Source organism: Hyperolius riggenbachi, chromosome 5 (assembly GCF_040937935.1).
Source record: "Hyperolius riggenbachi isolate aHypRig1 chromosome 5, aHypRig1.pri, whole genome shotgun sequence".
Classification (NCBI taxonomy): Eukaryota; Metazoa; Chordata; class Amphibia; order Anura; family Hyperoliidae; genus Hyperolius; species Hyperolius riggenbachi.
In genome coordinates, this window is record NC_090650.1 from 434446388 (window position 1) to 434518476 (window position 72089).

Sequence of the window (72089 nt, forward strand, 5' to 3'; positions counted from 1 at the left end):
ATACTTACTACTGCTGTGACAAGTCCATTTCCTGGACGTTATATCCTTCAAACCATGTCTCTAAGGGGCAAGGGCCTGTCTACTCTGCTGCCGTTACCTGCTGTCTCAAGACTCTAAAACCTAATGATACTTACTACTGCTGTGACAAGTCCATTTCCTGGACGTTATATCCTTCAAACCATGTCCCTAAGGGGCAAGGGCCTGTCTACTCTGCTGCCGTTACCTGCTGTCTCAAGACTCTAAAACCTAATGATACTTACTACTGCTGTGACAAGTCCATTTCCTGGACTTTATATCCTTCTACACAGGTCCCTAAGGGGCAAGGGCCTGTGTACTTTGCTGCCGTTACCTGCTGTCTCAAGACTCATAAACCTAATGATACTTACTACTACTACTACTGCTGTGTCAATTCAACTGCCGGACGTTATATCCTTCAACACAGGTCCCTAAGGGGCAAGGGCCTGTCTACTCTGCTGCCGTTACCTGCTGTCTCAAGACTCTAAAACCTAATGATACTTACTACTGCTGTGACAAGTCCATTTCCTGGACGTTATATCCTTCAAACCATGTCTCTAAGGGGCAAGGGCCTGTCTACTCTGCTGCCGTTACCTGCTGTCTCAAGACTCTAAGACCTAATGATACTTACTACTGCTGTGACAAGTCCATTTCCTGGACGTTATATCCTTCAAACCATGTCTCTAAGGGGCAAGGGCCTGTCTACTCTGCTGCCGTTACCTGCTGTCTCAAGACTCTAAAACCTAATGATACTTACTACTGCTGTGACAAGTCCATTTCCTGGACTTTATATCCTTCTACACAGGTCCCTAAGGGGCAAGGGCCTGTGTACTTTGCTGCCGTTACCTGCTGTCTCAAGACTCATAAACCTAATGATACTTACTACTACTACTACTGCTGTGTCAATTCAACTGCCGGACGTTATATCCTTCAACACAGGTCCCTAAGGGGCAAGGGCCTGTCTACTCTGCTGCCGTTACCTGCTGTTTCAATACTCTAAGACCTAATGATACTTACTACTGCTGTGACAAGTCCATTTCCTGGACGTTATATCCTTCAAACCATGTCCCTAAGGGGCAAGGGCCTGTCTACTCTGCTGCCGTTACCTGCTGTTTCAATACTCTAAGACCTAATGATACTTACTACTGCTGTGACAAGTCCATTTCCTGGACTTTATATCCTTCTACACAGGTCCCTAAGGGGCAAGGGCCTGTGTACTTTGCTGCCGTTACCTGCTGTCTCAAGACTCATAAACCTAATGATACTTACTACTACTACTACTGCTGTGTCAATTCAACTGCCGGACGTTATATCCTTCAACACAGGTCCCTAAGGGGCAAGGGCCTGTCTACTCTGCTGCCAATTACCTGTTGTGTCAAATATTATGATACTTACTTTGCTTCTGATGCTGCGACCAGTCAACTACCGGACATGATATCCCTCAACCAAGGTCTCTAGTGTGCGAGGACCTGTGTGTACTCTGCTGCCAATTACCTTTTGTGTCAAACCTTATGAGACGTACTTCTGCTGCTGAGCCTGTGACAATTCAACTACCGGACGTTGTGGTGCCTACAACAGACAAAAAAGTAATGCCAGGCAGGCAAGAGCCTAATGGTTGTCATCACCAGCCAGTTAGATATGCATTGTGCAATACATACAATACAACAAAGACCAGGTTTTTTTAAAAACTTTTATTGCAATTTGCAATAAGTTTTGTCAATTTTTTTTAAAAAAGGTACAAAACAAGAAACACAGGAAAACATAAAACTTTCCTTTCTTACAACAGAAAGAGTTTGCGAGAATTGTAGTTGGACGAGACAGGAAACTTCTGATGTCTACTACTCCATCAACATAACAGTGCATTGTCTATCAACTGGGAGGGGTGACCAGGACACAGGACAGTTGGCACTGTGTAACATAGTCCCTGGGCCAGATTTCTCAAAGCATTCCCGACAGTTTATTCTTCTAAAACTGTTCTAGCCAGTTGAAGAATAGTTCTGCATGATAGTAAGAAAATTCGCAAAGCCTATGTAATAGCGACAGTTTAGCGTGGATTTCTAGAGCTACACTACAGTTAAAAAGACTCTGAAGAGAAAAAAAAATATATGATATAATGAATTTGTAGTGTACTATGAATAATTACTAGAAGATTTGCAGAAAAGAAAATATTACCTTTTTTTTAGGTATATAGTTGTATTTATAACATTGGATCATTATACACTATGTTCAGATTACACATCACTCAGCATTCAGAATTCTTCTTTCCGAGCAGTCTGTGAACTACTGACCTCGCCTCTGGCAGAGAAATATTAAATAGTTCAATAACATTTCAGATAATAAAAGTCATAAAACAGCCCATTCCACGACTCTGAAAGCCGTAGAGATTAATGGCTTCTTTGCATAGAGATAACAACTGGAGTTTATTAACACTTCTTGTACTGGAAACAATTAGACTGATGTATCTGATCTTAACGTTTTATTTCTTAGCTGTACTACACATACAAATCATAATAGCATAATTTTTTTTCGCTTCAGTGTCTCTATTTGAAGGGGCAGTTTATTGATAATTACTATTTACATTAATCACATATCGGTTATTTTATATGGAGAGCTTATCTTTCTCCATCGACCTTGGCGTCAATTCACCAGAGGTTAACAACCTAAATATCTCTTGGGAGGTAATTAACCTCCTGTGATATCTCCAAGTAGCAATTATCCAGAAGTATCGGGGAAATTATCGATCGAGAGAAATGCAAGAGATAAATGTGAGATAAGTATGAGATAAATAAGTGATAGTTAGTAGTTAGTTTTTCCCCAAATCACATTTCACCAGGGAAGAAACGGTGTGTGGTCATTCGGAATTTTTACATCTCTTAACCCCCTGAATTAACCTGGAGATTTCGTGGTTTTCACACAGCAGCTGCTGCTGTGGAAGATGGAGCCTTTAGAGCTTACTCTGTTAGGCCTGATGCACACCAAAAACTGCTAGTATATTCGCAAAATGCTAGCAGATTTTGAAACGCTTTTTCTTGTTTTTCTGTAGCGTTTCAGCTAGCATTTTGCAGTTCTGTGGAGCCTTTTTGGTGTAGTAGATTTTCTGTATTGTTACAGTAAAGCTGTTACTGAACAGCTACTGTAACAAAAACCGCCTGACAAACCGCTGTGAAGTGCAGGTTTTCAGAGCGGTTTGCGTTTTTCCTATACTTAACATTGAGTCAGAAACGCATCCGCAATCCTAAATCTGCAGCAGCCCGGGAGTATGCGTTTATGCAAAACGCCTCCCACGCGTATCCGCAGCCGCAAGCGGATCGCAAAAAACGCAGCCGAACCGCTCTGGTGTGCACTAGGCCTTAGAGCTTGCTTCTATTATGAGGATACGAAGGCGCAGGAGGAGGGTCTGTTTAATCGCCCCTCGTATTTTTCGTGTGAGAACAGTTCGTGATAATTTTACTGAGACAAGAGGTAGTTAAGACGTTCAGAATCACTCGTGAATGATATGATTAATGATGTGATCCGGCAGTATAAGGCGGGAATACTCTGGTCATGTAGTGGTTACACTCTGCCTCCTACCCACAATGCTTCACTTTCATGCTTACAGAGCGGAGAAGTAACCCATGTAAATCATTAATACCGATTATTACCTAAATCTCTGCTTTCTCACACTTTCCTCATGCATATCTCTCCATTATCCCCTGCTATCGAACACTTTTCTCTCTGTCCTCTCACACTGGTGAATTGACTCCAGAGTGTTAAAATACCTCATGAGATAATCTACCTACCTTTTTTCTCTTAGTAAATCCTCTCTGGTGAATTGACGCCCTTGTGTTAAAAAAAGTAGATGCTATCACTTAGTTTTGCTTTGGCCGATGGCTCATTAGCATAGTATGCGACGACAGGCTTCAGCCTGCTTATAGGCTAGCAGACACTCCAGCTGATTTATAAGGCTGTCTCATACACCACAGAGAGCTGGGCTGTGTCATGCGCCGGACGGACTTCTCTGATAGCAGACACTCAAGCTGATAACGCTAACTCACTCACTACAGAGAGCTGCGGTTCTCTGTAACTAGATAAGTAAATAAACAAACATGCTTTTTCATAAGTACATAATTAGCCGACTGCTTTATCTATTCAATTAACTTGTTACAGAGAACTCAGAACAGCAGCTGTCTGTAGTGTGTGAGTCAGCGTTATAATAAATCAGCTGGAGTGTCTGCTATAAGCAGGCTGAAGCCCGTCGTCGTACAGTATGCTAATGAGCCAGCTCAACTCGCTGCCAAAGCAAAAATAAGTGATAGCAACAATTTTTTTTAACACAAGGTCTATGGAGAAAGATATGCTCTCCATATGAAGTAACTGATATGTGATTCATTTAAATAATAAAAATCAATAAACTGAACATTTAAGAAATGTGCAAATCCATTCCTTTAATGTTGCAGAAAAGTGCTCATTAGCAGTTCTACAGATAGTGTAGGCTAGATGTGATTTGTGAAGGGCTCCTCCCCTCTCAGTCAGAGTTTGCTGACAGCAGGTGTGTTGGTAGCCTTAGCCACAGCAATTTTCCGCACACATTGCACTGCCTGAGAGACCTTCCTATCTCCTTCTATTCCTTACAGTTTAAGAAGGAATCTTCATTATCTATTGATTTTTTTCGGCTGTCTGAGACAGTTCTGCAAGGATTTTTAAAAATAATACTAATATTTTGTTTAAAACGCTCTTGATAAATCTGGCCCCCTGTCACCTCAACAAAAGGTTGGCTGCCAACATAAAATCAACAATTTGCCTGCTCTTTTAAAACAGGGTGGGTAAGAGATTAGAGTGCACCTGTCTGTAATGTAATCTCAGTACAAATACAGCTGCTCTGTGAGGGCCTCAGAGGTTGTCTTAAGAGAATATTTGGATCAACAGCACTGTGAAGTAAAAAGAACACACAAGACAGGTCAGGGATCAAGTTATAGAAAAACGTAAAGCTGGTTTAGGCTACAAAAACATTTCCAAAGCCTTGAACATCCCACAGAGCACTGTTCAAGCAATCATTCAGAAATGGAAGGAGTATGGCACAACTGTAAACCTACTAAGACAAGGCCGTCCACCTAAACTCACAGGCCAAACAAGGAGAGCGCTGATCAGAAATGCAGTCAAGAGGCCCATGGTGACTCTGGATGAGCTGCAGAGATCTACAGCTCAGGTGGGAGACTCTGTCCATAGGACAACTATTAGTCATGCACTGCACAAAGTTGGCCTTTATGGTAGAGTGGCAAGAAGAAAGCCATTGTTAACAGAAAAGCATAAGAAGTCCAGTTTGCAGTTTGACACAAGCCATGTTGGGGGACACGGTAAACATGTGGAACAAGGTGCTCTGGTCAGAGGAGACCAAAATGGAACTTTTGGTCCAAAATGCAAAACGCTATGTGTGGCAGAAAACTAACACTGCACATCACTCTGACCACACCATCCCCACTGTCAAATATGGTGGTGGCAGCATCATGCTCTGGGGGTGCTTCTCTTCAGCAGGGACAGAGAAGCTGGTCAGAGTTGATGGGAAGATGGATGGTGCCAAATACAGGGCAAACTTGGAAGAAAACCTCTTGGACTCTGCAAAAGACTTGAGACTGGGGCGGAGGTTCACCTTTCAGCAGGACAATGACCCTAAACATAAAGGCAGGGCAACAATGGAATGGTTTCAAACAAAACATAACTATGTATTAGAAAGGCCCATCCAAAGTCCAGATCTAAATCCAATGTAGAATCAGTGGCAAGATCTGAAAAATGCTGTTCACACACGCTGTCCATCTAATCTGACTCCGGAGGACTCCAGGAGGACCCGCCTTACATCCTCCTTTTACCGGCAACCTGGGCAAAATACTCATGGAGCCGTTCTCCCTCCTCCCTGCAGGCCAGAATCCTCTGCCGTTGGTCCTCAATCTGTGCCTCCAGCTGTTGTTGCAGTTGCTCTATCTGCTGCTGAAAAGCAGCTTGTAGCTGCTGGAGGCGCGCTTCATATTCCACCCGCTGCTGCTGTACTTGTTGCTCAAGGGCAGCAACACGGGCGGTTACTTCAGAAGCTGTAAAAAACAAGATGTACAAAATTACAAAATTACACTATACATGGACATTGTACAATAACGTTTGATAAAAGTAAAAACAGTACAGTGTGGTACCGTATTAGCCATAAAAACAAGGAGTTTTGAAACAGGATGATAGCATTTATTGGCTGATTTTGAGAAAAATAACATGAGATTTTTCTAATTATAAAAAGGCTTCCTTGTACTTTTCCCTGACCAACACTGAAAACACGGCTTACAAACATTGACATTCACTGTATTAATGGGTGGCTTAAAGTCAGAAATGAGATTTAAAAAAGAGACAAAGTACATACATTGGATCATATCTGTACAACATGGTTAAAACCAGGACTCTTGTTTACAACTTCTCTTGCTGGTACAATGGCTTTTCAATATTACAATATTCTTTTTATTTTATTTTTAATTTTTCAATTCAATTTTTCTGTTATATGCTTGCGTTTGATGGTGTTTACTGTTTACTGTCACTATGCATTATTTTGTACTTGCATATGCTGGTTTGAAATGCCAGAATGCTCTTTAGTTTAAAATTAATGTGGCATGTGACTACTAGCCCAGTTAGTATTTCAACTTGGAATTTCCAATAGTTACCCATCATCATCACCAGAGTGTACTTTACGTTACATGAAGGGAACTGTTTAACTTATCAATTTAGCCCAGAGGCCAGGAAAAGTGTTCTGAGTAACAGTTAAGACATGTAAAAATACATTAATGTTTGCCGAAAAATTATTCAACTCTGTATGTCAGTGTACATAAAGTGTGGTTTTCATTTTTAGTCAGGAACCAGTCCGCCGAAGGCATTTTAAAATCCGAAAGCTCACTGTTTAATCATGTCTAAGTTTGACAATGAATGGTATCATCCAGATTCAAAAACAAAACTCCTGGTTTTACCTAAAGTAAAGAAAGAGTAATGAAATATGACTGCCAAAAGTAGTGCCTTGCAATCCACCCAAAAAAATCAAAAATGTATTAGAACTTGTTGTGGCTACAATGGATGTGAAATACCTTTATACTACCATTCCACACATGCATAGTACTGCAGCTTGTCAACATTTCTTCAAGTGATATGTTGCCCCATTATGTACATTTATTTATGGCCAAATTTGAATGAAGCTTCCTTTGAAGTTGTGAAATTAAAGCATGTCCTTACATTATATTAACAGATGATACACTAGTTTTACTATGGACATAATCACTGGCCGGAAGAAGTGTTCTAATTTGGAGGCAGGGTGATGTAGTGGTGGTTGGTGTGTTAGTGCTCTTGCTTTGCAACGATTCCAATCCCTTCAACATCGGGATGTAGTTCTTAAAGGGGGGACAGGCAAAAATGGCGCACAGCGCCAATAGTGTCAGAATGGCGCTGCATTACAACGATATTTAACGTTTTATATGTTCATTTTTTTTAGCAGGGATCGTGCTGGAGAGGCAGCGGGCTGGCAGCGGGGTCGGGCTGGAGAGGCAGCGGGCAGTAGGGGGTCGGGCTGGAGAGGCAGCGGGCAGTGGGCTGGCAGCGGTGTCAGGGTGGAGAGGCAGCGGGCTGGCAGCGGGGGTCGGGCTGAAGAGGCAGTGTGGTGGAGGGAGGATTACGCAGCATGTGTATATTGTGTATACATTACCTTGTCCCGGCCGGCGATCGCTCCTTCACTTCATAGCTTGCACGAGTTCTGCATCCAGCCAATCACCATGAGGAAACTGAAGCCGCATGGTGATTGGCTGGATGCAGAACTCGTGCAAGCTATGAAGTGAAGGAGCGATCGCCGGCCGGGACAAGGTAATGTATACACAATATACACATGCTGCGTAATCCTCCCTCCACCCCGCTGCCTCTTCAGCCCGACCCCCGCTGCCAGCCCGCTGCCTCTCCACCCTGACACCGCTGCCAGCCCACTGCCCGCTGCCTCTCCAGCCCGACCCCCGCTGCCAGCCCGACCCCCTCTGCTAGTTCCCTGCATTTTTCAATGGCGCACCATTCTGCTGTTTTATAAAACGCTATTTACCGTTTTAATGTATTTACATTAAAACGGTAAATAGCGTTTTATAATCGGCAGAACGGTGCGCCATTATTTCCTCCGCGCCATTTTTTACTGTATGCCTTAAAGGACCACAAGCGCAAAAAACAGTAGGCATTGAAAATCTGACATAACCGACAGATTTTGGGACAATCCATCTCCTCATAGGGTATTTCAAGGGTTTGCTTTGTTTTCAACTGCATTTCCTGAACATCTGATTAACTGAAAAATTAGCAAGAAATCAGCCGGCCTCACTAATCACTTGAACAGTCCACTGTATTATGTCAGTGACATTTTGCAAATGTTCAGGAAATGCTGTTGCAAACAAAGAAATCCCTGAGAATCCCCCTTAAAAACATGGACTGGCCCAAAACCTGTCATCTGTCCCATTTTAACTGCCAACTTTGTTCAAGATAGTGGTCCTTTAAGTTTTTACTTCTGTCAGAAGCTATGCTCCTGGGAGCAAAGAGACCATCTTCCCAATACACAACTATCCAGGCTCTCTTGCTGGCATGGGAACACTTTATCAAATTCCCGCCTAAGTCGTCCCTGACTCATAGTCCTACCATCTCTTTAAATGCCCTTAAAATCCTCAGCCCCCATTTGAACCTATCCGCATGGGATAAAGTTAAAATCACCTCACTAAACCAACTGTCACAAGGCTCTGAACTTAAAACATTTGAGGAATTACATAAAGAATTCCAATTACCATTCAACCAACTCTTTACCTACCATAGGATATATAGCCTGATCAAAAATAACACAATTAATATACCCCAGCTCAATAGTCATATCCTAATCCTAACAGCCATTAACAATAAAGGCCCCCCCCCCCCACACACACATTTTGGCCGGAGGTATCTCCACTTGGTATACGTCGATACTAGAAGTGAGTGATGCCTCACTGAAAAGATATGCTTTAGCCTGGTCCAATGACCTACAATCTAACATAACTGACCAGCATGTGCTCAGGACCACTTCTAAAAGCCTAAAACTCTCAAAGAACAACTCCCACTGTGAACTTTCACGTAAAGTTATTTTCAGGTGGTATCTGACCCCCAGAAGAATGGCCTCGTTCTCAGAGGATAACTCCCCCAACTGCTGGCATTGTAAGAACTCAGTGGGGACTCTACTCCACATGCTATGGGAGTGCCCTAATATTGCTCAGTTTTGGGACCATGTGGAACTCTTAGGGCTGGTTCAGATGGACGTTTGGAGGCGTTGCGTTCGTTGGCGTCGCTTTCAGCAGCGTTCGTGTGCGTTTGGATGCGGTTGCGTTTTTTCTTCCCCTAGGGGGACATTAGCCGTCGCGGTTAACCTCCCCTGGAAGCTACATGTAGCTTCCAGGGGCTCCTTGAACGCCAGGGAAAATCGGGACCCAAACGCCGCGTTTGTGTAAACGTGCTTGAAAGCTTGGTACAAACGCTCCCATTCACTTGAATGGGAGCGTTTAGCACCAAGCCCTGAACGCTGGCTGTAAACGCTCTGCAAACGTCCGTCTGAACCAGCCCTTAATTAATAGCTTTTTCCTTCCCTACTTACCGTCTTTCCCCTAAAGTAAGACCTACCCCGAAAGTAAGGCCTCCCTTATATTTCAAGCATGCTTGAAATATAAGGCCTACCCCGAAAATAAGGCCTAGCTGGGGGCGGGGCGCTGTGTGTATGGGGAGGTGCGTGGTCTCTTACCGCACCTCCCTTGTGGCTGCGTCCCCCTCCGTTCCTGGTAATTCCTCCGGTGGCGGCGGCATAGTAATCCATCTGTGAGGGCGCCCTGTGACCCTCACGCAGTACGCTAGGCCGGCTCTGCGCTGGCGCCCTCTTCCTGTCATCATGTGCGCCCGGCAGATGCGTCCCAGGCGCACATTGATTAATCAGTGTGCGCCTGGGACGCATCTGCCGGGCGCACATGATGACAGGAAGAGGGCGCCAGCGCAGAGCCGGCATAGCGTACTGCGTGAGGGTCACAGGGCGCCCTCACAGATGGATTACTATGCCGCCGCCACCGGAGGAATTATCAGGAACGGAGGGGGACGCAGCCACAAGGGAGGTGCGGTAAGAGACCACGCACCTCCCCATACACACAGCGTCTAGCCCCTCCCACCCCCGAAAATAAGCCCTAGCACACATTTCCTCCCCAAAAAGAATATAAGACAGTGTCTTATATTCGGGGAAAGACGGTACGTACGTCTATCAGCTAAATTAGCTTTACTCTTAGTAGGGCTAGAGGAGATCCCACTAAATTTGCAGCCCCAGGTTATGCATATCATTCTGTCGGCACTCTCCCAGATAACTAGCAATTGGAAATCGGCCGACTACCTATCTATTACCCAACTAATCTCCCTAGTAAACAGCAACCTGAATATGGAATATAAAATTAGACTAAGATCCTCAGTGGACCATAAGATCTTCACCCTTCCTAGTACCTGGTTGGAATACACTAACTAGAATCTCACTTCCAATATAGCTCCTGGTATACTATACACTATAAGTTAAGTAGGTAGTGTTACTTATGGTAGACTACTCAGACCTCGTCCGTCCTTCCCACAGGTGTTGTACTTTATACTCACTACAGCGACGAGCATTATGTAGACACTCTAGCACTGAAACAGGATCCCTGTAACCCTGTATCAAGGGCTAACCTTCGGGCCACTGAATTGATACAGTACATTGATGTCCGAGCCCTGGGGGTTACCTAGTATGGGTCAAGTTAAAACTCCCATGCTGGACTAAGCGCATAGGAGTGCTTCATGTATTACCTCCCTCTGTTCTTCATGGGAATAAGACAGACCAGGGGTGTTATTCATAGAATAGTTTGCAAGTGTATTTGAATGTATGATGAATATTATGCAGTCAGCTGTTTTCATTACTATGGAACTCTGTATTTGAAATGTAATAAAAAATTATGATGAAGAAAATTAATTTTACTTCGGTCTGTATTGTTTTCCTCCTAGCACTCATTCTTCCGCCCACATCCAAAACATCTACAACTAGTATACTTGGCTTCCCCCTGAATAGACCCTAGAGTACAATACGATACATACACTACACAATGGCTCCAAATCAATAAGCTGCATCAAACACTTATTAATGTATTTTGTTCTACAACAATAAATTTTACTTACACTCAGCTGTTTCAATGGCACCACTTTCTGGCCTGCCGGAGGAAAGTTGCCGTGGCTGGCGTCTGCGCAATCGCACAGAGATAGAGGCTAAGATAAAAAGAAGACATGGTATCATTCACCTTTTTTTTTTTTTTTTTGGGACTGTAAAAAAAAAAAAAAAATTCTATTCTGTACAAAAAAAACATTAAGTACTAATCTCCTAAGAGACGTAGCACTGTCATCTGATTAATGTTGCAACTTTGTTAAAAAAATACTTACATGCCACAGATCGGCTCCGGGAGCGCCTTCGCCCACGCTGCCGGCAGCGCCTTCGCCCACGCTGCCGGCTGCTACGGGGCCTTTGGCTGGTGCTGGGTCCAGCCTCATCATCAGCAGGGGGGGAGGCAGCAGCAGGATCCTCCTGAGTGGGGTCCACAATATTGCGGGAAGAGGGAGGAGCAGAGGCGGAACGGGCCCGCCTGCGTGCCTGAGACCGATCCACTAAAAAAGAATGTGAGATTGTTTTTAAAATTGTGAGTTACATACCCAATAGGAGAGACAATTTGTTAGACATGAAAATCGTAAGGATTTCCAAGGTTGAAAACACGTACACATCACGCTACATATATGAAAAACACATTATTTACTTACATTCCCGAAGCTGGTCTTTAATTCTCCTCACCGCACATGGTGTCTTCGACTTGAAGTCGCTCCACATGGTCTGGATCTTCTTGACCGACCATGTGCGGTGGTATCGGGTCTCAAGGTCCCGCTGTAGCTGGTCCAGGATAGCCCTCTTCTCCTCCCTCTTCCTCTTATCGTAGGCCCCTCGTAACATTGTCTGAAAAAAAAAAAACCAACAACAAAATTAATGATCTGCTAAAAGTAACCTTTACAATACCTACATCGCTTGCTATTGTACTAACATATGATAAGACTGATGAAAAGTCAATTTAATATTCAATTGACTTATCATCAGCAGTCTTATCAATTCCTTGAACAATAGAAGGAGATTTTCGGTAAGTTAATCGAAATCAAAGTTATGAGAGCCTAAAGGCCAGTACAAACGCTACACGGGAGGCAACGACGGGTCTGTAGTCACCTCCCGCTGGTCAGATTTTCCGTGGACAGTCCGACGTGTCTACAGGCTGTCGGCTGACTGATAAGGCTCTTTCTGAGGTTCTGAGCAATCCGCCCGGCGGCCTTTACAGACCGCTGTTGAGTGTTGACTTGAGTGTGTGTATGGGGCGTACAGTTGTGTAGTCTGAACATTAAGCCCTTCAATTGCAAAGCTTCATGGTACTATTAAAGTAGCTACAGATGCAGCATGCATTACACAGTCAAGCAAAATAAATTGAAAGTCATGGATTAATACAGTGAAGAAAAAAATAAATAAACTTACTTTAATAATCAAATTCTTTTCCCGCTTCCGCAGGCGTGCAGCGGAGGCAGCAGAGGCTGACGTCCTGCTCCTCCCACCATCACCATCACCACCACCACTCCCACCGGCTTCAGCAGCATCTGCCATGTTCGTACAACTCTATGAATAATAACATTGCAAAATATCAAATATATTTTTTCACATACGAGAAATTATTTATGATCAAAACATGTATAATTGCAATGAGTTTGCTGTTTTGAGGCAAACACAGCGACATAGCGTTCTATACTCTGTACAATGACTATTGTGTAAATGGCTATCTAGTTACAAATCATCTGATTAATAGTAATACGGAAGTGGATATCTAATACTTTCATATACTTCTGAAGTGCTAGAAATTCCTGATGTACTTGCTAGGGAGCAGTAATGAATAAGAAAATTACCATTTTGGCGGAAGACAGCGCTGCTTCCGCCTCTGGGAACACGGAGAGAGCGTTGGTGTCATCTGGAGCTGGCAGCGTGCGGCGTTCTGGATTGTCCACGCTGCATAGGAGGAGCGTGGACAATCTAGGGCACATCTGCTACCAATCAGACTGCACTTTGTGGCCACATCTGCGACCAATCAGACTACACTTTCTGGGCACAGCTGCGACCAATCAGACTGCACTTTGTGCACACATCTGCGACCAATCAGACTGCACTTTCTGGGCACAGCTGTGACCAATCAGACTGCACTTTGTGGACACAGCTGCGAACAATCAGACTGCACTTTCTGGGCACAGCTGTGACCAATCAGACTGCACTTTGTGGACACAGCTGTGACCAATCAGACTGCACTTTGTGGACACAGCTGCGAACAATCAGACTGCACTTAGTGGGCAAAGCTGCGAACAATAAGACTGCACTTTGTGGCCAGATCTGCGACCAATCAGACTGCACTTTGTGGACACATCTGCGACCAATCAGAATGCACTTTGTGGACACCTCTGCAACCAATCAGACTGCACTTTCTGGGCACAGCTGCGACCAATCAGACTGCACTTTCTGGGCACAGCTGCGACCAATCAGACTGCACTTTCTGGGCACAGCTGCGACCAATCAGACTGCACTTTGTGCACACATCTGCGACCAATCAGACTGCACTTTGTGGCACATCTGCAACCAATCAAACTGCACTTTGTGGACACATCTGCGACCAATCAGACTGCACTTTCTGGGCACAGCTGTGACCAATCAGACTGCACTTTGTGCACACATCTGCGACCAATCAGACTGCACTTTGTGGCACATCTGCAACCAATCAAACTGCACTTTGTGGACACATCTGCGACCAATCAGACTGCACTTTCTGGGCACAGCTGCGACCAATCAGACTGCACTTTCTGGGCACAGCTGCGACCAATCAGACTGCACTTTGTGGACACAGCTGCGAACAATAAGACTGCACTTTGTGGCCACATCTGCGACCAATCAGAATGCACTTTGTGGACACATCTGCGACCAATCAGAATGCACTTTATGGACACATCTGCGACCAATCAGAATGCACTTTGTGGACACCTCTGCAACCAATCAGACTGCACTTTCTGGGCACAGCTGCGACCAATCAGACTGCACTTTCTGGGCACAGCTGCGACCAATCAGACTGCACTTTGTGCACACATCTGCGACCAATCAGACTGCACTTTGTGGCACATCTGCAACCAATCAAACTGCACTTTGTGGACACATCTGCGACCAATCAGACTGCACTTTCTGGGCACAGCTGTGACCAATCAGACTGCACTTTGTGCACACATCTGCGACCAATCAGACTGCACTTTGTGGCACATCTGCAACCAATCAAACTGCACTTTGTGGACACATCTGCGACCAATCAGACTGCACTTTCTGGGCACAGCTGCGACCAATCAGACTGCACTTTCTGGGCACAGCTGCGACCAATCAGACTGCACTTTCTGGGCACAGCTGCGACCAATCAGACTGCACTTTGTGCACACATCTGCGACCAATCAGACTGCACTTTGTGGCACATCTGCAACCAATCAAACTGCACTTTGTGGACACATCTGCGACCAATCAGACTGCACTTTCTGGGCACAGCTGTGACCAATCAGACTGCACTTTGTGCACACATCTGCGACCAATCAGACTGCACTTTGTGGCACATCTGCAACCAATCAAACTGCACTTTGTGGACACATCTGCGACCAATCAGACTGCACTTTCTGGGCACAGCTGCGACCAATCAGACTGCACTTTCTGGGCACAGCTGCGACCAATCAGACTGCACTTTGTGGACACAGCTGCGAACAATAAGACTGCACTTTGTGGCCACATCTGCGACCAATCAGAATGCACTTTGTGGACACATCTGCGACCAATCAGAATGCACTTTATGGACACATCTGCGACCAATCAGAATGCACTTTGTGGACACCTCTGCAACCAATCAGACTGCACTTTCTGGGCACAGCTGCGACCAATCAGACTGCACTTTCTGGGCACAGCTGCGACCAATCAGACTGCACTTTGTGCACACATCTGCGACCAATCAGACTGCACTTTGTGGCACATCTGCAACCAATCAAACTGCACTTTGTGGACACATCTGCGACCAATCAGACTGCACTTTCTGGGCACAGCTGTGACCAATCAGACTGCACTTTGTGCACACATCTGCGACCAATCAGACTGCACTTTGTGGCACATCTGCAACCAATCAAACTGCACTTTGTGGACACATCTGCGACCAATCAGACTGCACTTTCTGGGCACAGCTGCGACCAATCAGACTGCACTTTCTGGGCACAGCTGCGACCAATCAGACTGCACTTTGTGGACACAGCTGCGAACAATAAGACTGCACTTTGTGGCCACATCTGCGACCAATCAGAATGCACTTTGTGGACACATCTGCGACCAATCAGAATGCACTTTATGGACACATCTGCGACCAATCAGAATGCACTTTGTGGACACCTCTGCAACCAATCAGACTGCACTTTCTGGGCACAGCTGCGACCAATCAGACTGCACTTTCTGGGCACAGCTGCGACCAATCAGACTGCACTTTGTGCACACATCTGCGACCAATCAGACTGCACTTTGTGGCACATCTGCAACCAATCAAACTGCACTTTGTGGACACATCTGCGACCAATCAGACTGCACTTTCTGGGCACAGCTGTGACCAATCAGACTGCACTTTGTGCACACATCTGCGACCAATCAGACTGCACTTTGTGGCACATCTGCAACCAATCAAACTGCACTTTGTGGACACATCTGCGACCAATCAGACTGCACTTTCTGGGCACAGCTGCGACCAATCAGACTGCACTTTCTGGGCACAGCTGCGACCAATCAGACTGCACTTTGTGGACACAGCTGCGAACAATAAGACTGCACTTTGTGGCCACATCTGCGACCAATCAGAATGCACTTTGTGGACACATCTGCGACCAATCAGAATGCACTTTATGGACACATCTGCGACCAATCTGACTGCACTTTGTGGGCACAGCTGCGACCAATCTGACTGCACTTTGTGGGCACAGCTGCGACCAATCTGACTGCACTTTGTGGGCACAGCTGCGACCAATCAGACTGCACTTTGTGGGCACAGCTGCGACCAATCAGACTGCACTTTGTGGGCACAGCTGCGACCAATCAGACTGCACTTTGTGCACACATCTGCGACCAATCAGACTGCACTTTGTGGCACATCTGCAACCAATCAAACTGCACTTTGTGGACACATCTGCGACCAATCAGACTGCACTTTCTGGGCACATCTGCGACCAATCAGACTGCACTTTCTGGGCACAGCTGCGACCAATCAGACTGCACTTTGTGGACACAGCTGCAAACAATAAGACTGCACTTTGTGGGCACATCTGCGACCAATCAGACTGCACTTTGTGCACACATCTGCGACCAATCAGACTGCACTTTGTGGCACATCTGCAACCAATCAAACTGCACTTTGTGGACACATCTGCGACCAATCAGACTGCACTTTCTGGGCACAGCTGCGACCAATCAGACTGCACTTTCTGGGCACAGCTGCGACCAATCAGACTGCACTTTGTGGACACAGCTGCGAACAATAAGACTGCACTTTGTGGCCACATCTGCGACCAATCAGAATGCACTTTGTGGACACATCTGCGACCAATCAGAATGCACTTTATGGACACATCTGCGACCAATCTGACTGCACTTTGTGGGCACAGCTGCGACCAATCTGACTGCACTTTCTGGGCACAGCTGTGACCAATCAGACTGCACTTTGTGGACACAGCTGCGAACAATCAGACTGCACTTAGTGGGCAAAGCTGCGAACAATAAGACTGCACTTTGTGGCCAGATCTGCGACCAATCAGAATGCACTTTGTGGACACATCTGCGACCAATCAGAATGCACTTTGTGGACACCTCTGCAACCAATCAGACTGCACTTTCTGGGCACAGCTGCGACCAATCAGACTGCACTTTCTGGGCACAGCTGTGACCAATCAGACTGCACTTTGTGCACACATCTGCGACCAATCAGACTGCACTTTGTGGCACATCTGCAACCAATCAAACTGCACTTTGTGGACACATCTGCGACCAATCAGACTGCACTTTCTGGGCACAGCTGTGACCAATCAGACTGCACTTTGTGCACACATCTGCGACCAATCAGACTGCACTTTGTGGACACAGCTGCGAACAATAAGACTGCACTTTGTGGCCACATCTGCGACCAATCAGAATGCACTTTGTGGACACATCTGCGACCAATCAGAATGCACTTTATGGACACATCTGCGACCAATCTGACTGCACTTTGTGGGCACAGCTGCGACCAATCTGACTGCACTTTGTGGGCACAGCTGCGACCAATCAGACTGCACTTTGTGGGCACAGCTGCGACCAATCTGACTGCACTTTGTGGGCACAGCTGCGACCAATCAGACTGCACTTTGTGGGCACAGCTGCGACCAATCAGACTGCACTTTGTGGGCACAGCTGCGACCAATCAGACTGCACTTTGTGGGCACAGCTGCGACCAATCAGAATGCACTTTGTGCACACATCTGCGACCAATCAGACTGCACTTTGTGGACACATCTGCGACCAATCAGACTGCACTTTCTGGGCACATCTGCGACCAATCAGACTGCACTTTCTGGGCACAGCTGCGACCAATCAGACTGCACTTTGTGGACACAGCTGCAAACAATAAGACTGCACTTTGTGGCCACATCTGCGACCAATCAGAATGCACTTTGTGGACACATCTGCGACCAATCAGAATGCACTTTATGGACACATCTGCGACCAATCTGACTGCACTTTGTGGGCACAGCTGCGACCAATCAGACTGCACTTTGTGCACACATCTGCGACCAATCAGACTGCACTTTGTGTCACATCTGCAACCAATCAAACTGCACTTTGTGGACACATCTGCGAACAATAAGACTGCAATTTGTGGCCACATCTGCGACCAATCAGACTGCACTTAGTGGGCACAGCTGCGACCAATCAGACTGCACTTAGTGGGCAAAGCTGCAACCAATCAGACTGCACTTTGTGGACACATCTGCGACCAATCAGACTGCACTTTGTGGCACATCTGCAACCAATCAAACTGCACTTTGTGGACACATCTGCGACCAATCAGACTGCACTTTCTGGGCACAGCTGTGACCAATCAGACTGCACTTTGTGGACACAGCTGCGAACAATCAGACTGCACTTAGTGGGCAAAGCTGCGAACAATAAGACTGCACTTTGTGGCCAGATCTGCGACCAATCAGAATGCACTTTGTGGACACATCTGCGACCAATCAGAATGCACTTTGTGGACACCTCTGCAACCAATCAGACTGCACTTTCTGGGCACAGCTGCGACCAATCAGACTGCACTTTCTGGGCACAGCTGCGACCAATCAGACTGCACTTTGTGCACACATCTGCGACCAATCAGACTGCACTTTGTGGCACATCTGCAACCAATCAAACTGCACTTTGTGGACACATCTGCGACCAATCAGACTGCACTTTCTGGGCACAGCTGTGACCAATCAGACTGCACTTTGTGGACACAGCTGCGAACAATCAGACTGCACTTAGTGGGCAAAGCTGCGAACAATAAGACTGCACTTTGTGGCCAGATCTGCGACCAATCAGAATGCACTTTGTGGACACATCTGCGACCAATCAGAATGCACTTTCTGGACACCTCTGCAACCAATCAGACTGCACTTTCTGGGCACAGCTGCGACCAATCAGACTGCACTTTCTGGGCACAGCTGCGACCAATCAGACTGCACTTTGTGCACACATCTGCGACCAATCAGACTGCACTTTCTGGGCACAGCTGTGACCAATCAGACTGCACTTTGTGGACACAGCTGCGAACAATCAGACTGCACTTAGTGGGCAAAGCTGCGAACAATAAGACTGCACTTTGTGGCCAGATCTGCGACCAATCAGACTGCACTTTGTGGCACATCTGCAACCAATCAAACTGCACTTTGTGGACACATCTGCGACCAATCAGACTGCACTTTCTGGGCACAGCTGTGACCAATCAGACTGCACTTTGTGCACACATCTGCGACCAATCAGACTGCACTTTGTGGCACATCTGCAACCAATCAAACTGCACTTTGTGGACACATCTGCGACCAATCAGACTGCACTTTCTGGGCACAGCTGCGACCAATCAGACTGCACTTTCTGGGCACAGCTGCGACCAATCAGACTGCACTTTGTGGACACAGCTGCGAACAATAAGACTGCACTTTGTGGCCACATCTGCGACCAATCAGAATGCACTTTGTGGACACATCTGCGACCAATCAGAATGCACTTTATGGACACATCTGCGACCAATCTGACTGCACTTTGTGGGCACAGCTGCGACCAATCTGACTGCACTTTGTGGGCACAGCTGCGACCAATCTGACTGCACTTTGTGGGCACAGCTGCGACCAATCAGACTGCACTTTGTGGGCACAGCTGCGACCAATCAGACTGCACTTTGTGGGCACAGCTGCGACCAATCTGACTGCACTTTGTGGGCACAGCTGCGACCAATCAGACTGCACTTTGTGGGCACAGCTGCGACCAATCAGACTGCACTTTGTGGGCACAGCTGCGACCAATCAGACTGCACTTTGTGGGCACAGCTGCGACCAATCAGAATGCACTTTATGGACACATCTGCGACCAATCGGACTTTACTTTGTGGGCACATCTGCGACCAATCAGACTGCACTTTGTGGGCACAGCTGCGACTAATCAGTCTGCACTTTGTTCCAACATTTCAGCATACCCGACAAAATAGCATACAAATGAAATTGAACACGTGCAAAGTCATGCAAGTCATACATTAACCCCATAATGCCCATCAGCAGCACTAACCCTTGCAACCCAATTTAGATTCCTGGGTCCAACTCCTAACACTGGCCCTCCTCCACCATGTGGTCTGGAATAAAAACCGCGCTACATGCCCACGAAGGTAACTTCATGCACAGAAAGTGCATGCCACAAATCTCCATCAAATGCAACATGATGCTATCCTATTCCTAATCAAATGACTGACAGGTCAGTGTCAAACACACAAATATGGTAACTTGTTTTTCTAACCTAAAAAAAAGGAATAATTGCATTCATCATTAAACATAATAAACATCTATGTAAACAAATATATGTACATATTATTCACTTACCTCAATAGCAGGTGCAATCTGCTCCTCCAGGTCTCTCTGCCTCACCAGACTCCACAACAAGTTCCTGGAAGTGAGCAAACCACGGAATTCCTCCAGGGATCCGCCCCCCAGTGTATCATTGGGAAAAAAAAACGGAATTCCGGAAAAATGGGCGGAAACTGACGAAAGCACGCTGTTATCACAAATTTAAACCATACACAAAAACTTTATTCAATGAGCAAAAAGACGGAATGAACAACGCTAACGTAATTTACGGAAGTCCGTAATAAAAATACGGAAACATACACTCGGAAAATTCCGGAATATAGCCGGAATACCGCGGAAACCCTCCGGAATACCGCGGAAACCATCCGGAATACCGCGGAATGACCCGGTAACGGAATTCCGGAGCGGCGGTATGCGGAATTTACCGCGGTACACGGATTTGCAATTCCGAGCAACCCTACCGGGTATGTATTTGGCTGGTGTTTGATCTACCCACTTTTTCTAACCCTAACACACAATTACTCAATGACCAAGTTTGTGAGCTTTGCGGTCTTTGGTATCAATAATTTGCATTGAAATGAAAAAATCTGATTGGCTGTTTGTGGCTCCACCCCCTTTTCTGAATTTGAACCCTAGTCACCCAATGACCAACTGCATCAGGTTTGAGGCCTGTGCCATTAACAGTGCAAGAATGGCAGCGATTAAATATTCCCCTTGAAAAGCATTAGGTGAAGTTTGATTCACTTTTGTAGGCTCCACCCACTTTTCTGAATATTAATCCCAGTCACCCAGTGACCAACTGTGCAAAGTTTAAAAACCCTGCCATTAACAGTGTAAGAATGGCTGCAGTTTTCATTTTCCCAGTGAAATTTGTATTTGTCTCCACCCACTGATGGCCCAGCATTGCCCGTGTATGTATTTGACTGGTGTTGGCTCCGCCCACTTTCTAACCCGAACACACAAACACTCAATGACCAAGTTTGTGAGCTTTGGGGTCCTTGGCATCAATAATTTGTATATTCCCATAGAAATGAAACAAATCAGATTGGCTGTTTGTGGCTTCACCCCCTCTCCAGCATTTTTGAACCCCAGTCACCCAATGACCAACTGTAGCTGGTTTGAGGCATCTGCTATTAAGAGTGTAAAAATGGCAGCAATTTAAATATTCCACTTGAAAATCAACAGGTGAATTTTGATTGGCTATTATAGGCTTCACCCACTTCCCTGAATATTACATAGTTATTTTGGTTGAAAAAGACATACGTCCATCGAGTTCAACCAGATTATTAATCTCAGTCACTCAGTGACCATCTGGGCAAAGTTTGGGAACCCTGAAATAAACAGTGTAAGAAGGGCTGCAGTTTACACTTTCCCAGTGAAATTTGTTTTTGTCTCCGCCCACTTTTTGTAACCTGGACACAAAGTCACTACTCAATGACCAAGATTGTGAGCTTTGGGGTCCTTGGCATCAATAAATTGTATTTTCCCATGAAATGAAACAAATCTGATTCACTGTTTGCGACTCTGTCCCCTTTTCTGAATTTGAACCCCAGTGACCCAATGACTAACTGTAGCAGGTTTGAGGCTTGTGCCATTAACAGTGCAAGAATGGCAGCAATTTTAATATTCTCCTTGAAAAGCGACATGTGATTTTTGATTGGCATTTTTAGGCTCCACCCACTTTTCTGAATATTAATCCCAGTCACCCAGTAACCAGCTATGCTACCGTATATACCCATGTATAAGCCGACCCCCCAACTTTTACCTAAAAAACGTGGGGAAAATGACTGACTCATGCATAAGCCGGGGGAGGCAATGCATAGATCTAAGACCATTGTTCCATTTGTCATACACTACACAACAAGCACCCAATCCAGCATATGTGGCGTGGTTTAGGAGGATATGTGGCCATGACTGTGCCCCTGCTCCCCTTTCAAAGCAAAATGGAAATTATAGTTGTGTACCTCTCGGCCAAAGTAAACCACTGTACTATATAGTGCTGTGTGATTAGGGCACATATGTAGCCATGACTGTGTCCCCGTCCCCTCTCCAGGGCAGAGCAATATGTAAATAAAAACGTGCATTTTAGCCAGAGTATCCCCCTCTACACAATAATGAATGTATAGGGCACTTATGCAGCCACGGCAGTCCCGTCCCCACTCCAAAGCAGAGCAGCATGTAAATAAAACGTGCGTGCTAACCAGAGTATCCCCCTCTACACAATAATGAATTTATAGGGCACATATATAGCCATGAGGGTTTCCCCTGCCCCCCTCCAGAGCGGAGTAGTACTTAAACCCATTCAGGTTCCGTCGTTTTCACGTGAGAAATGTTCACCTCCCATTCATTAGCCTATAACTTTATCACTACTTATCACAATGCACTGATCTAAATCTTGTTTTTTCCGCCACCAATTAGGCTTTCTTTGGGGGGTACATTTTGCTAAGAGCCACTTTACTGTAAATGCATTTTAACAGGAAGAAAAAGAAAAAAATGGAAAAATTCATTATTTCTCAGTTTTTAGCCATTATAGTTTTAAAATAATACATGCCTCCATAATTAAAACTCACGTATTGTATTTGCCCATATGTCCCGGTTATTACACCGTTAAAATTATGTCCCTATCACAATGTATGGCGACAATATTTTATTTGGAAATAAAGGTGCATTTTTTCCATTTTGCATCTATCACTATTTACAAGTTTAAAATAAAAAAAATATAGAAATATTTCATCTTTACATTGATATTTAAAAAGTTTAGACCCTTAGGTAAATATTTACATGTTTTTTTTTTTTATTGTAATGGTTTTTTTTTTTTATAGTAAACATTTTATTTGGGTAGTTTTGGGAGGGTGGGAGGTAAACAATACATTTATACTGTAAATGTGTGTTAATTTGTATTTTTTTTTTCTTACAGGTGTAGTATTACTTTTTGGCCACAAGATGGCGGCCATGAGTTTGTTTACATGACGTCACTCTAAGCGTAACACACGCTTAGAGTGACTCATCGGAGAGGGAACGGCCAGAAAAGGCGCAGCTTCCGAGAGAAGCTGTCGCTTTTTCAGCGGGGGAGAGGAATCAATGATCGGGCACCATAGCCCGATTCATTGATTCCCTGGCTACCGAATCCGCGGCCGGGAGTGCGCGTGCATGCGCGCGCGATCGGCCGCGGTAGCGCGCATGGTTCCTGGACGTAGAAACTACGGGGAAGGGAGCGGAGCAGGTAAATTCAGAGGGGAGGGGGATCTGGAGGCTGCATCACCTACACACTGCCTAACCTGTCCTGTGGCCCCTACACACTGACTAACCTGTCCTGTGGCCCCTACACACTGCGTAACCTGCCCTGTGGCCTCTACGCACTGCCTAACCTGTCCTGTGGCCCCTACGCACTGCCTAACCTGTCCTGTGGCCCCTAAGCAATGCCTAACCCGTCCTGTGGCCCCTACGCACTGCCTAACCCGTCCTGTGGCCCCTACGCACTGCCTAACCCGTCCTGTGGCCCCTACGCACTGCCTAACCCGTCCTGTGGCCCCTACGCACTGCCTAACCTGTCCTGTGGCCCCTACGCACTGCCTAACCCGTCCTGTGGCCCTTACGCACTGCCTAACCTGTTCTGTGGCCTCTACGCACTACCTAACCTGTCCTGTGGCCCCTATGCACTGCCTAACCTGTCCTGTGGCCCCTATGCACTGCCTAACCCGTCCTGTGGCCCCTACGCACTGCCTAACCCGTCCTGTGGCCCCTACGCACTGCCTAACCTGTCCTGTGGCCCCTACACACTGCCTAACCTGTCCTGTGGCCCCTACACACTGCCTAACCTGTCCTGTGGCCCCTATACACTGCCTGACCTATACTGTGGCACATATACACTGCCTATCCTGTCCTGTGGAACCTATAGCTGGCTAAACTATACTGGGGACACCTATATGTGGCTACCCATACTGGGGGAACTCATCATCAGTGTGCTGATCCATCGTTGTGTATTTAAAATCGTGAATCGAATCGAATCCAAATCGCAATTTGACAGAAATCGTGCAATTCAATCTTTTCCTAAAATCGTTCAGGCCTACCTGTATGCTTCTCCCTATCAGTGATTAGGTTAGAACTATACCCAGTCCTAAACAAACTTGGATCACATTTTTAAATGTTATTAATTGTTCTATCTATATGATATGATTTCTAAATAAAAAATTTCATTATTTACATGACTTATTGTGTCATTTTTCATTTGGGTTGCAAGCAGGCGTGGCGAGCAGAGAATAACTCACCTGACTTCCGCGTTCCAAGCGCTGGTGCCCAGCGTCCCCGTCGTCACAGGTCTCCGCCTTCAATGCCACTCACTGTGCTTCCTAATTAGCGGACACGGATCCTGTGGCACATGAAGGTGACGCTGCACTCCAGCACCTGGTCATGCAAGAGTTAGGTAAGCTATTCCCCGCCCACCCGACGGGCCTTCCTGCCGCCCACATATCTGGAGGGGGGAAAGTGTAGAAGGAGGTGTCCCAGGTGAGGGGGGGGGGGTTTCTGGCACCCCCTCCCCATCGCTGCCCCTCCTTCTTGCGCTGCTTCCCCCTCCTGGGACAACTAAACTAGCTACACTGGAGGCAACTATACTACCTTCACTGGGGACAACTATACTACCTATACTGGGAGCAACTATACTACCTACACTGGAGGCAACTATACTAGCTTCACTGGGGGCAACTATACTACCTTCACTGGGGGCAACTATACTACCTATACTGGGAGCAACTATACTACCTACACTGGAGGCAACTATTTTAGCTACACCGGGGGCAACTATACTACATACACTGGGAGCAACTATACTAGCTATACTGGGGAAACTATACTACCTACACTGAGGGCAACTATACTAGCTATACTGGGGCAACTATACTACCTACACTGAGGGCAACTATACTAGCTATACTGGGGTAACTATACTAGCTACACTAGGGGCAACTATACTAGCTACACTTGGGGCAACTATACTAGCTAGCTATACTGGGGCAACTATACTATGAGCAACTATACTACCTATACTGGGGGCCACTATACTAGCTATACTGGGCCAACTATATTACCTATACTTGGGGCGTCTATACCTCACATTACCTTTTTTGGTGGAGGTGTCATAATGCCCAGCACAGGGTGTCAAATGCCCTAGGTATGCCACTGAGTATGAGAATGGAAAATAAGCCTAGCTATACTACAGAATTCTACAGTTGATTGTGTTGTTCCTGCCCTGAGTCTTTCTCACCAGTCCACCACCACCTCGCTAGTGCTTGGGGAAAATACAGCACAACATGACCTGGATGGAGCAGGGAAAGGTGGCAGGGATGCTCAAATCCGAATTTGGGTGAATACGGATAGTTGCTATCCGGATTTCTCCCAGTAAACCTGTGCGGGGTGGGCGGGGCGGTCAAGCTTACCTCTCTGACGTCTTCTTCGGTCCCTCCCTCGGCACCTCCCACGATGCGGTCCACGCGCATCACGCGAATACAAACACTTTCTCCTTCAACCCAGAAGGAGGAAGTGTTTGTACTCACGTGACCGCAGCATGGACCGCATCGTGGGAGGTGCCGAGGGATGGACGAAGAAGACGTCAGACAGGTAAGCTTGATCGCCCCGCCCACCCCGCACAGGTTTACTGGGAGAAATCCGGATAGCAACTATCCGTATTCACCCAAATTCGGATTTGAGCATCCCTGAAAGGTGGTATAACACTTACCTGCATTCTCTCCACTAGAGGCACTCTTCCAGTGGGGGGAGGGGAGACCCCCATATGGTGAGCTCTATTGAGAGGCCTCAATTTAGGGGGTACCATTTAGGAGATGCTATAATGTGGGGCATTATGAACTGGGGACCCTATCGGGGTACTACATGGGAGGGGCAGTATAAATCTGAGGCACTAGAATAAGGCACGATAAAGACACACTGTGAGGGGCCCTGAAAAACTTCAGACGTCACCTTAAATGAAGGGGCTATAATTAAGGAGGGGGGGACTATAAGAGGAGACTCTATAATGGAAACAACAAAAGTGAAAATCATGGAATTGGAATCAAGAGCATAGAGGACAGGATAGAAGCTAAACGTGGGAGCTTTTACAACAGATACACTGTTTCAGCTACCTTCATAACCACACCCCTTTATAGACCACACCCCCTGCAAGTGCAAAAAGATATGCAATGCATAGAAAATGTACCGGTGCCTTTATTTCAAAATAAAATCCATCACCATACACTGCAGCAGCTCCATCATGTATGAGCTGTGATAATCAGGATATAATAACTGGATACAATCTGTCATTTCATCTGATTGTTTTACATATATAACAGGTGAAAACTTAGAAAAGGTGTATGTTGTATCTTCTTTCATTTCCCCCCCCCCCCCCCCCCAAAAAAAATTAAAATAATTTTCCCCAAAAAATCTCCACCACAAAAAGTGTAAGTTGTGTAGAGCAGCCATTCTGTGTGTCAGTAGCAGTTATTATGTGTGTCAGTTAGCAGCCATTCTTTGTGTCAGCAGCCATTCTATGTGTCAGTTAGCAGCTATAAGCGGTGATGAAGTTGTGGCTGAAGCAATAGGGACAGAGCTGAGATGTGACAACTACTCTGGGCCAGAAGGTGACAACAGCCTCTAGATGTGACGTGGTGACTGCACAGCTCATTCACAGTTTCTATACACATATCAAACGGATCCATCTGAAAATGGCGCCTGCGAATAATGGCACATGGTGTTGCCGCTAATCCGTTTGTCGCTTATCGCTATTTAACATTAAAGCCTTATCGTTATTTAGCTCTGTTTATTTTATTGAAAATTAGCGTTAACATGCAGAACCCTCTCTGTACCTATCCCTAACCCCTAGACCCCCCCCCCCCTGGTGGTGCCTAACCCTAACCACTTCCCTGGTGGTGCCTAACCCTAACCACCCCCCCCCTGGTGGTGCCTAACCCTAACCACCCCCATGGTGGTGCCTAACCCTAACCACCCTCCTGGTGGTGCCTAACCCTAACCACCCCCGTGGTGGTGCCTAACCCTAAGATCCCCTGGTGGTGCCTAACCCTAAGCACCCCCCTGGTGGTGCCTAACCCTAACCACCCCCGTGGTGGTGCCTAACCCTAAGATCCCCTGGTGGTGCCTAACCCTAAGCACCCCCATGGTGGTGCCTAACCCTAACCACCCCCCTGGTGGTGCCTAACCCTAACCACCCCCCTGGTGGTGCCTAACCCTAAATCTCCCCTGGTGGTGCCTAACCCTAACCACCCCCTGGTGGTGCCTAACCCTAACCACCCCCCTGGTGGTGCCTAACCCTAAATCTCCCCTGGTGGTGCCTAACCTTAACCTTGACAGTGTTACATTAAATCCATTCACCGTTTTGCAGTTAAATAACGTCTGCAGTTTGGCTTATGTAGGGCGCTATTGATAAATAACGTTAGTGTGTGCCACTATTGATAAATAACGTTAGTGTGTGCCACTATTGATAAATAACGTTAGTGTGTGCCACTATTGATAAATAACGTTAGTGTGTGCCACTATTGATAAATAACGTTAGTGTGTGCCATTATTGATAAATAACGTTAGTGTGTGCCACTATTGATAAATAACGTTAGTGTGTGCAGTTTTTCTTCTTTTTTCCCTGTGCGCCATTATTATGCAGTACTAACGATAAATAGCGATAAGCGTATCTTTTTAATGCGGCGCCATTTTTATGCATAGGCGCTGTGCGCCATTATTCACTGATCCGTATCAAACAACATTATCCCTCTATCTCTGTCCTTTCCTTGTACATATATATTAAATCCAGTGATGTCATATTGCCTTCCCTCTGCTGTTCACAGCTTGTGGGAGTTTAACAAACTTCAGTGTTCACATCCTGTGGGAGTGGCCACTAATCTACACAAACATCCCCCTTACACACATGTGTGAAATCTTTACACAACACTCTTCTCCAATACACTTTCATCCACCCCCCTTGTAACATGAACACACAACCCCATGTCTCTTACATCCCTCCATCACTCCACATCCCGCCGCCATGCACAGTGTGCCACTACCCTTTAGGCCCGGTTTACATTGTATTTTAGAACCGGATCGTACCCATCCATTGTCCGTTCCGCTGAACATACAAAAAAATGCTTCAGGAGATAATTTTCCGGACCGTTGTGCCCAGCGGACTGGAAACGGAAGGTTTTGCAGTGAAATAGGAACCAATGGTAAAAGGACGTTTACAGCACACAAGCTGCAAAAACGGACCGTTTGGCCAGATCCGTATGGCCGGCTCCACAACAAAACGCCTGAGCTCACTGATGCAGTTGTTCTGTCCGCTTTTCAGCATCTCTAACATTGCTGTTTAACTGAAAAACGGACACAACTGCGTCAGTGGGCTCAGGCCCTTAGGGCCCTTTTACACTTAATCAGTTGCTCTCATTTATAACTGAAAGAAACTGATTTTCAAAGTAATGCCCATGTTTTCCTATGGCACCTTTCCCACTTAACGCGTTTTAACTGAAATCTTTTTCACAATGCACTGCTATGGGAAAAACACGTACCAACGCGCACTAGTGCATACTAACGCACACTAACTGATTACGTGTAAATGGGGCCTAATGTGAACCGGGCCTTATATCTTACCCTCCTCCCACCCATATGACATATATTAATAGTGGTCTAGTACCGCCCCCATTGCTGTCACTCCCTGGTGCGTACAGCGTGGATTATTCATATATTGCAAACATAAATTGCCTGAGCTGCGTTAAGAAAAACTCATGCCTTTTTCATTCATTTTTGAAATACGTTTCTGTCTGAGGTGGGATGGGATTTTCACCTTATCCGTGTGTTGTAGTTTTAATACATGTAGTTTTAATACATGAATAAAGTTTATATTAGCAGCCCTACATTATATTATCTCACATCTCCTGGTTGCTTCTATTCCCACATATCGTCATAGAGCCTTTATCCAAGCATAATATTGCATGGAGGGGCTCAGTGAAGGTGGCAGTGTAGGTGTGCAGGTGTCTGATCGGGACACACAGATCATAAAAGGACAGCCGCCCGGCCTCATAATCCAGATATATCCCGACTCTGTTACTGGAGACATTGTCAGGAAATAGGATCACTTTTTTGTCATGTTCCACTCCAAAGTAATTATAATACCTGCCCAAACACCAGGACTTTTTATTTTCTCCAAGTTCTGAGAGCTCTCCTCTCCTGTCCATACTGGGGTAACACATTCCTAAATTCCACCCCTCTAATTTACCGACATCCACTTCCCAGTAATGTCTCCCTGATGAAAAATTCTCTCTGCTTAGTACCTGAGCGTATGTCTGAAATCTCTTTCGTGTCTGTGGGCGATTCTGGCTGATATCTGACCAGGATACATTTTTCATGTCATCTGATAAATGTAGATTATTATGAGCTGTGTTTATATCCAGTAATATGTCTGTAGCCTCCTGTATGATGCAGCCTCCAGTTACCCCGGCTATTATATCAGATAACCCTGTGTATAATGTGTGTGAGATGAGAGCCACATCCAGATCCCGCCCATCATGTCTCTCTCTGTCCTCCTTATCCCCCTCCTCAGTGTCACACAAGTCACCTGTGTGTGATTCCTGTAAGACAGTCAGTGGGTCAGTCATGTTACACAGCTCCTCAATGTGACACATCTTCCTGGACAGCTCAGCCTTCTTTATTTCCAGCTGCTGAATGAAATCAGCCAATGCCAGAGAAAGCTGCTCCTCCTGCCTGGAGACCTCTCTCAGGACTCTCTTCTCCAGGTCGTCCAGCTGTCTCCTGAGGTCTCTAAACAGGACAGTGACTCTCTCTGTTACACCAGATGACTTTTCATGGACTTTTCTTTTGTTCTCCTGCAGACTCTGGACTTCTTTCTCAGTCTCCTTTGTCTTAGTGATCAGTTCCTGCAGATCATTTCTCAGTTTCTGTTTCTTCTTCTCGGAGGCCTCAGCCAGCGTTTCCACCTTGTGTTCCTGGTGGTCTCCAGCTAGTCTACAGGACACACAGATACAGGCAGAGTCTGCAAGGCAGTAATACTCCAATATCTTCTTATGGATGGAGCATTTCCTGTTCTCCAGGGAAGTGGTGGGGTCACACAAGACGTGTTCTGGTGACTTGCTGTGGACTCTCAGGTGATTGTCACACAGAGAAGCTTCACACATCAGACAGGACATAACAGCCGGTACAGGAGAGTGAATACAGTAAGTACAGAAGCCTCCAGTCTCTTCCTGATCTGGCCGAGCAGAGCGGAAACTCTCCACAATGTTACACAATGTTATGTTCCTCTGCAGTGCCGGCCGTTCCTGAAACTTCTGTTTGCATTGAGGACAGAAATAAACTCCAGCCCCCTCCTGTGTATCCAACACCTGATCTATACAGAGCCGGCAGAAGTTGTGTCCACATCTCAGGGTCACAGGATCTGTATAAATGGTCAGACAGATGGAACAGTCCAGCTCCTTCCTCAGATCAGCAGACGCCATTCCTGACAGCAGAGGAGAGAAATTAAAGTGAAAATGTCAAACGTGCAGAAACTAGAGAGTGTTTCAAATTTTTTACAGGGTGGGGTGGAGATAACCTCCCAGCCTCCCTGTATGGCAAATACACTTACACTAAGGAACAGAAAACTTCCTGAACCTTACCCCACAAACACACCTGCAGCTAAAAATCCCTCTAAAAAATGTTGTTGTGTTGGGTTAAGATAGAGTGAAACGCTGCCTTTACGGAAAGTTTCACACTACGTCAGATTGAAACTGTATGCGGCAAAAACGGCTCCAATTTTATTCTGTTTTCATGCATTTTTTTTGACCAAATCGAGAGGAGGAGCAGCCTTATTTAAAGAAACTCTTTAAAAATGAAAACTGCCCCTTGGGTGTTTTTACCTCCCACGGAATGTGCAGCCGACAATTCGTCAGGCTGTGCAATATTTACCTTTCCTGGCTCCAGCAGGGGCGCTGTTGCAGCTCTCAGCTCGGAAATCGGCGGAAATAGCTGATCCCAGTCGGGTCCACTTTACTGCGCAGATGCAGGCAACTTGCGCCTGCGCAGTAGTGTGGATCCGACTGGGATCGGCTATTTCCGCCTTATCCTGAGCCGAGAGCTGCTACTGCACCTGCGCTGGAGCCGGGAAGGTAAATATTTACATGTTCGCTGTTTGGAGGGGCACAGCGAGACCGACGTGGGAAGGAGGAGGATGGGGGAAGCCTTGATAAGATCTATCCGTAAATGTTTTTTTTTTTTTTTTTGCGCTCGGCCGGTACGACCCTGATTCCCCGGCTATGAGTGTAGTAGGAGATAAAAACAGTTAGCAAAGCTCGGTGGTGTTAGCCGCAATGATATGCAAAGGCTGTGTTCAAAGGCTGCGCTCGTACTGGCCGAGCGCAGAAAAACGTTTACACGGCCACCACAGCGTGTTCCAAATAACCACCATGGAATCCCAATTGGATCACCATCCAAGACCGTGAGGATATCTGTGCAAGCCATGCCCCGGCATAAGAGGGACACAAGCATGACAGCTGGCAAACCTATATATGTTTCTCCAGCCTCGACAACCAGGTGAGACCTTTCCTATAGGCTCTAGAGATGTCCCGAACAGTTCGCCGGCGAACGGTTCCAGGCGAACTTCCGGGGTTTTCAATCGCGGAGAACCGCAAACTTTACCGGAAGTTCGATTCGCCCCCATAGTGCACCATTAGGGTCAACTTTGACCCTCTACATCACAGTCAGCAGGTACATTGTAGCTAATCAGGCTACACTCCCTCCTAGAGCCACTCCCCCCCTTATAAAAGGCAGGCAGCGCCGGCCAAGTTACTAACTCGTGTGCCTGCAGTAATTAGAGAAGGGACAGCTGCTGCAGACTCTCATAGGGAAAGCTTAGTTAGGCTCCTGTAGGCTTCTTACCTTGCTCTTTGCTGATTCTTATTGCTAAAAAAGCACCCCTCAACAGCTCTTTTGAGAGCTAATCTTGTTCTTGTGATCTATTTTTTTTTGTGTGTGTCCCACTGACACTTGTGTTGCATAGACAGCCTTGATAATTCATACTGTGTGTGTGCCACTGCCAGCCAGGCCCAGCACATTCAGTGACTACCTGTGTGTGTGAGACAGGTGCACATTGTAATACCCATTACTGCTTATACCTACCTGTTGTTCACAGTGCACCCACCTACCTACGTGAGCTGAGCGCACGCAGTGTCACTGTGCCTGTCCGCTACCTGTCTGTATGTGACAGGTGCACATTGTAATACCCATTACTGCATATACCTACCTGTTGTTCACTTCAGTGCACCCACCTACCTACGTGAGCGCACGCAGTGTCACTGTGCCTGTCCGGTACCTGTCTGTGTGTGACTGACAGGTGCACATTGTAATACCCATCACTGCATATACCTACCTGTTGTTCACAGTGCACCCACCTACCTACGTGACCTGAGTGCGCGCAGTGTCACTGTGCCTCACCGGTACCTGTCTGTGTGTGACTGACAGGTGCACATTGTAATACCCATCACTGCATATACCTACCTGTTGTTCACAGTGCACCCACCTACCTACGTGACCTGAGCGCACGCAGTGTCACTGTGCCTCTCCGGTACCTGTCTGTGTGTGACTGACAGGTGCACATTGTAATACCCATCACTGCATATACCTACCTGTTGTTCACAGTGCACCCACCTACCTACGTGACCTGAGTGCGCGCAGTGTCACTGTGCCTCACCGGTACCTGTCTGTGTGTGACTGACAGGTGCACATTGTAATACCCATCACTGCATATACCTACCTGTTGTTCACAGTGCACCCACCTACCTACGTGACCTGAGCGCACGCAGTGTCACTGTGCCTCTCCGGTACCTGTCTGTGTGTGACTGACAGGTGCACATTGTAATACCCATCACTGCATATACCTACCTGTTGTTCACAGTGCACCCACCTACCTACGTGAGTGCACGCAGTGTGATATACCACTCCGTGCATACCTGTTAACTGCACCTGTGTGACTACACAGTGTATTAGTTAAGTCAGTGCATACCTTTCACTTCATCCCCCCCGATATGGACAAAACGGACAAAACGGGTAGAGGAAGAGGGAGACCCAGAGGAAGGCCACCCAGCAGGTCTGTGCGAGGTCATGTTGATATGATTTCGTGCGGCCCTGGCCCAAAGTACAGTGCTCAGAAGAATGTGCCGTTCCATCAACTCCCAAGATTGTCAGGACGCGGTTGACTATTTAACACAGAACACCTCATCTTCCGCAGCCACCAGCGATACTACAAGCACCACATCCGCTGGATTTGACACTTCGCAGGAGTTAATTGGTGGGGAATTAACTGATTCACAGCCATTATTATTACAACCAGATGAAGGCGCTTAGAAATTTACACCACCTCATATGAGTTAGGTGGCGACACTATGGACGTAACATGTGAGGAGGAGGATGATGAAGTACCTGCTGTTGGTGCAGTTTTGGAGGTATCTGAGGCAAGTGAAGCTGGGCAGGATGATTATGATGATGACGATGATACGGATACCACGTAGGATCCTAAGAGACAATATGACCAAGGGGACATTTCAGAGGGGGAGCCAGAGAGGAGTAGGAGGAGATGAGTTGCTGAAAGAAGCAGGGGGAGCTCTTCGTCAGAAACAGCTGGTGGCACTGTCCGGCGCCAGCCAACATGCCCTTCAACATCAGCTGCTGATGCCACCAGGGGCGTAACTAGACATCACTGGGCCCCCCTGCGAAACTTTGGATGCCCCCCCCCCCCACCTCCCTCACTTTCTGCACAAGAAAACTGAGGACCAATGTGCAGATAAAAACACTTAGACTTAAAAGAAATGTCAGGCAATCTATGCTACCCCCAGATCTACTTACCTGGGGCTTCCTCCCAGCCCCTTGCAGCTGATAAGTCCCTAGTCGCAGCTCTGCTCCTAGTACATACATACATACACAGCAGTATTATTTTACTACATGCAGTGGCGTATCTGGGCAAAATAGTGCCTATGGCAAACACTGAAGTTGTGCCCCCCCTTCCCATTCCCAGAGAATAGGATCTTTAAGACCCTTGACAACTGAATGCAAAGTACGGCAAACGTTCAACTTCCCTTTTGCACCCGTCATGTAAAAATGTGTGACGTCGCTCACAGGAAGATGGATCGGAGAATGCTCATCATTGCTGGATCCATACATGTTGTGCCAGTGAGTACTGTATTTAGTTTTGAGACAGTGAGCTGACTAAATGTTCACTCCCTCCCCCTGCCCCAGCATCTATTCATTGCTGGTCAGTGTTGTTATCAGGATGATCTCCTGCAGCAGCTCTGATAAAAGTCAAGGACCTGTGAATCTTCTCACTAGCAGCTATGTACTGTGAGCCTGCTGAGAGCAATGTATGGGCAGCTTAGGCTGTACACCTTACAATGTCTATATAGCAGCTCTCAGGAAGTTTACAGCACACAGCTGCAGGTCAGAAGATTCACATGTCCTTTGCTTTTATCAGCACAGGAGATCATCCTGATAAGGACACACAGACAGGGCCGGATTTGTACTTTTTACCGCCCAAGGCCAACTATATCGTCTGTATGGTTGTTAGCTCTGTGTGCCCCAACGAGAATTATCCTTACTTTCCATTATTGGAGTCACAGACAATAGCATTTTTAGTAATATGCGTATAGACTTGTTAATGATGAACCCAATGTGTCACCATGAGAGTTATACTGATGTATACCTGCAGAATAGAGCTTACATATCTTGCAGGGACATCACAAGTACAGGACAGTGAGTTCAAAGGTTAAAGCTGTACTTGCAGATAAGGATGCCTGCATAGAACAGCTTTACTGCCACTCACTGAGCCGCCCCTAAACTTCTGGTGCCCTAGGCCATGGCCTATGCGGCCTTGCCAGAAATCCGGCCCTGCACACAGACCAGTGTGATGATCCCTGTCTCTTCCTGCCGCCCTCAGCATAGAGACCCCACTCACGTCTGCTCCATGTGTGTCCCCGTGCAGCAGCTCCAGCTACACACATACACTCCTCTCCTCTCTCACCCCCATCAGCCCCAGCGGCACTCACGCATGGCTCCATGGCCAATCAATAGGGGGGTGTGAGTGATGTTGCCAGGGCGACACAGAAGCTGTCAGCAGAGAGGTGGACGCCTGGACGGGACACAGACACAGTCCTCTGCCTCTTCCTACTTGTACAGACAGCTGGGCTGGCTGGGAGGGAGAGGTAATTTGCTAATTGATGCGCCCCCCTGGGAGGTAAAAAGCAAGGGCTGCCTATAGCAGGAGCAGTGATTGCTGATAAGGGACAGTGTACAACATTTTTTCACCCTGTGACTCTGTTGTACATGAAGTCATCAGGACTTTGCTGCAATGTGAGATAGATGGTTTTTTATGAACCCTAGGGAGCAGGGACAGGTGTACAAATTACAGAGTGTGTGTGATTCCTTATCTGTGTGGTGAACACATGCAGTCTACAGTATATAACAATGGTGCGAGAGCAGAGTACGTTTTTTATCTCCATGCCCTTAGCTGTCAGTCTCACAAACTTTTCCCCACAAGGGCCCCCTGTGGCTTCTGGGCCCCCCTGCAGAGGCATCCCTTTCAGGGTCTATTGTTACGCCCCTGGATGCCACCATAGTGCCATCACACTCATCATTTCCAAACCGCTGAGCCCCCCCGCTCAGCGGTTTGGAAATGTTTTAGTGTGTCGTCCCTAGATCAGAGCAATGCCATCTGTTCTCTCTGCCTCCAAAAATTGAGCTGTGGAAAGGCCAACACCCATGTAGGGACAACTGCCTTATGAAGGGACCTGCAGAAAAGGCACAAACTGCAATGGGAAGAGCACCTGAGCAAAAGCAGCACACAAAAGCAAAGCCACCCTCCTTCTCCTCTTCCTCCATCAGGTGCAGCATCTTTAGACGCTTTCTCCCTTGCACCTTCACAGCCACCCTCCTCCACTTCTCCTCTGCCCTTGAGAGCGATTCCTGCTCCTCTGCCCACAGCAGCCAGGTGTCCGTGAAGGAAATCTTTGAGCGGAAGAAGCCAATTTGCGCCAGTCACCCCCTTGCCCGGCGTCTGACAGCTGGCTTGGCAGAACTGTTAGCTCGCCAGCTGGTACCATACCAGCTGGTGTTCTCTGAGGCCTTCCGTAAATTTGTGGCCATTGGGACACCACAGTGGAAGATACCAGGCCGCAATTATTTCTCCAAAAAGGTGATACCCAAACTGTACCGTGAAGTTGAGAGGCAAGTAGTCATCTCTGGCACACAGCGTTGGGTCAAGGGTCCACCTGACCATGGATGCCTGGTCTGCCAAGCATGGTCAGGGCAGGTACATAACTTACACAGCCCATTGGGTCAACCTGGTGACCGCTGACAAGCAGGGAGTACGTGGCTGTGCAGTGGACCAACTTGTGACACCTCCATCGCTTGCAGGCAGGCCACCTGCCACCTCCTCTCCTTATCCTCCTACTCCTCCTGCTACATCCTCTTTGCTATCGTCCTGCTCCTTGTCTGAATGGCAGTTCAACTCTACTGGTGTTGCAATCTCTTCTTCAGCTACACAGCCCCAGCTCCCCAGGGCCTATGCTGCATGCCAGTTACGACAGTGTCATGCCATCTTAGACATGTCTTGCCTCAAAGCGAAGAGTCACACTGGACCAGCTCTTCTGGCTGCTCTTAACAAACAGGTGGATCAGTGGCTGACCCCGCACCAGCTGGAGATCAGCAACGTGGTGTGTGACAACGACAGCAATCTACTTTCCGCTTTGAATTTGGGAAAGCTAATACATGTACCCTGCATGGCACATGTGCTGAATCTAGTCATTCAAAGATTTGTGTCAAAGTACCCAGGCTTAGAGGACGTCCTGAAGCAGGCCAGGAAGTTGTGTGGGCATTTCAGGCGGTCTTACACGGCCATGGCATGCTTTGCGGACATTCAGCGGAGAAACAACTTGCCGGTTAGAAGCTCGATATGTGATAGCCCGACTCGCTGGAATTCGACCCTGGTCATGTTCTCTCACCTGCTAGAACAGGAGAAAGCCGTCACCCAGTACCTGTACAATTACAGTAAAAGGACACAATCTGGGGAGATGGGGATGTTCTGACCCAACAACTGGAGACTGATGCGAAATGCATGCAGGCTCATGCGGCCGTTTGAGGAGGTGACCAACCTGGTGAGTCGCAGTGAAGGCACCATCAGTGACTTGATTCCGTATGCTTACTTCCTGTAGCGTGCCGTGCGTAGAGTGGTGGATCAAGCTGTGGAGGAGCGTGAACAGGAACAGTTCTGGGAGAAACCGTTGTGGGAGCAATTTTCATCAGAACCAGATGTTTCCTCAACACCTGCGGCAGCACAGAGGGGGAGGAGGAGGTAGAGTCATGTGGGGAAGAGGAGTCAGACTCAGATGATGAGGAAGGTGTTTCTTTGGAGGAGGAGGAGGCGGCGGCAGCAGAAGAACAACCGCAGCAGGCGTCGCAGGGGGCTTGTGCTGCTCGACATTCCCGTAGTATTGTTCATGGCTGGGGGGAGGAGGAGGACTTACCTGACGTCACTGAGGAAGAGCAAGAGGAGATGGATAGTACGTCTGGATCCAACTTTGTGCAGATGGTGTCTTTCATGCTGTCCAGCCTGTTGAGGGACCCCCGTATAAAAAAACTCAAGGGGAATTAGCTGTACTGGGTGGCCACGCTACTAGACCCTCGGTATAGGCACAAAGTGGTGGACATGTTACCAACTCACCAGAAGGCAGAAAGGATGCAGCACATACAGAACAAGCTGACAACTATGCTTTACAATGCATTTAAAGGGGCGCTATAGCGAATTACTGTTTAAATTAATGCAGCATAAAATTAAGCCAGCATCCAAAAGAAGCTGCAATAAAAAAAGCTTTAGTTTAAAAAAAATAAACAGAGCTTCTTGCTCCCTCACTTTAGCTTTCAGCATCCCCTCATTTGCATCCTAAGCGTCGGACTAAACAGACCAGTACATTACTTATGGGGAACATCTGGTATGACTGTTTATTTTTTTTCAGCTCTAACTTCCCTGTCATCTGTTTGTTTTGGTTTCTCCGCCGAAAACAGCATTTAGAAGGATTGCGTTTTAGTCCAGCAGACTCAAGGCGATGCAAAACAACCTTAAGGTACTTGTCATGCAGATCCAATGTTGGACCATACACAATGATGTCATCCAGATAACACTGAACACCAGGAATGTCATGAAGGATTAAGTTCATCAGTCTTTGAAAGCAACCGGGTGCTGAAGCCAAACCATAGGGGACACGCTTGAAACGGAACAGTCCCTCATGTGTAATAAATGCAGTGAGATCTCGGCTTTCCTCATGCAGCAAAACCTGGTGGTAGGCACTTTGTAGATCCAAAGTAGAAAAGAATTTAGCTCCTCTGAGTTCTGAAAACATCTCAATATGTGGCAAGGGGTGACTGTCAATAACAATTGCTTTATTTGGTTCACGCAGGTCTACACAAAATCTTATGCCACCTGATTTCTTTCTGGTCGCCACAATAGGAGATACCCACTCAGATGCCTCAATTTTTTCAACCACGTCTTGATCCAGTAATTTGTAAATTTCCTTGGAAACAGCCTCTCTTACAGAGAAGGGTAAGCGTCTCAACTTCTGACACACTGGTTGCACATCTGGGCACACTCTTATTTTATGGACAAAGTCCTTTGCACAGCCCAGGGAAGCATCATGTAGAGGAGAAATGTTGGACACTGGCTGCATAGGAAGAGTTTGTGCTGTGGTAATAAGACCATCCACTAACTGTAGGTGAAGTGCAGCAAACAGATCCCTGCCCAGTATAGCTGTGCCTTTCTTCACAATGTAGAATTCAGCCTGCACACTATTGGAGTGGAATTGTACAGTCACTAGCAGGCAACCAAGCACAGGAATAGGATCCCTGAGATAACTGACCAGTTTCAGAGTAGGTGCAGTGAGTGGTTCATTTTCAAAGCACTTAATGTAGATGTCCTCAGGTAGTATGGACACAGCAGACCCTGTATCCAGCATGAGAGTGATGGAGTAACTCTGATTTGCAGAAGCAGTAACTTGTACAGTGCATAAAAGTTTATCAGGAATAGAGCCAGCACACTGGTCAATACTTAACACAGTAACCTCAGGAGCAGTAACTTCATGAACCTGTTTAGCAGGAGAAGTGCGGCATACTTTTTCAAAGTGTCCCACTTTGTTACATTTGCGGCAGCGTGCAGCTTTTGCAGGGCATGAAGTGTAGTTTGCCATGTGCTGTGCTGAGCCACACCGGAAGCAGTACCCGTTCTGGGAATATGCAGCTCTGCTTTGTACTTTAGGTGAATCTTTTGCAGTATCTGTGTATGAAGACTGTGGCTTAGGAGAGGCCCAGTCTGACTTCACCATCTGTATATCAGTAGTCCCCTGAATGAGGGTTTTTGCATCAGCCATAGCCGATTCAGTGTGACTGGACAGTGTAATAGCTTTTGTCAGAGTCAGATCCTGTTCTAGAAGCAATCTTTCTCTAATGCGGCTGGAGTTTGTCTTTTCCACTAACTGGCTTCTGATCATTTCATCAGCCAGGGCACCAAACTCACAGGTAACAACCAGCTCTCTCAGGGCTGCTATATATTGGACTGTAGATTCCCCATTGTGTTGTCCTCTTTGGCGAAATCTGTATCTTTCAGCCACAACATTGACTTTAGGCACAAAGAAGTTCTGTAATGCAGCAAGAGCTGTAGCATATGTATCACCAGCAGGCAGAGTATAGAATATGCGCTGGCCTTCTGACCCCAGACAGTGGATGAGTAAAGCACGCTTTCTATCATCAGATATCACCTCCTGACTAGCAGCAAGTATGTAATGCTCAAACATTCGAATCCAAGCAGGAAAAGGCATAGTAGGCTCACCCGGGTGTGGAAGGAAAAATCAGGCTGCTGGAGTGCTAGAAGAGACATCCTCGTCGCCAATATGTTCAGGGCCGGTCCTGGACTTTCTGCTGCCTGAGGCAAAGATCGTAAAGGCGCCCCCCCCCCCCCCCCCCCAATATTTCTACAAAACATGAGCGGCGGCCAGCCAGCCTTATCATCATTATCGACACGTCGGCGGCGCTCGCTGCTCAGTGACTGACCGTGACAATCAGCCGCAGCCAGGGCAGCAGAGCGGGCGGCAGCCGCCGCCATCAAATCAGCAGGCTTAGGCACTAGGCAGCGTCACCAGCATGCAGCCTTGGAGGAGACAGGAGAGGCCGCAGAGCTCAGAGTCATCGGACTCGGAGGCCGGCGGCAACAGTGCAGTTTCTAGGCTAAAATGCACCCAGGGCGAGGGTGTAAAAATTGCGCCCCCCCCCGGTATAGGTAACCAGCTATAGGTCCCCCCCCCCGAGTATAGGTGGCCAGGCATGGGTGAGCCAGTAAAGTTGCCCCCAGTATAGGTTAGCCAGGTAGTTGCCTCCAGTATAGGTAGCCAGTATAGTTGCCCCCAGTATGTTAGATAGGCAGGCACCCCCCCCCCCCGGTATAAGTTAGATAAGTAGGTGCCCCCAGTACAGGTTAGCTAGGTAGGTGCCTCCAATATAGGTAGCCAGTATAGTTGCCCCCAGCATAGGTTAGATAGGTAGGTACCCCCAGTATAGGTTAGTTAGGTAGGTGCCCCCAGTATAGGTAGCCAGTATAGTTGCCACCTGTATAGGCTAGCTAGGTAGGTAGGTGCCCCCAATACAGGTTAGATAAGTGCCCCCAGTATAGGTTAGATAGGTAGCTTCCCCCCAGTATAGGTTAGATTAGGTCGCTGCCCTTCAGTATAGGTTAGATTAGGTAGGTGCCCCCAGTACAGGTTAGATTAGGTAGGTGCCCCCAGTATAGATTAGATAGGTAGCTGCCCCCAGCATAGGTTAGACAGGTAGCTGCCCCCCAGCATAGGTTAGATAGGTAGCTGCCCCCCAGCATAGGTTAGATAGGTAGCTGCCCCCCAGTACAGGTTAGATTAGGTAGGTGCCCCCCAGTATAGGATAGATAGGTAGCTGCCCCCAGTACAGGTTAGATTAGGTAGGTGCCCCCCAGTATAGGATAGATAGGTAGCTGCCCCCAGTATAGGTTAGATAGGTAGCTGCCCCCCAGTATAGGTTAGATAGGTAGCTGCCCCCCAGTACAGGTTAGATTAGGTAGGTGCCCCCCAGTATAGGATAGATAGGTAGCTGCCCCCAGTATAGGTTAGATAGGTAGCTGCCCCCCAGTGTAGGTTAGATAGGTAGCTGCCCCCCAGTGTAGGTTAGATAGGTAGCTGCCCCCCAGTATAGGATAGATAGGTAGCTGCCCCCCAGTATAGGTTAGATAGGTAGCTGCCCCCCAGTATAGGTTAGATAGGTAGCTGCCCCCCAGTATAGGTTAGATAGGTAGCTGCCCCCCAGTATAGGTTAGATAGGTAGCTGCCCCCCAGTATAGGTTAGATAGGTAGCTGGCCCCCAGTATAGGTTAGATTAGGTAGGTGCCCCCCAGTATAGGATAGATAGGTAGCTGCCCCTAGTACAGGTTAGATTAGGTAGGTGCCCCCCAGTATAGGCGTGACAGTTAATAATGGCGCACAGCGCCAGGGGAATACAAAGGGCGCCCCATAGACTTACATTATATAACGCTATTTAGCGTTATAAGTGTTAAAAAATGGCGCAGGTAGTTTTCCTTACACTTATAACGCTAAATAGCGTTATAAGTGTTCAAAAATGCAGCGGGGGTCGGGGGAGGAGAGAGTCAGCGGGACACTGGAGGGCATAGGCAGCGGGGAGGATGTGTGCAGAAGCATACGTTACCTTGTCCCGGGCCGCCGATCGCTCCTTCCCTCCGCTCCTTCACTTCTTCCATTCGTTTACTGTAGTCCTGCAGCCGGCCAATCACCATGTGGCTTCAGTCTCCGCATGCTGATTGGCCGGCTGCGGGACTACAGCAAACGAATGGAAGGAGCAGAGGGAAGGAGCGATCGCTGGCCCAGGATAAGGTAACGTATGCTTCTGCATACATCTGCTGCCTATACCCTCTAGTCTCCCGCTGCCTCTCTCCTCTAGTCTCCCGCTGCCTCTCTCCCCCAGCCCCCGCTGCCTATGCTAGCCCGCATGTTTATCATGGCGCACCGCTCTGCAATCATTAATGTAGCATAAAACGAAATTTACCGTTTTATTGTATTTACATTAAAACGGTAAATATCGTTTTATGATACATTTATCGGCAGAACGGTGCGCCATTTTTCTCCCTGCGCCATTTTCAGATGTACCCAGTATAGGATAGATAGGTAGCTGCCCCCAAAACAGGTTAGATTAGGTAGCTGCCCCCCAGTATAGGTTAGATAGGTAGCTGCCCCCCAGTATAGGTTAGATAGGTAGCTGCCCCCCAGTATAGGATAGATAGGTAGCTGGCCCCCAGTATAGGTTAGATTAGGTAGGTGCCCCCCAGTATAGGATAGATAGGTAGCTGCCCCCCCAGTATAGGTTAGATAGGTAGCTGCCCCCCAGTATAGGATAGATAGGTAGCTGGCCCCCAGTATAGGTTAGATTAGGTAGGTGCCCCCCAGTATAGGATAGATAGGTAGCTGCCCCAGTACAGGTTAGATTAGATAGGTGCCCCCCAGTATAGGATAGATAGGTAGCTGCCCCCAAAACAGGTTAGATTAGGTAGGTGCCCCCCAGTATAGGATAGATAGGTAGCTGCCCCCAAAACAGGTTAGATTAGGTATGTGCCCCCCAGTATAGGATAGATAGGTAGCTTGCCCACTCATAATGGCGGAGGGGGGAGCCGGAGCCGCGGTGAGGGCAGCCCGACCTCTCCCTCCCTCTCCCTGGGCCGCCCTCCATGCTCCCCCCTCGGACTTTAGGCAGCAGAGTTAGCGCGCAGGGAAGCGCTGCTGTACACAGTCACAGCCTGTTACTCACCTCCCTGGATCCGATCGCCGCTCCCGCCCTGCTGGTCTCCTCTCTGCCTAGCCGGCTGATACACACGCGGCTGCTTCCTGTGTAAACAGGAAGCAGCCGCGTGTGTAATGTATCAGCGGCTACATTGCAGAGAGGAGACCAGCAGGGCGGGAGCGGCGATCGGATCCAGGGAGGTGAGTAACAGGCTGTGACTGTGTACAGCAGCGCTTCCCTGCGCGCTAACTCTGCTGCCTAAAGTCCGAGGGGGGAGCATGGAGGGCGGCCCGGGGAGAGGGAGGGAGAGGTCGGGCTGTCCTCACCGCGGCTCTGGCTCCCCCCCCCCCCCGCTCAGTCACAGCCATTCATCTGGTGCCGCCCCTCCACTTCCTGCCGCCTGAGGAACCCGCCTCACCCCGCCTCATGGGCGGGCCGGCCCTGCATATGTTGTATCTTGCAGTAAGAAAGCAGAGTAGATTTTATAAGCTTTATTCCAAGATGTCAGCCACAGAACACATGCTGCTGTACAATCCTCTCAACCCAGCAAGAACAAAGACACAGGAAATAACATACACACCATAGAATCCTAGCCTGTCAGCATCAACAGTGACACCTACAGGTCAGAGGTATGAACACCACAGACACGAAAGGTAGGGGACCAGAGTTCAGCTGTGGGTTTAGAGCACTTGTGAGGGGTAGTAGGCCAGAGTGAAAAGGTGAGTTTTGAGGGCCTTCTTGAAGATGTTGAAGGAGGGGGCTGCCATAATGGATGGAGGTAGGGAGTTCCTTAGTGTTGGAGCAGGTCTTCAGAAGTCCTGGAGGCGTGCATGGGACTGGGTGATGCGGGGGCGGTCAGGCGAAGTTCATTGGAAGAGTGAAGTGAGCGGCTAGGTGTGTACCTCTGAGTAAGATCGGAAATGTAGGTTGGACAGGTTTTGTGGACAGATTTGTAGGTCAGACACAGTATCTTGAATCTGATTCTGGACTGGATAGGAAGTAGAGTGACCAGACGTCCCGGATTGCCCGGGACGCGTCCCGGATTCGGGGTCCGCTGTCCCAGGCTGCATGAGGTCCCGGGAAACGTCCCGCTTTTAGCAGCGGGACGTCCCGGCCTCGGGACTCTGGCCACTCTCTCCGCATGAACTGGCAGCGGCGTCTATAGACGCCGTGCCAGTTCATTGCCCGCAGCACCGCTCCAGCCTCCTCTTCCGGTGTCTGTTTCCGACACCGGCAGGCGAGCAGGGCTACGGCAAGATGGCTGCTGAAGCCCTGTACTGGAGACCTATTTGTGTCTCCAGTACAGGGCTTCGGGCGCCATCTTGCCGTAGCCCTGTCAGCGCGGGAGAGAAGAGCAGGAGGAACAAGACGGTCCCGGGACGGAGCAGCGCGCCAGAGGCCGGACACTTCTGCCAGGTGAGTAAATGCTTTCTTTTCCAGGTGAAATGTTTGCCCGCATTGCGTTTCTTTTCTGGGGAAATGTTTGCCTGCATTGTTTCTTTTCTAGCAAAATGTTTGCCCGCAGTGCGTTTCTTTTCTAGCGAAATGTTTGCCTGCAGTGCGTTTCTTTTCTGGTGAAATGTTTGCCCGCATTGTTTCTTTTCTAGCGAAATTTTTGCCCGCATTGCGTTTCTTTTCTGGTGAAATGTTTGCCCGCAGTGCGTTTCTTTTCTGGTGAAATGTTTGCCCGCAGCGCGTTTCTTTTCTGGTGAAATGTTTGCCCGCAGTGCGTTTCTTTTCTGGTGAAATGTTTGCCCGCAGCGCGTTTCTTTTCTGGTGAAATGTTTGCCCGCAGTGCGTTTCTTTTCTGGTGAAATGTTTGCCCGCATTGCGTTTCTTTTCTGGTGAAATGTTTGTCCGCATTGCGTTTCTTTTCTGGTGAAATGTTTGCCCGCATTGCGTTTATTTTCTGGTGAAATGTTTGCCCGCATTGCGTTTATTTTGTACCGACATGTTGCCCGCAGTGCGTTTCTTTTCTGGTGAAATGTTTGCCCGCATTGTTTCTTTTCTAGCGAAATGTTTGCCTGCAGCGCATTTCTTTTCTGGTGAAATGTTTGCCCGCAGTGCGTTTCTTTTCTGGTGAAATGTTTGCCCGCATTGCGTTTATTTTGTACCGACATGTTGCCGGAAATGCGTTTATTTTGTACTGACATGTTGCCGCATTGCGTTTATTTTGTACTGACATGATTGCCCGCATTGCGTTTATTTTGTACTGACATGTTTGCCCGCATTGCGTTTCTTTTCTGGTGAAATGTTTGCCCGCATTGCGTTTATTTTCTGGTGAAATGTTTGCCCGCATTGCGTTTATTTTGTACTGATGTTTGCCCGCATTGCATTTATTTTATACTGACATGTTGCCCGCATTGCGGTTATTTTGTGCTGACATGTTGCCTATTGCGTTTATTTTCTGGTGTCCGGGGTAACTGTTACTGCATTTATTATTTAATGGTCATAGATGGCTATGTTTGCTGCTTTGTGGTTACGGTATACTATTAGCATTACACAGTTTCTGCACACCCATGATGCAAAGTCTCGTTTGTCCACATCATGGCGTAAACACTGCTTTCTTATGCCTCGCTGTTACATCATTACGTTAGCTCCGCCCATACAATGTCATGACCACGCCCATTTTTTCGGCGCGGCGCGCTGCGCGCTCCGCAGACCCCCCCCCAGTCTTCGCCACTGCGCGCTCAGTCCTCCCCACTTTTCGCCGCGGCACGCGCCCCCCCCCACACCCCCCTCCCCGTCCCAGGTCGGACCCACAAAAATCTGGTCACTCTATAGGAAGTAGGGAAAAACGAGGGGTGGGAGCTGGGCACCCGGCAGTAATGAGGGTGAGCAACGCCTGCTCCAGTATGGCATATGCAGGTCCTCACTTCTATGGCCGCAACATGACATGCACAGTGACGTGCTACCAGTGGAAAGAAAGGAAGAAAGTTCCCAATGTTACATGAAACCATAAAGATACAGAGACCGGGCACCGTCCTGTTATTGCATTTATTCACTGTCCGCAGCCAAATGACATATAGTATTGAATATAAGCATCAAACCTGTCAGCAGTCTTGCATCAAAATATCATAGATACATCCAGTGAGGCCTGTAGGGAGGTGTGGTGACCAGGGGGTGATGGATGTGCACAACAGCCGTTTCGCGCTCTGTAGCGCTTGCTCACGTGCGTATCCGGGCAAATGACGGCGCTTCTGAGTCTCGGATATCTTGACCCGAGACTCCGCCCACAGCGCACGTCATTGGTCCGTAGGTGGAGCTCATGTGAAGTGCTTCCTGTTGGAGTGCGGGAGGACTACAGTACTGGTGGAAGTGACCCGCCAGAGAGTCCATGCGTGCGCCATTACTGGCAAATGTGCATAAAAGAAAGGATAAATTACCTGGGACGGAATAGGTGTGCATGGGGTGATAGGAGGGAACTTGTCCCAATATGTAAAACATGTGGGGGTGTTAGGTGATAGGTCATACATAGTTAGTCACTCTATTAAAACGTGAAACCACACACACTCTATAGGAAGCCAGTGGAGAGATTCAAGGAGGGAATCCGCCGTGGTGGAGCAATGGGAGCAGTGGATAATTCTGGCTGCCGCATTCATGATGGACTGCAGTGGGGCTGTTCGGGTCATAGGGAGACCAGACAGAAGGGCATTGCAGTAGTCAAGGCGGGAAATTATGAGCAGGGATGCTCGAATTGTAAATCACATTTAAATAGGTGTAATTAAAAAAATATGTGATGGAAAATCCTCCTCCTCCTAATAGCTAGTGGCGCATGGCAGCAGCGCATAACTCTGTGGACCCTCGCGGTGGGAACACAGACAGGCAGGAGGATAAATTCAGCAGGAGGAGGAGTGACGAATGGCAGCAGGCAATGTATTCTGTGGACCCTGGCGGTGGGAACACAGAGAGCAGGAGGATAAATACAGCAGCAGCAGAAGCAGGAGGAGGAGTGACGTGGGGCAGCAGGCAATGTAACAGGGCCATGGTACTTAGCATTGGTACCACGGCTGTAAATAAAGACACCAAGATCAGGTGGTTCTGGACAGCAGCCGTGGAGCCCACATTGGGCTTGATTCACAAAGTGGTGCTAACTGTTAACACGCCTGTGAAAACCCCCTTAGCACGTCTAAATGAGCTTTTCGCGCGCAAAACTTAATGCGCGTAAAACTTTACGCGCGCACTGCACAGAGCGTAGGGCACTCCGCGCGAAGTGCCCATTAAAGCCTATGGGACTTAGCGTGCGCATAGGACTTTGCGCACGCAAAACTTTGCATACGATCTGATTGAGAAATCTGGTGCTAACCTACTTAGCACCCTGGTTAACACGTCTAAAGACTTTAGACGTGCTAAGTAGGTTAGCACCGCTTTGTGAATCAAACCCCTTGTGTCCAATGCACAGCACAGCAGCACAGCACAGTTTTAAACCCAGACACTTCAGACATTTTTTCTTACAACAATATATAGCTATTGTAGTGGCGTAATAGCTAGTGGCGCATGGCAGCAGCGCATAACTCTGTGGACCCTGGCGGTGGGAACACAGACAGGCAGGAGGATAAATTCAGCAGAAGTACGAGGAGTGACGAATGGCAGCAGGCAATGTATTCTGTGGACCCTGGCAGTGGGAACACAGACAGCAGGAGGATGAAAATTAGCGTAATATTTTGGCGCTTTATAAATACAATAAATACATAAATACATAAATTAATAAATAAATAAATACAGCGGCAGCAGGAGGAGGAGTAGTACCACAGCAACTAAAGAAAAACCAGGCCAAATTATCAGGACCCAGGGACTGAAGGTTGATGTCAAAGAATAATTCCCAGGCACCTCATGTCCTCCTGTCGCCGACAACAGGTGCCTGGAACGTTCCTTCAATCCAGGCCTGGTTTATCTTAAGGAATGTGAGCCTGTCCATGCCCTCTGGGGACAGACGAGAGCGCTTCTTGGTGACCACGCCACCGGCCGCACTGAAGCACCTCTCGGACAGCATGCTGGAATGGGGGCAAGACAGAACTTCCAGGGCGAACTGCGCCAGCTCACTCCAGATGTGCAAGCGCTCCACCCAGTACTCCATGGGGTCCACAGGCTCCTGGCTGCTGGTGCAGTGGCGTAGCTAAGGAGCTGTGGGCCCCGATGCAAGTTTTACAATGGGGCCCCCAAGCACTCTATACATAACAACTGATACGGCGCACCAAAACCTGCCAATGGCAACTACAGTGTCAGAGGTGCAAGAAGGGAATGGGGAACAGCTTGTTAGTGATTACCACTATTCAAAGTATCTGTAGAAGTGATTATTATGAGCACAGGACCAATAGAGAGCTAATACTGTAGTTGAGGGAGGGCCCTTTGGGGGCCCCTCTGGCCCAAGGGCCCCGATGCGGTCGGGAACCTCTGCAACCCCTATTGCTACGCCCCTGTGCTGGTGTCAAGCCCACTGAAGGACCCCATGTAGTCGGCCACCATCCGGGTGATGCGCTGGCTGTGACTTTGAGAGGAGGTGGCTGCTGCATGCACCTCTTCTCTCGGCTGCTCTACCGTCATGTAGAGCACCTTAGTCAATGACAGCAGGTCTCCTGGGCAACTGACGCTGCTGCTGGCCGCAGGCACCGGCCGCTGTGCTGGCTGGACAGGGACAGAGGGGGTGGAAGGCTGAGGGAAGAGTTCCTCCAATCGCCGAACAAGGATCTCCTGCAACTCCCTTGTTCGCTGCTCACGGTCTCTAGCTGGCAGAAACTGAGCCCACCTCCCCCTCAGCCGTGGGTCCAGGATCATGCTGATGCAGGCGTCCTCCCTCGCTTGCATCTGCTTGACCCTGGGGTCTGTGCGCAGGCAGCACAGCATGTGCGCTGCCATGGGGAGCAGGGTGGTCCGTCCAACAGAGACATCAGGGTCAGCGTCCTCCTCCTCCTCTGGCCCCTGAGCCTCTTCCTCCTCTCTCCACCCTCGCACCACTGCTGCTGCGCTCCTCTGTTCCCCCTCAGCAGCAAAGTCCAGCACCTCCAACTCCTCCTCCTCATCCTCCTCCAGGGACTCAAATACCTGCGCAGCAGTGGACTGCACAGGCGGCTGCTGTTCTAGCTGGTTCAGGGCCTCCTCTCCCAAATCCACCAAATCGCCAAGTGCCCTGTCTAGCAGACAAACAAAGGGCACCCACTGGCAGAGGCATGCCCGTTGTTCGCTGATCAGGTTCGTTCCCTGCAGGAAGGGAGCCAACACCCAGCAGACCTGCTGCATCTGCACCCACTGTGCGTTGGAGAGGAGCTGTAGTTTGGTGGTGCCGGCGAGAGTACCCTCGATGATGTGGCAGTTGACAGCCCTCCTCTGCTCAACCAGCCGTTCCAACATCGCCAGGGTGGAGTTCCAGCGAGTTGGCACATCAATGACAAGGCAGTGTCGTGGAAGGCCCTTGCACTGCTGGATCTCTGCCAGGTTTGCTGCGGCAGCTTGAGCGTCGGAAAGTGCGCACAAATTTCCGTGCTGATTCCAACAGCTCCTCCATCCCCTGGTAGATGCGCAGGAACTTCTGCACCACCAGGTTGAGGACGTGGGCCAAGCAGGGAACGTGGGTGAAGTGTCCCCTGCTGAAGACAGCCAGCAGGTCGGGGGCCTCTGGGGGTCAGCCACGTCTTCTCCTGCTCCCTCAGGTAGCGGAGCACGTTGGCTGCCGTCAAGCTGTTCTTCCCCAGGCTTTTCATCTCCAGCAGCGCTTGGCAGTGGCGGGCCTTGTTGATGCGGTGTCGCTTGGCGGCGGGAGCTGCTGATTCCCCCCTGACCCCGCGCGGTGGTACCACATAGTGGGCGACTGGTGTCGCTGCTGCCGCTGATGCGCCCGAGGGTGGACCTGCTGCTCGGGCTTTCCACCAGGCTGACCCAGTGGGCCGTAAAGGACAGATAGCGGTCTGTCCCAAAACAGCTGCTCCATGAATCCATGGTTATGTGGATCCGCACACTCACGGCGTGATCGAGCGCGCGGCCCACGTTCGCCATGGCAAAGCGGTGCAGTGCTGGGATCGCTGTGCGGGAGAAGTAGTGGCGGCTGGGGACTTGCCACTCTGGGATCCCAAACTGCAGCAGCGCTCTCATGTCACTCCCCTCCTGCACAAAGGAATACGGCAGAAGCTGGGAGCACATGGCCCGGGCAAGCAACCCGTTCAGCACCCGGATGTGCCTGTGGGCGGGAGGCAGCACCTTGGTCACACCGGGGAATGACTCGCAGAGCAGGGTCTGGCAGTGTTTGCCTGCACGGGAGGATGACGAGGCCACTGTGGAGGGAGCTGATGAGGCCACTGAGGACTGGCTGCCCAGGGGGGGGGGGGGGGGGGGGAACAGTGAGTTGCTGCTGCTGTGCTCCTGCTGCTGCTGCTGGATGGGCAGGGGGGTGGGATGCTGCTGCTGCTGAAATCTGTGCAGTGGCTGTGTTACGCTCAGTGGTATATTCTCCACAGTCAGCACGACATGCATAACCTGACGTGAAGGAGACACACACGCAAGCACAAGGAACCAGGATATCTCCAGTTGTAGTGGAGGAGAGGACTGACTCCCGTAGGAGATGTGGCGCACAGAGCAGGCGTGGATCCGAGCAACCACAAACAATACTTAATATACAATAGATATGATATTCCTAGCGTATTATAATTACAGCTATCAATGAAACTACAAACGACTGACTAACATATGTATATATCGGCGATGAACCGATATATGACATAAGCAAGGAACACTGGCTAGGAACTGGAGCAATACAGAGAACAGGACTAGGAAGGATTCGCTACTTCTACGCAGAAGTGAGCGCAATCCACGCAAGGTAACAGGAACAGGACTAGGAAGGATTCGCTACTTCTACGCAGAAGTGAGCGCAATCCACGCAAGGCAACAAGAACAGGACTGAACTAACTAAGCACGGGTGATCACGCTAAGCGCAACCTACCGAAACGTGCTGGAAACTGACTGACTTAACACAGGATATAAACAGTTCCAGTACGTATATATCAGCGACACTGATGTATTAACGTAACACGAATACAAGGAAAATAACAAACGCGCTAGTATGCGTATATATCAGCGATGAACCAATATATGATGCAAGACCAGCAAAGTAACAAATACTGATAAGCAGGAACAGGAACTAGAAGGACTCACCAGGGGGTCTAGGGTCCTTGGAGATCGGGGGCACCTGTGGGCACCAGGTGGGGAGCGCGCCGCGGCAAAAAATGGGCATGGCCATGAGGTGGGTGGGCATGGCCATGGGTGGGGCCAAATGTACATGAACTTACAATACAATAAATAAATAAATAAATAAATAAACTTAGCAGCGGTGTAAGCAGCGGTACAATCAGTAAAGGCACAGAGTAACACCTTACACTGTACACACTGGAGGTAGATCAGCACAAAGTGCAGGCACTAGAGAACAGCATATACTGTACATACTGTAGGCAGCAGAATTCAGCACACTGCAGCTAGCGTGCCAAAAATATGAGGATCACGTTGTGCGGCGCGCTTATTGAAAAATGGGTGGGCACCGAAAAATGGGTGGGCCAAGGACCAGAATGTAGGTGTGGTAACGGGTGGAGACAAATTTACCTGAACCTTGCAATGGTGGGACATTAGATTAGGACAGTGGTGGCGAAGCTTTTGGAGGCCGAGTGCCCAAACTGCAACCCAAAAGTCACTTATCTATCGCAAAGTGGCAACAGCAATTTAAACTAAATACTGTACAAACGTTTTAACTCATACATGAACATTATGGAAAATCCAAGTTGAAAATAAACTGTGAAGATAAACAATTTCATCCATCCTACTCCTGAAAAATGTATTCAATTTTTTAGAACCTCCCAGTTTTATTTTCTGTTTTAAAAAGCTAAAAAAGTAGGTTTGATGCTATTGTCTCATATGATAAGGATTCCGTTTTTCCCATAGTCTCGCAGTTAGCAATCATGTGACCCCCAACAAGACAAATTTAGCAATCATGAGGTCCCCGACATGACAAATTCAGCAATCGTGAGGCCCCCGACATGACAAATTCAGCAATCGTGAGGCCCCCGACATGACAAATTCAGCAATCGTGAGGCCCCCGACATGACAAATTCAGCAATCGTGAGGCCCCCGACATGACAAATTCAGCAATCGTGAGGCCCCCAACATGACAAATTCAGCAATCATGAGGCCCCCAACATGACAAATTCAGCAATCATGAGGCCCCCAACAAATCATGAGGCCCCCAACAAGACAAATTCAGCAATTATGAGGCCTCCAACAAATCATAAGGCTCCCAACAAGACAAATTCAGCAGTCATGAGGCACATAAATAGACAGCATTTCACATAAATAGGCAGAATGCTCCCTTAATATGGTAGCCCCCCAAGTTAGGTAGTGAGTGACAGGCGCCTCCAGTTAGGTAGTGAGTGACAGGCGCCTCCAGTTAGTAAGTGACAGGGACCCCCGTTAGCTAGTGAGTGACAGGGACCCCCGTTAGATAGTGAGTGACAGCATACCTCCCAACATTTCAATGTCCCAAAACGGGACAATTAGGCCACACCCCTGGCCACGCCCCCAACCCCCTAGTCACGCCCACCCCAGGGGAAAAAAAAGTTTTGTTTTTTTTTAAAATAATTTTGTTATTAAATTACTCCCAAATGGGAGGGTGCCGGGGTGGTGGTGGTGAGGAGGAGGAGGGGGGTGGCCAGGCAGAGAGAGGGGGGAAAAAAAGCCGATCGAGGCACCAGCCCGCCCGGTATGCGGCATGTATGGCCGCCGCCGCCATCATTATCCTTCTCCCTCCCTCCTAATGTGTCCCCCAGTGTCCCCTTCCCCCCCGCACAGTAATATGGGCAGCGGAGCGGGCAGTGAGTCTTACCACTGCCTCTTCGCTGCGTACCGGGATCTCCTCTGATCTTCTCGCTTCCTGTGACGTCACAGGAAGCGAGAAGATCAGAGGAGATCCCGGTACGCAGCGGAGAGGCAGTGGTAAGACTCACTGCCCGCTCCGCTGCCCATATTACTGTGCGGGGGGGAAGGGGACACTGGGGGACACATTAGGAGGGAGGGAGGGAGAAATAAATAGCGGCGGCAATCCATCCCGCATGCAGATCCCCGGGGCTGGTGCCTCGATCAATTTTTTTCCTTCTCTCTGCCCAGCGGCCGGGACAGAAGGGGGGCAGCGCGGGATGGCGGGAGGGGCCCCCCAAATCGGTACAGTCCCGATCAAATCGGCACTGTTGGGGACTATGGTGACAGGGACCCCTGTTAGATAGTGAGTGACAGGGACCCCCGTTAGATAGTGACAGGAACCCCAGTTAGAGAGTGACAGGGACCCCAGTTAGAGAGTGACAGGGACCCCCGTTAGATAGTGAGTGACAGGGACCCCCGTTAGATAGTGAGTGACAGGGACCCCCGTTAGATAGTGAGTGACAGGGACCCCCGTTAGATAGTGAGTGACAGGGACCCCAGTTAGCTAGTGAGTGACAGGGACCCCCAATAGTGAGTGACAGGGACCCCCGATAGTTAGTGACAGGGACCCCTGTTAGATAGTGACAGGGACCCCAGTTAGTGAGTGACAAGGACCCCAGTTAGTGAGTGACAGGGACCCCCGATAGATAGTGAGTGACAGGGACCCCGTTAGCTAGTGAGTGACAGGGACCCCAGTTAGTGAGTGACAGGGACCCCTGTTAGCTAGTGGGTGACAGGGACCCCCGATAGTGAGTGATAGGGACCCCCGATAGATAGTGACAGGGACCCCAGTTAGTGAGTGACAGGGACCCCAGTTATATAGTGACAGGGACCCCAGTTAGCTAGTGAGTGACAGGGACCCCCGATAGTGAGTGACAGGGACCCCCGATAGATAGTGACAGGGACCCCAGTTAGTGAGTGACAGGGACCCCAGTTAGTGAGTGACAGGGACCCCAGTTAGTGAGTGAAAGGGACCCCCGATAGATAGTGAGTGACAGGGACCCCCGTTAGCTAGTGAGTGACAGGGACCCCCGATAGTGAGTGACAGAGACCCCCGATAGTGAGTGAGTGACAGGGACCTCCGTTAGGTAGTGAGTGACAGGCGCACCCCCTCCCTTACCTCGCAGCCTGCAGACCTCAATCAGCGCCGCGGGCGACCCGACCAGATAGAGCGGGCGCCGGACGCACCACGCTGTATATGTGGAAGTGATGTCACTTCCGCATATAAGCGGTGTATGCTAGGTCCTAGCGCCCGCTGTATCTGGTCGCCCGCTGATCGAGGTCTGAAGCTCTGGCCGCGGGGTCTGCCGGGGGAGGGGGGGCAGCGGCGGCCAGGAGGGGACAGCGGCGGCCAGGAGGGGACAGCGGGCAGTGCCGGGCACCCCTGGGGAAGAGATCCGTGGCACCCTAGGACAGATTGGGGGCACGTGCCCCCCAAAATAGGGCTAGCGACACCCCTGGGACTCACTGACTCCTACGCAGGAGATCAGTGCAGTCCACATGAATTAACATTAGAACTAGAAACACGATCTGGGGCCAAAGTGACAGCAAGACAGGCTGGTGCGGCTGAGACTATGACACAGGTGAATGGTAATTATTCAATCCTGAGCTGGCCAGAACTGCAGAGCAACTGCAGATGGAATCAGCAACTAGTTTGAATGCAAACAAAACTATGCAAGCAAATGCATACAATGAAATCAGAACTGCTTGGGCTGCAATACAACTGCAGCCAGCAGTACACGCTGCAGAAGCGATCGTGACAGTACTCCCCCCCCTTCCCTTAAATGCGGCCTCCGGACACCTATAAAAACTGGCATATTTCTCCTGAACCACCCAGACCAAAAAATCAGAAGTAGAAAATCCAGCAAACTGATCTGACTGATAATTCATGAAGGTCGGGACAGCCCGACAAGACCAAATTCCCGAATCAGTCTCACCAAAACTGGACCAATCTGAACCAGAACCTACCGAACCATGCCCATCAGTACTACAAGCCTCAGTGTGATACCCATCAGAACCGCGGTTTCCAGAAAAAAGCCGCCCGAAACTCTTTGAGCGATACCCATTGCCTTCCAGGGACTGTCAAAAAATGCCAAAGCCTTTGCAATGCCCACCGGAACTGTCTTTACCAACACAATACCCACTGTTGAACCAGTCCAAGGTGTCATGAACCGGCCCGCAGCACGCCTGCGTATACGGTTCCCGACTGTGGGTTTGACCAGATCAAGTGGGGAGCAGCCTTATTCAAGCTACAAACAAGGCTGGGACCCCTCAAACACTTCCCACTGCCACCACTAGCTGTTGCTAGAAACGTCCACTCTGCGGTCGAGTGCTCATGCAATCCGCGTTTTCGTATTCGGGTCAGCTTTGCGCTTAGGCCGAATACGGGAACGCCACGCACACACACACACACAGTTGCAATCTTACACTGTAGTGAAGCAAAACCACTAACAGTCATTCCGAACGATACTGTTAGACTTCCCACTCGGCTGTCGAGCGCAGAAGTGCCCCATACACACAACGCAATTACAATCTCATACGGTAGTGTCGCTCAATCAGACAATCAGGCATGAACTTATACACGGTTACACTTCAGTCTCTTCTAGGCTATGAGTGTTAGTTTAGTACAGCAGAAGTCAATCTTATTAAATAACAATTTAATATTCCAGAAAAACATGGAACAATGCAGAAATTAATATGTACAAAAGATGTACAAAAAAACAAAGTAAAAAAGTTACAAAGTAAAAGTTACAAGATACACACAAAGCAATTTGCTTACCAAAATAACAGGGATCCAGATAGAAGAACCTTGGACTTTTGTGGACGGACACAGTTCTGGTTGGACCAGGAGTCCACTTAGCTTGGGCTGGGAGTCCAGCTGCAGCTACAGTCAGGAGGGGACTGATTTTAGGTATCTGCCCCCTGCTTTTTATGCTGGAATATCTGCCTTGAGGCTGCAAGCCTGTTTGGACGGGGGGAACTAGTTTTAATTACATCCTCAGACATAATTTGATTCCCAGAGATCTAACATCCACATGTGAAAAGTGTATTATAGCACACACATGAAAAGACTTCCCTAGTCCAAGTTACAGGTGACAAACACATTGTTGACAGTATTTCCTAGCCGAACAAAGGTAAGGATACGGCTGCTATTGGCCTGATAAGCCATCTCCTAATTAGGGGCTAGGTAGACAGTCCCTAATTGCAGAGATTTCCCATCTCCCAATAGATGTAATTTACAGGATATAGTTTGCACCTCCACCAATAATTTAATTTCCTCACAATGAAATAGTGTTTAACACACATGTCAAACGTTTGGTGAGGAGGCTCTTCCTGGCTATACTAGAGTTCTTCACAATGCTTTAACAGCCTTCATCAACAGAAGTGTAAATGTTTCAGTTGTCAATGACTTCAAAGCTTTAACTCCAGATAAGGTGGAACAAAACCCTTAACTTCTGCCATTGTCTGATTAACCATGTCCTTGCTGGAGGCTAACACCCCAGCTCTATTCACTGAAGTCTGCTTTAGATGCAAATGTAGTACAGCCAGATGACAATCGCTTCAAAGCAGAATACACATGTGAGACATAGCAGACAAACAAGATGGCAGTTACCTCTAATATCATGACAATATCATAAATAGTCGCCATGTCCTGCGTATTACTGTACATATCGTCATCACCACATATATCATCCATATCCTCACGCCATATCCTCACACAAGGTACCAGGACAAGTTTCCTCAGAGATCTCCCAGAACACTTTGACGTTCCATAGAGATCCCAAAAGGGTAAAACGCCCCTTAGGCTCAAATGGAGAACTATCAAGAACCTCTATGGAACCTAGGGCAATTTCAGAGTCAGGGTTACAAGGGCAAACATCAAGATCAGGGCTTTCAGGGACCAGAACCATCTCTGGGCATGCAGGCAGACTGGCAGTATCAGAACATGTCTCCACTAAGGAAGCATCTGAGTATGCTAACACCTTAGACACACTTGGGCATTCTGGCACACGGAGCACATCTGGGCACACTGGCACAAGAGAAACTTCTGGGCATATCAAGGAACTGGGGACCTCAGAGTCAGTCAAGATAGGACCGAAACCAGGACTGGGCAAAAAAAATCATCATGACTAGACTTCACAGTTACTGGATTCTCACTAAAGAATGCAGGATCAGACTTAGATGTCACTGATTCTAGAAAGGTTATTAACAAATCATGTTCAGGGGCATTTACAAGGCAGGACAAATCTTCTGATGTATGCACCGAACTAGACAGGGTTTCCATAGCTTCTTCTGGACTGTACAGAGACTCATCTAATACACTGGATTAGAGCTCATGAAGGGCTGCAAAACAAGTCAGTATTGCAGCAACCCCCACTGAACTAGGCAAAATTGAGGAACTCACTGGACAGGAAGGGGACTCTGGAACTTCTGCCACACCGGCCAGAGACCCAGAATTTTCCAGGATACAGGGCTGGGTTTCAGGAACACTCATTAAACCGGACTGAAATTCTGAGATTTCTATTATTTTTTCCAGAGAGTCAGAATTATCCATGTTACAGGGCAATACTTCTAAAACATTCAGAGGACAGGGCTGAAGTTCCCTGGCTACTGTAATATCAGAGAGGGACTGTAACGATCGGTGTAACACAGAGAGGGTCTGATTACCGGTGATCTGCAGTATCACCGAGAATACAGATATATATCCGATTATTGATGATCTGCAGTATCATCGATAATCAGATATATCTCTAACCTCTGGACACCTGAGTGATGAGAGTGTTTTGGTGCAACAGTAATACTTTGAGGACTGCACCTGAGGAGCAGGTGCAAAGGCAGCAAGGAATACTGCACAAATGCAAATTCCTTCCGTTAGCCTGAGACTCTCCCGAGGAAGGAGTCAGGCTGGAAGTAGGAAGGACAGAGCGTGAGTGACACCAATGGGGAAATGTCACTGACAGATCTGTGAACTATCGGAGAGATAGTTCTCGAGGTCGGGCAAGCCAGGTCGTTAACACACAGACAGATCAGGTACAGAGACAGGAGACAGATGTGGAATCCTAAGGCAAGCAGAGTTTGGCAACAGAGTATCAGAAATAGCGAAGTACTAAATCAGAGATCAGAAGAATAGTCAGGAAAGCAGAAGGTCATAACAAATAATGAACAATGCCTAGTCTTGGGTGTGAGCTCCTTGATCATCAACACCCTGGAACTAGCCTAAGAATAACTGGATGGTAAAACTAATTCCTAATCTGAGGTGTGAGGTCCTTGGTCATCAACACCCTGGAACTGGTCTAGAATATAACACAGATAACAAACAGAATTCCTAATCTGAGGTGTGAGGCCCTTGGTCATCAACACCCTGGAACTGGTCTAGAGAATAACACAGATACTGACAAAAGGTCTGAGTGCTACCACGTAGTGATCGCAACGCCAGACACCAGAGAAATGACCAGCACCCAGTATATATACTAAAGCGCTCCTCAGTGCCTCCCCTAAGTGCTGGACCAATGAAAACTGCTAGAATTGTCAGCTGACCGGCTTGGTCAGCTGACACCCTTCTGGCTGTCATATAAGCTCTGTCTCTCAGAGCGCGCGCGCGTCCTTCTGAACCTGTGTGGACTATCAGTCCCAGCCATACCAGACATGTGTTGCAATGTATCTGCTGTACTGGACGCGGAACCGGCCACACCGCTATCAGAGCATGCGGCGGTTTCTCCGCTTTCAGCTGTACTGCTAGCTGTAGGCCTATGCGTGCAAACCGCCGCGTCGGACGCGGAATCCGCCGCCCTGTTCACAGGACATGCGGCGGTTTCTCCGCACTCCGTCAAGCTAGTAGATGCAGGCCCACGCGCGCAAGCTGCCACATTGGATGCGGAATCAGCCGCCTTACTCTAAACACCCGCAGCGGCTCTTCCGCGTTTTTTCACAGTACCCCCCCCCCCCCCCAGGAGTGGACTCCGGACAGCTCCTACCCGGTTTCTCAGGATGCAAAGCGTGGAACTCCTTCTTTAATTCATCCGCATGCATGTGACACTCAGGTACCCATGTTCTCTCCTCAATACCATACCCTTTCCAGTGAACTAGATACTGCACTGAGTTCTGTACAACACGTGAGTCTAAAATCTTTTCTACTTCGTACTCAGGTTGGTCATCCACCATCACAGGGGGAGGAGGAGTGGAACCTACATGCACTGCTGGCTTAAGCAGGGATACATGAAAGGATTTTACACCACGCATGCTGGCAGGAAGATCAATTGCATAAGTAACATTGTTGATCTTCCTGGTTACTGGAAAAGGGCCCACAAATCTGGGTCCTAACTTGGGCGAAGGCTGTTTTAGAGTCAAATGACGAGTGGACACCCAGACCAAGTCTCCTGGGTGGAACTTCCACTCTAAGGAACGTTTCTTGTCAGCTTGACCTTTCTGACTTTGAAAGGCCTTCTCCAAATTCTTTTTCACGATCCCCCAAATGTTCTTAAATGACTTTTGCCAAGCCTCCAAAGCTGGAAACGGAGTGGAAGCCACTGGCAGAGGGGAGAACTTAGGCAACTTTCCAATTACCACCTGAAACGGAGAGAATCCAGAGGAAGAGCTTTTCAAATTATTGTGTGCAAATTCTGCAAACGGCAAGAACTTGACCCAATCATTTTGCGCATCCGCAACATAACACCTTAGAAACTGTTCCAATGACTGATTAATTCTCTCAGTCTGACCATTGGTCTGTGGGTGGTAGCCCGACGAAAATGACAGTTCCATGCCCATTTGATGACAAAATGCCCTCCAAAATTTAGAAACAAATTGGACTCCCCGATCTGACACTATATTTTCCGGAATGCCATGTAGCCGGAAAATGTGCATGATGAAAAGATCGGCCAACTCCTAGGCCGAAGGGAGTCCTTTCAGGGGCACGAAATGGGCCATTTTACTGAATCTGTCGACTACCACCCAAATGACCGACATGCCTTCAGACCTCGGGAGCTCACCCACAAAATCCATGGACAAGTGGGTCCATGGTTCACTCGGGGTGGGCAAAGGCTGCAATGTTCCCACAGGTGCCAGACGGGAGGGTTTGCTTTTTGCACACACTGCACACTCTCTCACATACTCCTTGCAGTCAGTTGCCAAAGAAGGCCACCACCAAGCACACCTAGCAACAAGATCCTGTGTTCTGGCGGCTCCAGGATGTCCAGCATTTTTGTGGGAGTGGAACATCTGCAGTATCTGGAGACGGAATGGCAATGGTACGAACATGACCCCCTCAGGCTTCCCCTCAGGAACGTCCTGCTGGAAGGGACTTAACGTCTCCATCCAGTTCTTCCAGGTCTCTGTGGCTGCCAATACCACTTTCTGTGGGATAATAGTTTCTGGGTCTGAGGGCTGTGCTGTCTCTGGCTCAAAGCATCTGGACAAGGCATCTGCTTTAATGTTTTTACTACCAGGAGTATACGTAATTACAAATCTGAATCTCGAGAAAAACAAAGACCATCGAGCCTGACGGGGACTCAATCTTTTCGCCCCCTCAATGTATTCCACATTTTTGTGATCAGTGTAAACTGTAATCGTATGTTCTGCTCCTTCTAGCCAATGACGCCATTCTTCAAAGGCCAATTTAATGGCTAGGAGCTCCCTGTTGCCTATATCGTAGTTTTTCTCTGCTGGTGAAAACCTACGAGAGAAATAGGCACACGGGTGTAATCTTCTCTGCAACCCAGAACGCTGAGACAGCACAGCCCCCACCCCGACCTCTGAGGCGTCCACCTCTACAATAAAGGGATAGGTGGTGTCGACGTGTCTCAAAATGGGTGCAGAACAAAACAATTCTTTCAAAGTGGAGAAAGCAGCCAGAGCTTCGGGGGACCAGTGGTTGGTATCTGCCCCTTTCTTTGTGAGACTGGTGAGGGGTGCTATGACTGTGGAGTACCCCTTTATGAACCTTCTATAGTAATTTGCGAACCCTAAAAATCTCTGGAGAGCCTTTAGTCCTACTGGCTGAGGCCATTCCAGGACAGCAGAGACTTTGGCAGGGTCCATAGAAAGGCCCGAGGTAGAAATTATGTACCCCAGAAAGGTGACCGATGTTACCTCAAAAATGCATTTCTCCAATTTAGCATCAAGCATGTTTTGTCTTAGCTTGTGCAGCACAAATTTGACATGAGCCCTGTGCTCCGAGAGGTTATCTGAGAAGATTAGTATATCATCCAGATATACCAGGACAAATTTACCCAAAACCTCCCTGAACACCTCATTAATGAGTTCCTGAAAGACGGCCGGGGCGTTACACAACCCAAAGGGCATCACCAGGTACTCGTAATGCCCATCGGGTGTGTTAAAGGCCGTCTTCCACTCATCGTCCTCTCTGATCAGCACCAGGTTGTATGCACCCCGCAAATCCAATTTCGAGAAAATCTTAGCATTGGTGACCTGAGTAAATAAATCGTCTATCAAAGGTAATGGATATAGTTTTTTTACTGTGATTTTATTCAGACCTCGATAATCAATGCATGGCCGAAGGCCTCCGTCTTTTTTCTTTACAAAAAAGAAACCTGCTCCAGCAGGTGACCGGGAAGGGCGAATGAACCCCTTAGCTAAGTTCTCACGGATGTACTCCTGCATGGCCAATTTTTCCGGCCCAGACAAATTGTAGAGGTGACCTCTAGGGGGCATACAACCAGACCAAAGATCGATGGGGCAATCGAAAGGGCGATGTGGAGGTAGTTTATCGGCAGCTTTGGGACAAAACACGTCTGAAAATTCAGAATACTGATCCGGTACTCCCTCCAAGTGAATCTTGCTCTGGCCCAAGGTTACCTTCGCTAAACAATGATGAAAGCAATGGGACGACCAGCTTGTTAGCTGACCAGTGGCCCAATCAATCTGAGGGGAGTGAAGGTGTAACCAAGGCATGCCAAGGATGATTGTGGAGGTAGTCATGTGTAACACAAAAAAATGCAAATTCTCCCTATTCAGCACCCCTATAGTGACTCCCACCTCTGGGGTCTGAGACAGAGGACGGTTACGTTGCAGAGGGGAATCATCCACTGCCGTAACTTGAATAGGTGGTTTTACCGGGGTGAGAGGAATACCCAATTTTTTTGCAAATTTGTAATCCATAAAATTAGCCGCTAAGCCCGAGTCAACGAAGGCTTCAGTGACTTCAGATTTATCCTCCCATGAAATCGTGCAAGGGAGAAGCAACCGTTTATCATCTAGGGGTAAAAATTGCACGCCTAGGGTATTACCCCCAACTACTCCTAGGCAGTAGCGTTTCCCGACTTCTTAGGGCAATTCTGTACTCTATTGCTGGATACACACGGTGCGTTCGTGCACTCGATTTTCCCGTCGATTCCCGTTGATTCGTTTATTTCCAGCATGTCCGATTTGGATTTCGATGGATCGTCAGGTCGATTCGGCATACTTTGCATGCGAATCGACCTAACGATCCATCGAAATCCAAATCGGACATGTTGGAAATAAACGAATCGACGGGAATCGACGGGAAAATCGAGTGCACGAACGCACCGTGTGTATCCAGCATATGACCCCCCTCTGCACAATAAAGACACAGCTGCTCTGAAATCCTGCGTTTCCGCTCCACTTGAGACAACTTTGACCGACCAATCTGCATTGGCTCAGGTGGAGGCGAGACGGGAGGAGGTGGAGTCACAGGGGGCGCAGCATAGGATACCATTCTCACATAGTTTCTACCCCGGGTCTGTCTCTGATAGCGCAGCCGACGATCTATCCTAATGGCCGATGAAATGGCCTCATCAATGGTTTTAGGTTCAGGCTGACTTAACATAAGATCGGAGACCTCATCTGACAACCCTGATAAGAAACAATCTAAAAGAGCAAAGGTCCCCCAACTGGCTGATACTGACCACCTCCTAAATTCAGCAGCATACTCTTCGACCGGACTCTTGCCTTGACGTAATACCTTGAGCTTCCGCTCAGAAGTCGAGGCAATGTCTGGGTTGTCGTAAATTATAGCCATGGCTTTAAAAAATTATTCTACAGAAGTTAGGGCTAAGTCTCCGACGGGCAGACTGTACGCCCAGGTCTGAGAATCACCTGATAACAAGGTTTTAATAAATGTGACCCTTTGGGCCATAGTTCCTGAGGATCTAGGTCTCAACTCAAAGTATGATAACACTCTACTCCTAAAATTTCGGAAGTCAGATCTGTGACCAGAAAATTTTTCAGGTACAGGCATACGTATGTCTGTGCTAGGAGGAGATCGCACTTCATCCACAGCCGTCTGGAGGGTTTGTAAAGACCCGGACAAAGCATCAATTAATGGCCGGTGATTACCCAGCACTTGGTTGATGTTATCCACCGAAGTGGTAAGTGTGCCCAGACGGTCGGTGGGTGCGTCCATTTGCATTTTGCTCTGGCGTTCTGTAACGATCAGTGTAACACAGAGAGGGTCTGATTACCGGTGATCTGCAGTATCACCGAGAATACAGATATATACCCGATTATTGATGATCTGCAGTATCATCGATAATCAGATATATCTCTAACCTCTGGACACCTGAATGATGAGAGTGTTTTGGTGCAACAGTAATACTTTGAGGACTGCACCTGAGGAGCAGGTGCAAAGGCAGCAAGGAATACTGCACAAATGCAAGTTCCTTCCGTTAGCCTGAGACTCTCCCGAGGGAGGAGTCAGGCTGGAAGTAGGAAGGACAGAGCGTGAGTGACACCAATGGGGAAATGTCACTGACAGATCTGTGAACTATCTCTAACAGGAGAGATAGTTCTCGAGGTCGGGCAAGCCAGGTCGTTAACACACAGACAGATCAGGTACAGAGACAGGAGACAGATGCGGAATCCTAAGGCAAGCAGAGTTTGGCAACAGAGTATCAGAAATAGTGAAGTACTAAATCAGAGATCAGAAGAATAGTCAGGAAAGCAGAAGGTCATAACAAATAATGAACAATGCCTAGTCTTGGGTGTGAGCTCCTTGATCATCAACACCCTGGAACTAGCCTAAGAATAACTGGATGGTAAAACTAATTCCTAATCTGAGGTGTGAGGTCCTTGGTCATCAACACCCTGGAACTGGTCTAGAATATAACACAGATAACAAACAGAATTCCTAGCCTGAGGTGTGAGGTCCTTGGTCATCAACACCCTGGAACTGGTCTAGAGAATAACACAGATACTGACAAAAGGTCTGAGTGCTACCACGTAGTGATCGCAACGCCAGACACCAGAGAAATGACCAGCACCCAGTATATATACTAAAGCGCTCCTCAGCGCCTCCCCTAAGTGCTGGACCAATGAAAACTGCTAGAATTGTCAGCTGACCGGCTTGGTCAGCTGACACCCTTCTGGCTGTCATATAAGCTCTGTCTCTCAGCGCACGCGCGTCCTTCTGAACCTGTGTGGACTATCAGTCCCAGCCATACCAGACATGTGTTGCAATGTATCTGCTGTACTGGACGCGGAACCGGCCGCACCGCTATCAGAGCATGCGGCGGTTTCTCCGCTTTCAGCTGTACTGCTAGCTGTAGGCCTATGCGTGCATACCGCCGGGTCGGGCGCGGAATCCGCCGCCCTGTTCACAGGACATGCGGCGGTTTCTCCGCACTCTGTCAAGCTAGTAGATGCAGGCCCACGCGCGCAAGCTGCCGCATTGGACGCGGAATCAGCCGCCTTACTCTGAACACCCGCGGCGGCTCTTCCGCGTTTTCTTACAGGGACTCAGCATCATTAGCTAAATCAGACTGTGTACAGGGCAAGGTATCTAAACCGCTTGCTGACAAGGACAATGCTTCAATGGCTTCTACTTCACTGGGCAGAGATTCATCAAGTTTTACTAAAGTAGACTGTAATTCCAAAACAGCTGCTAAACAAGTGAATATTACTGCAACACCAACTGAAGTAAGCAGAGCCTCTGAGTCTTCTGCTCGAGATCTTGAAGCATCTACAGTACTGAGTGAAGCATAAGACTCTGTAACTTCAGCTTCACTGGACAGAATCACTGAACAGTCCATATTGCAGGGCAGAACCATGGAAGCACCTGCTGGACAGAATAATGATTCTGTGACCTGAGTTTCATTGGAAAGAACTGAATAATTCATGGTACAGGGCGAATTCACAGGAATATTTTCTGAACAAGGCAATGCTTCTGCGATTTTGGGTTCACATGATAGATGCTCAGAACCATTCATGGAACTAGAGCAAGGTACAGAAACAGGAAGATCAGGACACAGGGCTTGTGAATCTGAACCATAGCTTTTAAACTGTGAGATTGGAAAATTCAGATGCTGGGGTTCTAAGGCTACCAAACATGATTGCTGAGACTCAGGAACTGATATAGTGCATCTATTGGTGTCTGCTGGATCAGACAGGAATTGATCTTTATCAACACAGGTACATTCTACAGAAGTGTTTGTTGAGGCAGGCAATCATTCTTTGATTGCTGTTTCACTGAACAAAAAGACTCATGAGTACTGGTTAGACTGGACTCAGAAGTCAGCAGGACCTCTGGATCCTCTGCTGAGAAATTTGTGCAGGGCAAGGTTAAGGAAGAATCAGTAACTTCTGTCTTACTGGGAAGTAACACTGAGTTATCCATGGTACAGGGTGGAATTACAGGAACATTTACTGGACAAGGCAGGGATTCAGGAACTTCAATTTCACACAAAAGGAGCTCTGAATCACTCGCTGAATCAGCCAAAGGTGCTGAAGCAGGCGGGTCATAAAGCCAAATTTGCGAATCCGGAGTCAAGTTCAATTGTGAAACTGGAAAACTCAGAGACAGAGGTTCTGAAGGCACCAGACTGGATTGCGGAGCCTCAGGAACTGAGGAAGTGGAACAATCTCCAACGAGCAGTGTGCTTTCCCTGGCATCAACTGATTGAATCGCATAACTCCCTAGTGTAATCTACAGGATCATGTGCTCCTGTCCTATGACAGCCTCGTACTTGTATTACTGGGCCTACCTAACCAGCCCCAATCACATGATCATGTATCTTGTACCATCCCCCTTCCCTAGTGTATTGTACATGATTGTGTGCTCCTTTCCTATGACTGCCCTGTACTTGTATTACTGGGCCTACCTAACCAGCCCTAATCACATGATCATGTATTTTGTACAATTTGTATGTATAACTTTGTTCTATGTGTATAACCCTATGTATGTCATCCTCGTATCATTGTATATATTTATTGTCCAGCGCTGCGTAATATGTTGGCGCTTTATAAATACAATAAATAATAATAATAATGGGGGGCGTGGCCAGCCGGCAATGTGAGTGCACGCACTTTGCAAAGCTCCCGCCGTGATCCTGACTAAAGCGATCCTGTGTACCGGACCCGTGAGCCTAAGCTTACCCTAAAAGTTACCGTAGCGGAGTGGAGATCCTGGTGCCCCTGCTGACGCTGTTCGGGGACTCTGGAGACATTAATGCCGAAAGGAGAGGGCAAAGAGGAGAGAGGCCTGATGGAGCCGGCGAAGAGACAAGATGGCGCCGACTCCCGGCTAACACGCTTCCGTAAAACGGGCCCTCACCAAGAAGATGTAGCCACCCGACTGGAAAAGTTCGCGCATAAAGATGCGAAACAGGTGAAGGGGAGAGACCAAGCAGGGTTTGAGCAGCAAAAGGCGGAAGGGAGGCATACGGAAAGTGCGCAGCCAGACCAGATAGGCCAAAATACGGAAACAGCAGACGGAGAGTGGGAAACTGCCATTGAGGCAGAAGTACCTGCTGCTGCGGAGGAGGCAATGCTGGCAGATGACACAACCACTCTTGATGTGCAGAAAGAACCCTCGCTAGGAGAGATCCTCGCTGCTATACAGACCTGCAATGCGGCTATAGTCTCTGTGTCGCAACAAACAGGAGGAATAAAGGAAGAGTTGATGCTTCTGAGACAGGACATGTCCAAAATCAGAGAGAGAACAGACCTAGAGAAAAGGGTCAGTGATATAGAAGATACTGTTGGCCCAGTAGTGAGAGATCTTAAGAGAGTGATCAAACACTCCATTGCGAATACAGACAAGTCTGATGACATTGAAAATAGACTTCGCAGAAATAATGTACGTATAATAGGGCTTCCAGAGAAGACGGAGGATGCAGACCCTACAGCTTTTATTGAAAGATGGCTGCTGGAGGTGTTTGGTGCTAATGCCTTTTCTAAGTTATATGCGGTGGAAAGAGCGCATCGAGTTCCTGCGAGACCCCCCAAGCCAGGGGCCCCACCTAGACCAATGCTAGCGAAGGTACTTCATTATCAAGACCGTGAAGTCATTCTCAAGCAGGCGAGGCTAAAGGGAAATATCATGTATGGAGAACATAAAATCTCTTTTTACCCTGATTTTTCAGCGGAAGTTCAGAAACAGAGAATAAAGTTCTATGACGTCAAACAGCGCCTGCAGAAGTTAAATCTTCAATATGCCATGCTTTATCCGTCTAAGCTGAAAGTTATTGCGCTGAATGAGGCCCACTTTTTCCAAACGCCTAAAGAAGCCACGCAGTGGCTTGATGAAAATGAACAGCATATACGCCGGAAGTCTTCACCAGAGAAGGACTAAGTATTGAGAATACAGGTAGATCCGTCATCACAAGGACTTTGCGTGTAATACAAAGTTCTCTCATCCAATATGGACGTAAGGGCAACTTAAGTTACTCCCTGGTTCATCTAGGTAGACACATTTGATTATAAGATATATTGTTATGCAAGTTAATATTACTGTCTATTATTATGCACTATGTTTTACTCTTCTATTCTATAATTCTGACAATAAGGGTTACCGGTAACATAGGATTGCAGTATCCTCGTTGGAATCCTTATCAGGTTTATACTAAAAGTAGGGAGCAAAGCACAAGGTGGTGTATTAGCTCCAGGGTAGTTTCCTCTCTCATAGGAGTAGTAGGCTACCACTACAGATCGTAAGTGACACTATTGAGCACATAAAACTCTATCCCACCAGGCTTTTTGAATACTTGCTTACAATGTGCTCCAATATTAGGTTTTGTTATAGTTCCGTTTATATGTTTTGGCGAATCCAGTACAGTGAACAATTGTTTGACACTAGGCAGTGTGAGTACTCTACATTCCCCTTTACTATACATTAAGTGAAACATGCCAAGTTTTTCAGTTGTTAGCTGGAATGTGAGAGGGTTGGCTGATCAGTCCAAACGGCAGGCAATACTGTCTTTTCTGCAGAAACAGGGCCCTGCTGTGTTCTGTCTGCAGGAAACGCACTCGACTAAAGATAATCTTACATGGCTTTCCAAAAGATGGATCTCTTTTGGGTTCCATTCCACACATACATCATATTCCAGAGGGGTTTCTATCCTCATCCATGCAAAACTGCAATTTCAATTAACAGCTTTGCATGTGGACACTGAAGGTCGCTTTGTGATAATACATGGTCATTTCAACTCAGTAGAATGTTTAATAGTAGCTATATATTCTCCCCCCTCTTTCTCGCTTTGTAATCTGCAGTTAATTATTGAGCTAATCCAGGATAAAATGCATCTACCTGTACTTTGGATAGGTGATTTTAACATGTATTTAGACAGGAAACTGGATAGATTTAGATCCAGGGCACAGCCCAGCCAATTATCCCCACTAGCTAAACTTATGGAGGAGTTGGCGTTAACAGACATCTGGCGTAAGTCACACCCTACAGATATGGCCTACTCTTGTTTTAGCCGGACCCACATGTCTCTCTCCAGAATAGACCTGGCTATTGGTAATCAAGCTCTGTTACCCCTAATTGAAAATGTTAGCTATTTAACAAGAACACTTTCAGATCATTCACCCCTTAAAGTAACCTTTTTTAACCCTATACGTATGGTTAAACCTAAAATGCCATGGAAATTAAACCCTTATTGGTTAACGCTACTAGAGACGCATGCTCAAATTACACAAGAGCTAAGGGTATTCTTTATATACAATAATGATGTATCAAAGCGAGGTATAGCGTGGGAGGCTTTTAAGGCCTTCTTTAGGGGCTTACTGGTGAAGGAAATTAATAAAATTAGGACAAAAACTAGAGAGAGACAAGAATACTTAACTAAAAGAGTGATGGACACAGAAGTTTTATTTATAGCTGACCCTTCAGATCTTAATGGGAACAATTGGATTCAAGCTCAGGACTCTCTGAAGGAATACCTTGTCACTAAAGCGAACCACAAACGGTTTTTCCTCAGACAGGCTTTTTTTGAGCAAGGTGACCAAACAGGCCACCTACTCTCTGTGATCTCAAAGGCACAGTCCCCTTTAAATTATATTAACGCTTTAGCTACAGAAGGTGGATGCATGATAACAGACACTAATAGTATTGCGGGTGAACTACAGAGATTCTATACAGATCTTTATACGTCCAGGATAGATTATACCTTGCAAGAACTTGTAATTTATTTGAACTCCATTCCCCTGCTTGTAATTGGAGATGAAGATCGAGCCATGTTGGAGGCTCCACTCACTTTGGATGAACTGGAAATAGCAGTTTCTGCTTTTCCAGCTCATAAGGCACCGGGTGGAGACGGCCTCCCAGTCGAAATTTATAAAAATTACTCTGAACTTCTTCTCCCGCAGCTACTAGAAGTCTTTGAAGAAACATTTAGAACAGGTATATTACCCCAATCTATGACGGAGGCGGTTATTATATTAATTCCAAAACCAGGAAAGGATCCACTTAAAATGGATTCATATAGGCCCATATCGCTCCTTAACGCCGATGTTAAGATACTGTCGAAGGTCTTGGCAAATAGATTAGCAAAAATTATAACTACAATTATAAAACCAGATCAATCAGGGTTTATCCCTTCAAAATCTACAGCTATTAACATTAGACGGGCCTTTTTAAACATGCAGCTGAAAGCTGATTATATGGGGGAAAGAGCGGTTCTCTCTCTTGATATTGCCAAGGCCTTCGACAGTGTAGAGTGGCAGTACCTATATGCAGTTCTCGACAGAATGCGATTTGGTCCATCCTTTAGTAGATGGATCAAAATCTTATATACGGCTCCAGTAGCTAGGCTCAGGGTGAATGACTCGGTGTCTGCGCATTTTAACCTAGAGAGGGGTACCAGGCAGGGCTGTCCCCTGTCACCCCTGCTCTTCGCAATTGCTATAGAGCCACTTGCAGAGTTAATAAGGACCGATAAGAGGATTGGGGGCTTTAAATATGGGGATATAGAAGAAAAAGTTGCTCTTTATGCAGATGACACATTACTATTCCTGCAAGACACTAATGAAACGTTAAAAGCCGTTATGAGCACCTTATCAAAGTTTGGCAGATACTCTGGCCTCACAATAAATTGGGAAAAATCCTCCATATTGCTTCTAGATAGACAAGAGGCCGTACTTCCAAACTGTTGTGCTCAAATACAAAAAGTTAGCTCCTTTAAATATCTTGGTATAGTCCTCTCTGCGGACATTGAGTCATTTGAATCCCTGAATCTTACTCCTCTATTGTCTAAAATCAGACAAAAAATGAAAGTCTGGTCCAAACTGCCTCTTTCCCCGGTAGCCAGAATCAATCTAATTAAAATGGTGACCATGCCGCAGCTACTATATCTTCTACATAACGCTCCAATATGGCTCCACTTAAAACTTTTTAAAACCTTGGACAAGATCTTTAGGGATTTTATATGGGGGCAGGGCAGAGTTAAAATTAAGCTCCAATTTTTACAAAACTCTAAGGAAGAGGGAGGCCTAGCAGTACCAAATCCCTGGGTTTACTACCTTGCTGCACAGCTACAGCATTTGGTGGGCTGGGGGAATGAAGAATTGATAGATTCAAGTAGGAATTTACTAAACACAGTGTTAAAAACCGATTCACTATATGAAGCTATGGAAGCTGGTAGAGTTGGTCATAAAAAAGGAAAAGAACCCACTCTTGTACTTATGCAGAAACTGTGGGAAAGAGTGAGGTGTATGCAAGACATCCAGGGGATCACCAAATATACTCCCCTTGATGCTCCAGTACGTTTTCCAGAGCTGGCGAACCTCCCCTTCCTAAAGACTTGGGCTAGAAAGGGTATTTCTTCCTTATCACAGGTATTGGTGGACCAAGAGGTGAAGCCACTGCAGGACATCTTAAGTCTTTTACAAAAATCCAATTCACCCTTGTTAAATTTTCAATATATACAACTAAAGCATGCAATTAAAAAACAACGTTTATCGCACCCTTTGTGGATGCAACCATCTCCTATTTATAATCTTTTAAGTCAATGTAATGAGCGCAGTGGCTTTATCTCAATGTCTTATTCAATGCTACTTAGCTTATTTTTGAAAAAGTACCCTCTCAGTTGCTTTGATAAATGGGCGCAAGATTTGGGGGGGTTGGAAACAGAGGACTGGATAGATATACTTCAGAATGTCCCCTTGGTCTCTACCAACGCCTCGCAAAAATTATCACAGCTTAACATTATACATAGAACTTTGTTAACCCCTAAAAGGCTCTTTCTTATGGGCTACAGGGAGGATCCAATATGCCCTAGATGTTGTAGAGACCACGGGGACCTTTTACACATGTTATGGAGATGTCCCAAACTGTTTAGATATTGGGAACAGGTTCTAAATATTATCGACTCTGTCTCCAAACAAAAACTGAACAGAACTATAGAACTTTGTATCTTGGGCTCGTTGGTGGGTTTAAATACTCAGGAAGGCACGCAAATGATGATAATTCGCCTTTTATTTCAGGCAAGGAAATTAATCTTAGTGCATTGGAAAGATCCAAACCCCCCAAATGTAGAAACTTGGATTAAACAAGTAAATACGTACCTAAAGTTGGAGAAAATAATATATCAGCATAGAAAAGCTCCCCAGAAATTTGATAAGATTTGGACGGGTTGGCTAGACACCCCGGGTCTGCCTGATTTCTCCCTTATACAGGATAGACTGTTTGCTGGACTGGGATGATCTGTTAATCCTAAAATATTTGTAAAGTCTAATACCCACTGCCACCAGGTGTGATTTAGGTTTAGAAAAAT

At 47.8% G+C, this 72089-nt stretch overlaps 1 protein-coding gene across 1 annotated transcript; it reads right to left on the reverse strand.

Annotated features, from left to right (window-relative positions):
• Nucleotides 1–5155: 5155 nt before the first annotated feature.
• Nucleotides 5156–30800, reverse strand: LOC137519474 (E3 ubiquitin-protein ligase TRIM11-like). The gene is made up of 6 exons (XM_068238429.1): nucleotides 29221–30800; nucleotides 13030–13129; nucleotides 11857–12046; nucleotides 11485–11706; nucleotides 11227–11313; nucleotides 5156–6077 (listed from the first exon to the last, which is right to left on the reverse strand). Exons 1-6 carry the CDS (start codon nucleotides 30798–30800, stop codon nucleotides 5842–5844), a joined length of 2415 nt encoding a protein of 804 aa, XP_068094530.1. The 3' UTR covers nucleotides 5156–5841.
• Between the last annotated feature and the right edge of the window lie 41289 nt (nucleotides 30801–72089).

Excerpts from the sequence above, each read along its gene's own strand:
- LOC137519474 (XM_068238429.1), bottom strand. The coding sequence starts at position 30,800 with ATGGCGTCTGCTGATCTGAGGAAGGAGCTGGACTGTTCCATCTGTCTG. Across the intron at positions 11,707-11,856 it reads TAAAGACCAGCTTCGGGAAT|TGGATCGGTCTCAGGCACGC; the intron begins GTAAGTAAATAA and ends ATTCTTTTTTAG. Across the intron at positions 11,314-11,484 it reads CCGGAGCCGATCTGTGGCAT|CCTCTATCTCTGTGCGATTG; the intron begins GTAAGTATTTTT and ends TTTTTATCTTAG.